The sequence below is a fragment of the Triticum urartu genome, chromosome 3A (assembly GCF_056163025.1).
Source record: "Triticum urartu cultivar PI428250 chromosome 3A, HENAU_Tu73, whole genome shotgun sequence".
NCBI classification, from domain to species: Eukaryota; Viridiplantae; Streptophyta; class Magnoliopsida; order Poales; family Poaceae; genus Triticum; species Triticum urartu.
The window spans coordinates 616,031,525-616,103,613 of NC_141875.1; the positions used below are offsets into that span (position 1 = coordinate 616,031,525).

At 47.0% G+C, this 72,089-nt stretch overlaps 2 protein-coding genes and 4 non-coding genes across 6 annotated transcripts; 4 read left to right on the forward strand and 2 right to left on the reverse strand.

Annotated features, from left to right (window-relative positions):
- Positions 1–40,375: 40,375 nt before the first annotated feature.
- On the reverse strand, positions 40,376–40,457 carry TRNAS-GCU (transfer RNA serine (anticodon GCU)). Its single transcript has one exon. It is a non-coding gene; the product is annotated as a tRNA-Ser (tRNA).
- A 53-nt stretch (positions 40,458–40,510) lies between these two features.
- Positions 40,511–44,184, forward strand: LOC125530218 (transcription initiation factor TFIID subunit 9). The gene is made up of 2 exons (XM_048694617.2): positions 40,511–40,839; positions 43,485–44,184. The coding sequence occupies exons 1-2, from the start codon at positions 40,639–40,641 to the stop codon at positions 43,830–43,832; spliced, it is 549 nt and encodes a 182-aa protein (XP_048550574.2). The 5' UTR covers positions 40,511–40,638; the 3' UTR covers positions 43,833–44,184.
- A 129-nt stretch (positions 44,185–44,313) lies between these two features.
- Positions 44,314–44,386, forward strand: TRNAK-CUU (transfer RNA lysine (anticodon CUU)). Its single transcript has one exon. It is a non-coding gene; the product is annotated as a tRNA-Lys (tRNA).
- A 5,216-nt stretch (positions 44,387–49,602) lies between these two features.
- On the reverse strand, positions 49,603–49,684 carry TRNAS-GCU (transfer RNA serine (anticodon GCU)). Its single transcript has one exon. It is a non-coding gene; the product is annotated as a tRNA-Ser (tRNA).
- A 65-nt stretch (positions 49,685–49,749) lies between these two features.
- On the forward strand, positions 49,750–52,517 carry LOC125530222 (transcription initiation factor TFIID subunit 9). Its single transcript, XM_087513597.1, has 2 exons — positions 49,750–50,066; positions 51,939–52,517. The coding sequence occupies exons 1-2, from the start codon at positions 49,866–49,868 to the stop codon at positions 52,284–52,286; spliced, it is 549 nt and encodes a 182-aa protein (XP_087369723.1). The 5' UTR covers positions 49,750–49,865; the 3' UTR covers positions 52,287–52,517.
- Positions 52,518–52,782: 265 nt separating this feature from the next.
- TRNAK-CUU (transfer RNA lysine (anticodon CUU)) lies at positions 52,783–52,855 on the forward strand. Its single transcript has one exon. It is a non-coding gene; the product is annotated as a tRNA-Lys (tRNA).
- The last annotated feature ends 19,234 nt before the right edge of the window (positions 52,856–72,089 follow it).

The following is a 72,089-nucleotide window of genomic DNA, read 5'->3' on the forward strand; positions in this document are numbered from 1 at the left end:
GATTAACTCCCACTTGATTCAAGCGATTGTAGTACCCAGACAATCTGAGCACATGCTCAGTAGTTGAGCGATTCTCCTCCATCTTTTAGCTATAGAACTTGTTGGAGACTTCATATCTCTCAACTCGGGTATTTGCTTGAAATATTAACTTCAACTCCTGGAACATCTCATATGGTCCATGACGTTCAAAACGTCTTTGAAGTCCCGATTCTAAGCCATTTAAGTATGGTGCACTAAACTATCAAGTAGTCATCATATTGAGCTAGCCAAACATTCATAACGTCTGCATCTGCTCCTACAATAGGTCTGTCACCAAGCGGTGCATCAAGGACATAATTCTTCTGTGCAGCAATGAGGATAAACCTCAGATCACGGATCCAATCCACATCATTGCTACTAACATCTTTCAACACAATTTTCTCTAGGAACATATCAAAATAAACACAGGGAAGCAACAACGCGAGCTATTGATCTACAACATAATTTGCAAAATACTACCAGGACAAAGTTCATGATAAATTTAAGTTCAATTTAATAATATTACTTAAATAACTCCCACTTAGATAGACATCCCTCTAATCCTCTAAGTGATTACGTGATCCAAGTCAACTAAACCATGTCCGATCATCACGTGAGATGGAGTAGTTTCGTTGATGAAAATCACTATGTTGATCATATCTACTATATGATTCACGCTCAACCTTTCGGTCTCCGTGTTCCGAGGCCATATCTGTATATGCTTGGCTCGTCAAGTATAACCTGAGTATTCCGCGTGTGCAACTGTTTTGCACCCGTTGTATTTGAACGTAGAGCCTATCACACTCGATCATCACGTGGTGTCTCAGCACAAAGAACTTTCGCAACGGTGCATACTCAGGGAGAACACTTCTTGATAATTAGTGAGAGATCATCTTATAATGCTACCGTCAATCAAAGCAAGATAAGATGCATAAAAGATAAACATCACATGCAATCATTATAAGTGATATGATATGGCCATCATCATCTTGTGCTTGTGATCTCCATCCTCGAAGCACCGTCGTGATCACCATCGTCACCGGCGCGACACTTTGATCTCCATCGTAGCATCGTTGTCGTCTCACCAATCCTATGTTCCACGACTATCGCTACCGCTTAGTGATAAAGTAAAGCATTACAGCGTGATTGCATTGCATACAATAAAGCGACAACCATATGGCTCCTGCTAGTTGCCGATAACTCGGTTACAAAACATGATCATCTCATACAATAAAATTTAGCATCATGTCTTGACCATATCACATCACAACATGCCCTGCAAAAACAAGTTAGACGTCCTCTACTTTGTTGTTGCAAGTTTTACGTGGCTGCTACGGGCTTAAGAAAGAACCAATCTTACCTACGCATCAAAACCACAACGATAGTTTGTCAAGTTGATGATGTTTTAACCTTCGCAAGGACCGGGCGTAGTCACACTCGGTTCAACTAAAGTTGGAGAAACTGTCACCCGCTAGCCACCTTTGTGCAAAGCACGTCGGGAGAACCGGTCTCGCGTAAGCGTACGCGTAATGTTGGTCCGGGCCGCTTCGTCCAACAATACCGCTGAACCAAAGTATGACATGCTGGTAAGCAGTATGACTTATATCGCCCACAACTCACTTGTGTTCTACTCGTGCATATAACATCAACACATAAAACCTAGGCTCGGATGCCACTGTTGGGTTTCGTAGTAATTTCAAAAAAATTCCTACGCACACGCAAGATCATGGTGATGCATAGCAACGAGAGGGGGAGAGTGTGATCTACGTACCCTTGTAGATCGACAATGGAAGCGTTAACTTGGTTGATGTAGTCGTACGTCTCCACGGCTCGACCGATCAAGCACCGAAACTACGGCACCTCCGAGTTCTAGCACACGTTCAGCTCGATGACGATCCCCGGACTCCGATTCAGCAAAGTGTCGGGGAAGAGTTCCGTCAGCATGACGGCGTGGTGACGATCTTGATGTACTACCGTCGCAGGGCTTCGCCTAAGCACTGCTACAATATTATCGAGGAATATGGTGGAAGGGGGCACCGCACACGGCTAAGAATATGATCACGTGGATCAACTTGTGTCTCTAGGGGTGCCCCGTGCCTCCGTATATAAAGGCTCAAAGGAGGGGCTGGCCGGCCAAGAGATGGCGCGCCAGGAGGAGTCCTACTCCTTCCGGGAGTAGGACTCCCCCCCTTTCCTAGTTGGAATAGGATTCGCAGAGGGGGGGAAAGAGGAGAGAGAGGAGGAAGGGGGCCGGCCCCCTCTCCTTGTCCTATTCGGACCAAGGGGGGAGGGGCGCGCGGCCCATCTCTGGCCACCTCTCCTCTCTTCCACTAAGGCCCACTAAGGCCCATATACTTCCCGGGGGGTTCCGGTAACCTCCCGGTACTCCGGTAAAATCCCGATTTCACCCAGAACACTTCCGATATCCAAACATAGGCTTCCAATATATCAATATTTATGTATCAACCATTTCGAGACTCCTCGTCATGTCCGTGATCACATCCGGGACTCCGAACAAACTTCAGTACATCAAAATGCATAAACTCATAATATAACTGTCATCGTAACCTTAAGCGTGCGGACCCTACGGGTTCGAGAACAATGTAGACATGACCGAGACACGTCTCTGGTCAATAACCAATAGCGGAACCTGGATGCTCATATTGGCTCCTACATATTCTACGAAGATCTTTTATCGGTCAGACCGCATAACAACATACGTTGTTCCCTTTGTCATCGGTATGTTACTTGCCCGAGATTCGATCGTCCGTATCCCATACCTAGTTCAATCTCGTTACCGGCAAGTCTCTTTACTCGTTCTGTAATACATCATCCCGCAACTAACTCATTAGTTGTAATGCTTGCAAGGCTTAAGTGATGTGCATTACCGAGAGGGCCCAGAGATACCTCTCCGACAATCGGAGTGACAAATCCTAATCTCGAAATACGCCAACCCAACATGTACCTTTGGAGACACCTGTAGAGCTCCTTTATAATCACCCAGTTACGTTGTGACGTTTGGTAGCACACAAAGTGTTCCTCCGGCAAACGGGAGTTGCATAATCTCATAGTCATAGGAACATGTATAAGTCATGAAGAAAGCAATAGCAACATACTAAACGATCGGGTGCTAAGCTAATGGAATGGGTCATGTCAATCAGATCATTCAACTAATGATGTGATCCCGTTAATCAAATGACAACTCTTTGTCCATGGTTAGGAAACATAACCATCTTTGATTAACGAGCTAGTCAAGTAGAGGCATACTAGTGACACTTTGTTTGTCTATGTATTCACACACATGTATTATGTTTCCGGTTAATACAATTCTAGCATGAATAATAAACCTTTATCATGATATAAGGAAATAAATAATAACTTTATTATTGCCTCTAGGGCATATTTCCTTCACTTTTATCATTAGTTACCTTGCTGTTTTTGTATTTTCAGATTACAAAAACCTTTATCTACTATCCATATACCACTTGTATCACCATCTCTTCGCCGAACTAGTGCACCTATACAATTTACCATTGTATTGGGTGTGTTGGGGACACAAGAGACTCTTTTTTATTTGGTTGCAGGGTTGCTTGAGAGAGACCATCTTCATCCTACGCCTCCTACGGATTGATAAACCTTAGGTCATCCACTTGAGGGAAATTTGCTACTGTCCTACAAACCTCTGCACTTGGAGGCGAAACAATGTCTACAAGAAGAAGGTTTTGTAGTAGACATCAAGCTCTTTTCTGGCACCGTTGCCGGGGAGGTTAGTACTTGAAGGTATATCTTTAGATCTTGCAATCGAATCTTTTTGTTTCTTATTTTATCACTAGTTTAGTTTATAAAAGAAAATTAAAAATGGAATTAAGGATGCCTCATATGCTTCATCTTTTTAATATCTATCATGAAAATAAGGATTCCGATAATTGTGCTCAAGTGCTAGAGGAAGAATGCATTAGAATGTTTGGCACTAAATCTTTGAATGATGAGCACGATTGCAATGTTGTTAGTATGAATTCATTGAGGCCCTGTTTGGTTCGGCTATGGATTTCTAAAAGCGGCTGTGAAAAATCTGCTGTGGAAAAACAGCTGTGGAAAATCTGATGTGAAAAAGATGTAGGTCATTTGGCAAACCAGCTGATACAGCTTTTTCAGATTTTGGCCCGCAGTGGAATCAGATTTTGGAAAGCACGTCCTGCGCTGCTTCCTCTTTTCATTCAGATTTTGGCAGTGGATTTCTAGAATCATATTTTTCTGGGTTCGCCCTTTGGTTCAGATTCTTCTGCACGGCAGCGGAATCCGTCGATAAAAGTTGAACCAAACAGGGCCTGAATATCTATGATGCTAATGATATGCAAAGCCACAAGCTTGGGGAAGCTATGTTTGATAAAGATGATAATTTTTGTCCCCCAAGTTTTGATGAGCAAATTTATTATGATGAAAGCATGCCTCCTATTTATGATGATTATATTTATGAAAGTGGATTTGGAGAGGTCATGACTTTATTTTGTGATGAATCCACTATTCCGGAAGAGGTTCCGATTGATTATGAGAACAAAGTTGCTATCTATGATGATTACTGTGATGACTTGTATGCTATTAAAAATAATGATTTCCATGAAACTTGTCATCATGATTTTAGTTTTCAATTGGATTATGCCTCACATGATAATTATTTTGTTGAGTTTGCTCCCACTATTATTCATGAGAAGAATTTTGCTTGTGTGGAGAGTAGTAAATTTTCTATGCTTGTAGATCATGAAAAGAATGCTTTAGGTGCTGGTTATATTGTTGAATTCATTCATGATGCTACTGAAAATTATTATGAGGGAGGAACATATGCTTGTAGGAATTGCAATAATATCAAGTTTCCTCTCTATGCGCTTAAAATCTTGAAGTTATGCTTGTTTTGCTTTCCTATGGTAGTTGATTATTGTTCCCATAAATTGTTTGCTCACAAAATCCCTATGCATAGGAAGTGGGTTAGACTTAAATGTGCTACTCATATTCTTCATGATGCTCTATTTTTGTTTCAATTCTTATCCTTTATGTGAGCATCGTTGAAATCATCATGCCTAGCTAGGGGCGTTAAACGATAGCGCTTGTTGGGAGGCAACCCAATTTTATTTTTGTTCCTTGCTTTTTGTTCCTGTTTAGTAATAAATAATTCATCTAGCCTCTGTTTATATATGGTTTTATGCTTTTAATTAGTGTTTGTGCCAAGTAGAACCGTTGGGAAGACTTGGGGAAAGTCTTTGCGATCATGCTGTAAAAAACAGAAACTTTAGCGCTCATGAGAATTGCTGCAATTTTTATTTGGAGAGTGATATTGAGTTAATTATTTTTGCAGATGATTAATAGACAAATTACTCAGGTCCACCAATTTATTTGAGAATTTTATGAGTTCCAGAAGTATACGTTTGATTCCGATTACTACAGACTGTTCTGTTTTTGACAGATTCTGTTTTCTATGTGTTGTTTTCTTATTTTGATGAATCTATGGCTAGTAAAAGAGTTTATAAACCATAGATAAGTTGGAATACAGTAGTTTTAACACCAATATAAATAAATAATGAGTTCATTACAGTACCTAAGTGGTGATTTATTTTCTTATACTAACGGAGCTTACGAGTTTTCTGTTAAGTTTTGTGTTGTGAAGTTTTCAAGCTTTGGGTAAAGATTCGATGGACTATGTAATAAGGAGTGGCAAGAGCCTAAGATTGGGTATGCCCAAGGCACCCCAAGGTAATATTCAAGGACAACCAAGATCCTAAGCTTGGGGATGCCCCAGAAGGCATCCCCTCTTTCGTCTTCGTTCATCGGTAACTTTACTTGGAGCTATATTTTTATTCGCCACATGATATGTGTTTTGCTTGGAGCGTCATCTTATTTTATTTTGTTTTGCTTGCTGTTTGAATAAAATACCAAGATCTGAAATTATTAATGTTAGAGAGTCTTCACATAGTTGCATAATTATTCAACTACTCATTGATCTTCACTTATATCTTTTGGAGTAGTTTGTCATTTGCTCTAGTGCTTAACTTATATCTTTTAGAGCACGATGGTGATTTTATTTTATAGAAATAGATGAACTCTCGTGCTTCACTTATATTATTTTGAGAGTCCTTTAGAACAGCATGGTAGTTTGCTTTGGTTATGAAACTAGTCCTAATATGATGGGCATCCAAGAGGGATATAATAAAAACTTTCATATAGAGTGCATTGAATACTAAGAGAAGTTTGATACTTGATGATTGTTTTGAGATATGAAGATAGTGATATCAAAGTTGTGCTAGTTGGGTAGTTGTGAATTTGAGGAATACTTGTGCTGAAGTTTGCAAGTCCCGTAGCATGCACGTATGGTAAACGTTTTGTAACAAATTTGAATCATGAGGTGTTATTTGATTGTCTTCCTTATGAGTGGCGGTCGGGGACGAGCGATGGTCTTTTCCTACCAATCTATCCCCCTAGGAGCATGCGCGTAGTGCTTGGTTTTTGATGACTTGTAGATTTTTTCAATAAGTATGTGAGTTCTTTATGACTAATGTTGAGTCCATGGATTATACGCACTCTCACCCTTCCATCATTGCTAGCCTCTTCGGTACCGTGCATTTTGCCCTTTCTCACATTGAGAGTTGGTGCAAACTTCACCGGTGCATCCAAACCCCATGATATGATACGCTCTTTCACACATAAACCCCCTTATATCTTCCTCAAAACAGCCACCATACCTACCTATTATGGCATTTCCATAGCCATTCCGAGATATATTGACATGCAACTTTCCACCATTTCGTTTATTATGACACACATTCATCATTGTCATATTGCTTAGCATGATCATGTAGTTGACATAGTATTTGTGGCAAAGCCACCGTTCATAATTCTTTCATACATGTCACTCTTGATTCATTGCATATCCCGGTACACCGCCGGAGGCATTCATATAGAGTCATATTTTGTTCTAGCATCGAGTTGTAATCATTGAGTTGTAAATAAATAGAAGTGTGATGATCATCATTTTCTAGAGCATTGTCCCAAGTGAGGAAAAAAAGAGGAAGGCCATAAAAAGGAGAAAGGCCAAATAAAAAATGAGAGAAAAAGAGAAAAGGGACAATTTTACTATCCTTTGCCACACTTGTGCTTCAAAGTAGCACCATAATCTTCATGATAGAGAGTCTTTTGTTTTGTCACTTTCATATACTAGTGGGAAATTTTCATTATAGAACTTGGCTTGTATATTCCAACAATGGGCCTCCTCAAGTGCCCTAGGTCTTCGTGAGCAAGCAAGTTGGATGCACACCCACTTAGTTTCTTTTGTTGAGCTTTCATACATTTATAGCTCTAGTGCATCCGTTGCATGGCAATCCCTACTCCTTGCATTAACATCAATCGATGGGCATCTCCATAGCCCATTGATTAGCCTCATTGATGTGAGACTTTCTCCTTTTTTGTCTTTTCCACATAACCCCCATCATCATATTCTATTCCACTCATAGTGCTATATCCATGGCTCGCGCACATGTATTGCGTGAAGGTTTATAGGTTTGAGATTACTAAAGTATGAAACAATTTCTTGGCTTGTCATCGGGGTTGTGCATGATGAGAGCATTCTTGTGTGACGAAAATGGAGCATGACTAAACTATATGATTTTGTAGGGATGAACTTTATTTGGCCATGTTATTTTGAGAAGACATGATTGCTTAGTTAGTATGCTTGAACTATTATTATTTTTATGTCAATATTAAACTTTTGTCTTGAATCCTTATGGATCTAAATATCCTTGCCACAATAAAGAAAACTACATGGATAAATATGTTAGGTAGCATTCCACATCAAAAATTCTGTTTTTATCATTTACCTACTCGAGGACGAGCAGGAATTAAGCTTGGGGACGCTGATACGTCTCCAACGTATCTATAATTTTTGATTGTTCCATGCTATTATATTATCAACCTTAGATGTTTTATATGCATTTATATGATATTTTATATGATTTTTGGGACTAACCTATTAACCTAGAGCCCAGTGCCAGTTTCTGTTTTTCCCTTGTTTTAGAGTATCGCAGAAAAGGAAAATCAAACGGAGTCCAATTGACCTGAAACTTCACGGAACTTATTTTTGGAAGGAAAGCAACCCGGGAGACTTGGAGTCCATGTAAGGGAAGCAACAAGGAAGCCACGAGGCAGGGGGCGCGCCCACCCCCCTGGGCGCGCCCTCCACCCTCGTGGGCCCCTCGTGGCTCCCCTGATGTATTTCTTCCGCCTATATATATCCATATACCCTAAAACGATCGGGGAGCACAATAGATCGGGAGTGCCGCCGCCAAAAGCCTCCGTAGGCACCGGAAACCAATCTAGACCCGTTCCGGCACCCTGCCGGAGGGGGCAATCCTTCTCCGGTGGCCATCTTCATCATCCCGGGGCTCTCCACGACGAGGAGGGAGTAGTTCTCCCTCGGGGCTGAGGGTATGTACCAGTAGCTATGTGTTTGATCTCTCTCTCTCTCGTGTTCTTAAGGTGGTACGATCTTGATGTATCGCGAGCTTTGCTATTATAGTTGGATCTTATGATATTTCTCCCCCTCTACTCTCTTGTAATGGATTGAGTTTTCCCTTTGAAGTTATCTTATCGAATTGAGTCTTTAAAGATTTGAGAACACTTGATGTATGTCTTGCCGTGCGTATCTGTGGTGACAATGGGATATCACGTGATTCACTTGATGTATGTTTTGGTGATCAACTTGCGGGTTCCGCCCATGAACCTATGCATAGGGGTTGGCACACATTTTCGTCATGATTCTCCGGTAGAACCTTTGGGGCACTCTTTGAGGTTCTATGTGTTGGTTGAATAGATGAATCTGAGATTGTGTGACACATATCATATAATCATACCCACGGATACTTGAGGTGACATTGGAGTATCTAGGTGACATTAGGGTTTTGGTTGTTTTGTGTCTTAAGGTGTTATTCTAGTACGAACTCTAGGGCTGTTTGTGACACTTATGGGAATAGCCCAACGGATTGATTGTAAAGAATAACTTTGAGGTGGTTTCATACCCTACCATAATCTCTTTGTACTCCGCTATTAGTGACTTTGGATTGACTCTTTGTTGCATGTTGAGGGATAGTTATGTGATCCAATTATGTTATTATTGTTGAGGGAACTTGCACTAGCGAAAGTATGAACCCTAGGCCTTGTTTCAACGCATTGCAATACCGTTTACGCTCACTTTTATCGTTAGTTACCTTGCTGTTTTTGTATTTTCAGATTACAAAAACCTTTATCTACTATCCATATACCACTTGTATCACCATCTCTTCGTCGAACTTGTGCACCTATACAATTTACCATTGTATTGGGTGTGTTGGGAACACAAGAGACTCTTTGTTATTTGGTTGCAGGGTTGCTTGAGAGAGACCATCTTCATCCTACGCCTCCTACGGATTGATAAACCTTAGGTCATCCACTTGAGGGAAATTTGCTACTGTCCTACAAACCTCTGCACGTGGAGGCCCAACAACGTCTACAAGAAGAAGGTTGTGTAGTAGACATCACATCATAGTGAAGTACTTGGCCATTGCTGCGTCACTGACCTCCAACAATTCCATGGCCATCTCGTAACTTTCAATCCATGCCCCGGGCTGTAAGTCGGCTGTGTAATTAGGCACCTTGCGAGGCCCCTTAAAGTCCTTTGGCAAACGCTCATTATGCAGAGCCGACACTAGACAAGGGACACCTCCTGTCCTTGTGGCCACACCTGCTTTAACAAAGGTTGTTGGATAGACCAGAAAAGCCTGGTGAGCCGCCTACTCAGCTGCCTGTTGAACCGCCCGCTCAGCCTCTTGGCGGATCCTCTCCTGGTCCACCAAGTTAAGATCTCCATCATGCGTCGGGCCATACCTGCGTGGCTAGTTACGGCGCTGAGCATTTCTTGACATGGCCACTGAATCCATGTGCCTGCTATAGCTTGGGCTTCGGCTTGGGCGAGGGGTTGAATGAATCCTGTCTCGATTGTAAGAGTATGACTCCTGTTGTGCCAGAGCTGTCTGAAGAAGATCTCTGACTCTTCGTGTTTCGATCGCCGTCAGGGAATCGCCTTCCATTGGGAGAGCCGCCAGACGTGCCGATGCAGCAATCAGATTCTCCAAAGGGTTAGAAAAATGACCCGGAGGTGTTGCTGTATAAGGAGGCGGAGCCGTATTCACCCGAGGGGGTTCCATAGCTCACGGCTGACCCGGCGCCCCAGTCCCGGGTGTTGTAATCTGGTTTGCCTTCGGCGGGTTACTGGGACCAGCCCCGGGTGTGTGGAAGAGATTCCTAGGATCATAAGTCAGGGGCAGACATGATTGAGTCTTCTGGTGCCTTCTCCTCATGACCTCGTTTGACGCGTTTAGATTCATCAAAAGCTGAAAAGCCTCTAATTGAAGCTGTTGAGCCCGAGAGTCCAAAGCCGCCCATTCCGCAGCCATCCGGACGTCCTCCGCCGCCAAGTTTTCCTTGGCTTGAGCTACCTCCCCACGCAACCGTGCCACCTCCGCATCATGTTGATCCTTGTCCACCGGTTCAACCACGACGGTTAATAGGGTCGTCATCCTATCCATGAGATCCATCAGCACCTGAGCCGGCGGGCGCGCGGGGTCTCCTGACCCGGCCGCTGCCGATCCGGTGGTTATCGCTGCTGCAGCCGTAGAGTTTTGAACGGGCTGCGTACCAGCCATGAAGATTCCGGCTCTGTTCGGCGGCTCAAAGGGGTCCGGAATACTGCTCCCATCGGAACATCCCCCAAGCCTGCCATCCTATAGTTGATACAATGAATCCGTCTCACCTGTGGATGACTCGCCGTCAGAGTGGAGTCGTCTCACCGCCATCCACAGATCCTTCAGAAAACTCCCCTCCATGGATGCAACCCATGAAGGCACGCCTCACGGCTGGCTGAGTCCGGGCGAGTCTCGCACACTGAGCCGTCTTAATGAGGTCGGTGCAGATATCTGGCTCAGGGCCCGGATCGCCGATCCGGCCGATGAAGATGTGAATTCCCCTGAAGGGGACCCGGTACCCGTACTCAATTGAGCCGGCGTCGTGGCCCCAGCCTGCGTCGTCGATGTAGAGCTTGCCGCGACGACTCTTGGTCATCCAGCCCACAACGTATCCCTTGAGCCCTTCAAAGCTGCCCTTCAAGAACTCAAATCCACCGTGCGCTGGCCCCATGGTGGGCGCCAACTGTCGTGGAATTGTCACGACGGATGTCCTAGTGAAAGGACTTAGTCGTGGAGCCATCGCAACTAGGAAGCTTAAAGGGGTTAATCGGGACAAAGGACACGAGAGGTTTATACTGGTTCGGCCCCTTGCGGTGAAGGTAAAGCCTAGTCCAGTTGTTGTGGTATTGCTAGGTTTCGATGACCAAGGAGCAAAATACGCTAGCTTGGCTCTCGATCTGTTGTTTCTTGCCATAAGCCGCCGCCGGGTCGTCCCCTATATACACGGGTTGACGCCCTGCGGCCTATAGAGTCCCGGCCGGCTCATACCACGTGTCCGGCTCGGTGACTTCTTTTACATGCCTTACTTTACAAGTCTTATTCATACATGGCGGTTTACAATAACGGGCCTTAAGCCGCCTCTAGGCTTGGGCCTATTACAAGCTTTATCATGAACCGTCGCCTTGTATACTCGTCGGGCTTCTTTTAAGTAACCCACCATGGTGATTGACCCGGCCCCTCCTGGGCGGGTCATACCTGGTAGTTATATCCCCAACACACGGCGGTGAGCATCATGAAATTGGTGATGGAGGAAGGTTGATGATGACAATGGTGACGGATTCCCCTCTTCGAAGCCCCGAACGGACTCCAGATCAGCCCTCCCGAGAGAGATTAGGGCTTGGCGGCGGCCCCGTATCATAAAACGCAATGAATCCTTCTCTTTGATTTTTTTCTCCCTGAACGTGAATATATAGAGTTGGAGTTGAGGTCGGTGGAGCACCAGGGGGCCCACAAGGCAGGGGGCGCCTAGGGGGGTAGGCGCCCCCCCACCCTCGTGGACAGGGTGTGGGCCCCCTGGCCTTGATTCTTTTGCTAGTATTTTTATATATTCCAAAAATATTTTCCGTTGATTTTCAGGTCATTCCGAGAACTTTTATTTCTGCCCAAAAATAACACCATGGCAATTCTGCTGAAAACAGCGTCAGTCTGGGTTAGTTCCATTCAAATCAGGCAAGTTAGACTCCAAAACAAGGGCAAAAGTGTTTGGAAAAGTAGATACGATGGAGACGTATCAACTCCCCCAAGCTTAAACCTTTGCTTGTCCTCAAGCAATTCAGTTGATAAACTGAAAGTGATAAAGAAAAACTTTTACAAACTTTGTTTGCTCTTGTTGTTGTAAATATGTAAAGCCAGCATTCAATTTTTCAGCAAATATTATGAACTAACCATATTCACAATAACATTTAGGTCTCATATTTACTCATATCAATGGCATAATCAACTAGCGAGCAATAAAAATAAATCTTGTATGACAACACTTTCTCAAAACAATCATAATATGATATAACAAGATGGTATCTCGCTAGCTCTTTCTGAGACCGCAAAACATAAATGCAGAGCACCCCTGAGGATCAAGGACTGACTGGAAATTGTAATTCATGGTAAAAGAGATCCAGTCACAGTCATACTCAATGTAAACTAATAATAATACATGCAAATGACAGCGGTGCTCTCCAACTGGTGCTTTTTAATAAGAGGATGATGACTCAACATCAAAGTAAATAGATAGGCCCTTCTCAGAGGGAAACAGGGATTTGTAGAGGTGCCAGAGCATGATTTTGGAAACAGAGATGAATAATATTTTGAGCGGTATACTTTCATTGTCAACATAACAACCGAGAGATCTTGATATCTTGCATGCTACACACATTATAGGCGGTTCCCAAGCAGAATGGTAAAGTTTATACTCCCCTACCACCAACAAACATCAATCCATGGCTTGTCTGAAACAACGGGTGCCTCCAACTAACAACAATCCTGGGGGAGTTTTGTTTGCAATTATTTTGATTTGAATTGAGCATGGGACTGGGCATCCCGGTTGCCAGCCATTTTCTCGTGAGTGAGGAGCGGAGTCCACTCCTCTTGAGAATAACCCGCCTAGCATGGAAGATATAGACAGCCCTAGTTGATACATGAGCTATTCGAGCATACAAAACAGAATTTCATTTGAAGGTTTAGAGTTTGGCACATACAAATTTACATGGAACGGCAGGTAGATACCGCATATAGGAAGGTATGGTGGACTCATATGGAATAACTTTTGGGGTTTATGGAATTGGATGCACAAGCAGTATTCCCGCTTAGTACAAGTGAAGGCTAGAAAGGGACTGGGAAGCGACCAGCTAGAGAGCGACAATAGTCATGAACATGCATTAAAATTAATCAACACTGAATGCAAGCATGAGTAGGATATAATTCACCATGAACATAAATATCGTGGAGGTTATGTTGATTTTGTTTCAACTACATGCGTGAACATGTGCCAAGTCAAGCCACTCGAATCGTTCAAAGGAGGATACCACCCTATCGTACCACATCACAACCATTTTAATAGCATGTTGGCACGCAAGGTAAACCATTATAAACTCCTAGCAAATTAAGCATGGTATGAGCAACTATAATCTCTAATTGTCATTGCAAACATGTTTCATTCATAATAGGCTGAATCAGGAATGATGAACTAATCATATTGGCAAAAAACGAGATAGGTAGAGTTCATACCAGCTTCTCTCATCTCAATCAGTCCATCATATATCGTCATTATTGCCTTTCACTTGCACATCCGAATGGTGTGGATAATAATAATAATAGTGCAAGTGCATTGGACTAAGATGGAATCTGCAAGCATTTAATTCAAGGGAGAAAACAAGGTAATATGGGCTCTTTGTTAGATCAACAGTAATGCATATAAGAGCCACTTCAACATTTTCATTATGGTCTTCTCCTCTCGACCCCCAAAGAAAAGAAATAAAACTATTTACACGGGAAAGCTCCCAAGAAACAAAATAAGAACGAGAAATCTTTTTAGGTTTTCTTTTAATTACTACTACTACAGGCATGGAAAGTAAACTAGCTAAAAGCTACAACTAATTTTTTTGTGTGTGTTTTTATTAAGGTTTTTCAAACATGCAAGAAGAAAGCTGGAAAAGAAAATAAACTAGCATGGATATTACAATGAAAAAGTATGAGCACCGACAACTGGCATGAGTGTGTGAACATGAATGTAATGTCGGTGAGAAATACCTACTCCCCCAAGCTTAGGCTTTTGGCTTAAGTTGGTCTATGCCCATGGATGGCTTGGCGGATATACGAAGTTGTAACTGGGGTCGTACTGAGATGCAACCACTACTGCCTCACGAGCTGCAGCCTGGAGGCGAGTTGCCTCCGTCCTCCTCTCGTACTCGTTCGCCTCCTCCCTGGTTATAACATATCTCCCTTTTGTCTAAAATTCAAAGAAAGTAGGAGCAGGGAGAGTAACATGGACAGTACGACACATGTCAAAGATTAGTCGGTACTGGAGAGGTTGTTCATTCCTCTCAATAAACTGATGGCGAACCATAGCATTAAAATCTAGATAAGCAGGAGGCAACTCCATATCATTTTCATGTACGGGTACCTCAAGAAAATTAGCTAAACGGGTTGCATAAATTCCACCGAACAAATCTCCACTAATACTGTTATGATGCAACCTACGTGCAACAATGGCGCCCAAGTTGTATTGTTTATCTCCTAATACGGCACTCTTGAGAACACTAAGATCGGGAACACACATGTGACATGCTTCATCCTTACCATTAATGCATCTACCTATAAAGAGAGCAAAATAATGTATGTCGGGAAAATGAATGCTCCCTATGGTAGCTTGTGTTATTTCTCTAGATTCCCCCACAGTGATACTAGCAAGAAATTCTTTAAATTCAGATTTGTGAGGTTCACTAACATTACCCCACTGCAGGAGTTTACAAGCAGTATTAAAATCTTCTAAGTCCATGGTATAAGATTTATCATAGAGATCAAATAGGACAGTGTGGGAATTGCGTGATGATGTAAATTTAAACCTTCTCACAAAGGAATCAGTTAGGTGATAATATTGGGGGCACTTGTTCGACACGAAGCCCTCAAGTTCAGCATTACGCACATACGCGTCAAATTCCTCCTTAATTCCTGCTTGGACCATAAAATCTTCTGACGACCATTCACAAGGCCGCACTTGAGCTTCTCTTGGTAGTTCATAGTCCAGCTCACATATCGCGAGCCTATGTCCTTTCTTCTTTGAGGAACCACCTTGGTACATTTTCCTAAACATATTTCTTCCTCTGAAAAATTTCTGAATTTTTTTAGTAATTCAAAAATAAAAGTGAACCAAACTCAACAAGATTGATAGCATCTACTCCCACAAGTGCCTAGAGGCCATATCATGCAATAGAACTACTTGGGACCAAATAAATTTGACATGCAAGCTCAAGAACAGGATCACCTAAGCAGCAAAAAATTGCAATAAATAAAGCACTAGAACAAAAACTAATTGGACCATTGGAGGAGTCATGGACCGAAGAACAATCCCCCAAAGCAGTTTTGTGAATGGAGCTTTGAGCAAGGAGATCGAAAATGGCAGCAAGATGAGCTAGAACTCGGGTTTGAGCTGGTGGGGGATTTTTTTCTGGAGGAAGACGAAGTGTGTGGGTGCAAGAATAAGTGGAGGTGGGCCACGAGGGGCCCACGAGGCAGGGGGCGCGCCTTGCACCCTCGTGGCCAGGTGGTTGCCCCCTCTGGTGTGTTCTCAGTGCCAATAATTCTTAAATATTCTACTAAAAATCATATTTCATTTTTGGGACATTTGGAGAACTTTTGTTTTCGGGGTATTTTTTATTGCAAGGATAATTCAGAAAACAGACAAAAAATACTATTTTTGCTTTATAAAATCTAAATAACAAAAAGTAAAAGAGGGTACAGCAAGTTGTGTTTTCTAACTTCATCCATCTCATGCTCATCAAAAGGAATCCACTAACAAGGTTGATCAAGTCTTGTTAACAAACTCATTCTGAATCGCATGAAACCGGAGAATTTTCGAATAACACTAGGTTACCTTAACGGGGATTGGCACATCCCCAATAATAAGAATATCATATTTCTTCTTGACAGCAGGAAGAGGAAATTCAAAATCTCCAATAATAATCGTTGAAACTTTTCCAATAGAATTGATACTATGGACTTGAGGTTGTTTCCTCGGGAAGTGTACCGTATGCTCATTACCATTAACATGAAAAGTGACATTGCCTTTGTTGCAATCAATAACAGCCCCTGCAGTATTCAAAAAGGGTCTACCAAGAATAATAGACATACTATCGTCCTCGGGAATATTAAGAATAACAAAGTCTGTTAAAATAGTAACGTTTGCAACCACAACAGGCACATCCTCACAAATACCGACATGTATAGTAGTTGATTTATCAGCCATTTGCAAAGATATTTCAGTAGGTGTCAACTTATTCAAATCAAGTCTACGATATAAAGAGAGAGGCATAACACTAACACGGGCTCCAAGATCACATAAAGCAGTTTTAACATAGTTTCTCTTAATGGAGCATGGTATAGTTGGTACTCCTCGATCTCCTAGTTTCTTTGGTATTCCACCCTTAAAAGTATAATTAGCAAGCATGGTGGAAATTTCAGCTTTCGGTATCTTTATTTTATTAGTGACAATTTCTTTCATATGCTTAGCATAAGGATTCATTTTAAGCATATCTGTCAAACGCATACGCAAAAAGATAGGTCTAATCATTTCAGCAAAGCGCTCAAAATCCTCATTATCCTTTTTCTTGGATGGTTTAGGAGGAAAGGGCATGGGTTTCTGAACCCATGGTTCTCTTTCTTTACCGTGCTTCCTAGCAACAAAGTCTCTCTTATCATAACGTTGATTCTTTGGTTGTGGGTTATCGAGATCAACCGCAGGTTCAATCTCTACATCATTGTCATTGCTAGGTTGGGCATCAACATGAACATCATCATTAACATAATCACTAGGTTCATGTTCATTACCAGATTGTGTTTCAGCATCGTAAATAGAAATATCATTGTGATTCTCAGGTGTGCCTACAACAGGTTCACTAGAAGCATGCAAAGTCCTATCATTTTTCTTTTTCTTCTTCTTAGAATAACTAGGTGCATCAACATTAGTTCTCTGAGAATCTTGCTCAATTCTCCTAGGGTGACCCTCAGGATACAAAGGTTCCTGAGTCATTTTACCCCCTCTAGTCACAACTCTAACAACATTATCATTTTTCTTATTATTTAATTCATTGAGCAAATCATTTTGAGCTTTAAGCACTTGTTCTACTTGAGTGGTAACCATAGAAGCATGTTTACAAATAAGTTTAAGTTCACCTTTAACTCTAGACATATAATCACTCAAGTGTTCAATCATATAAGCATTGTGTTTCAATTATCTACCAACATAAGCGTTGAAGTTTTCTTGTTTAACAATAAAATTATCAAACTCATCTAAGCATTGGCTAGCAGACTTATAACGAGGAATATCACCTTCATCAAATCTATAGAGAGAATTTACCTTTACTACCTGTGTCGGGTAATCAAGACCATGTATTCCTTCAATAGGTGGCAAATTCTTAACATCTTCAGCTTTAATACCATTTTCTTTCATAGATTTCTTTGCCTCTTGCATATCTTCAGGACTAAGAAATAGAATACCCCTTTTCTTCGGAGTTGGATTAGGAGTTGGTTCAGGAAGTGTCCAATCATTTTCATTACTCAACATATTATTCAATAGCAATTCAGCTTGATCAACTGTTCTTTCCCTGAAAACACAACCAACACAACTATACAGGAAGTCTCTGGAAGCATCTGTTAGTCCATTATAAAAGATATCAAGTATTTCATTTTTCTTGAGAGGATGATCAGGCAAAGCATTAAGTATTGTAGAAGCCTCCCCGAGCTTGTGGGAGACTCTCTTCTTCAATTTGCACAAAATTATATATCTCCCTTAAGGCAGCTTGTTTCTTATGAGCAGGGAAATATTTAGCAGAGAAGTAATAAATCATATCATGGGGACTACGCACACAACCAGGATCAAGAGATTTAAACCATGTTTTAGCATCACCCTTTAATGAGAACGGGAATAACTTAAGGATAAAGTAATAGCGAGTTTTCTCATTATTAGTGAACAGGGTGGCTATATCATTTAATTCAGTAAGATGTGCCACAACAGTTTCAGATTCATAGCCATAAAAAGGATCAGATTCAACCAAAGTAATTAACTCAGGATCAACAGGGAAATCATAATCCTTATCAGAAATACAGATAGGTGAAGTAGCAAAAGAAGGGTCATATTTCATTCTAGCATTCAAAGATTTTTCTTTAAGCTTAGCTAATAATTTCTTAAGATCATATTTGTCATCGCAAGCTAAAAATTCTCTAGCAGTTTCTTCATCCATAACATAACCCTCAGGCACAACAGGCAATTCATATCTAGGGGGAGAATCTTCATCATCACTTTCATTAATATTATCAGTTTCAATAATTTCATTCTCTCTAACCCTAGCAAGTTGTTCATCAAGAAATTCACCTAGTGGCATAGTATCATCAATCATAGAAGTAGTTTCATCATAAGTATCATGCAAAGCAGAAGTGGCATCATCAATAACATGCGACATATCAGAATGAATAGCAGGAGTATGTGTCGCAAGTTTACTCAAAACAGAAGGTGAATCAAGTGCAGAGCTAGATGGCAGTTCCTTACCTCCCCTCATAGTTGAGGGAAAAATCTTGGTTCTTTTATCTTTCAAGTTCTTCATAGTGATCAAAAGATATAAATCCCAAGTGACTCAAAGAATAGAGCTATGCTCCCCGGCAAAGGCGCTAGAAAATAGTCTTGACAACCCACAAGTATAGGGGATCGCAAAAGTTTTCGAGGGTAGAGTATTCAACCCAAATTTATTGATTCGACACAAGGGGAGCCAAAGAATATTCTCAAGTATTAGCAGCTGATTTGTCAATTCAACCACACCTGGAAAACTTAATATCTGTAGCAAAGTATTTAGTAGCAAAGTAGTATGGAAGTAACGGTAATGGTGGCAAAAGTAACAGTATTGGTTTTGTAGTGATTGTAACAGTGGCAACAGAAAAGTAACTAAGCAAAGATTAATATGTGAAAATCTCGTAGGCATTGGATCAGTGATGGATAATTATGTTGGATGCGATTCCTCATGCAACAGTTGTAACATAGGGTGACACAGGACTAGCTCCAGTTCATCAATGTAATGTAGGCATGTATTCCGAATATAGTCATACGTGCTTATGGGAAAGAACTTGCATGGCATCTTTTGCCCTACCCTCCCGTGGCAGTGGAGTCCTATTGGAAACTAAGGGATATTAAGGCCTCCTTTTAATAGAGAACCGGAACAAAGCATTAGCACATAGTGAATACATGAACTCCTCAAACTACGGTCATCACCGGTAAGTATCCCGATTATTGTCACTTCAGGGTTAATGGATCATAACACATAATAGGTGACTATAGACTTGCAAGATAGGATCAAGAACTCACATATATTCATGAAAACATAATAGGTTCAGATCTGAAATCATGGCACTCGGGCCCTAGTGACAAGCATTAAGCATAGCAAAGTCATAACAACATCAATATCAGAACATAATGGATACTAGGGATCAAACCCTAACAAAACTAACTCGATTACATGATAAATCTCATCCAACCCATCACCGTCCAGCAAGCCTACGATGGAATTACTCACGCACGGTAGTGAGTATCATGAAATTGGTGATGGAGGAAGGTTGATGATGACGATGGCGACGGATTCTCCTCTCCGGAGCCCCGAACGGACTCCAGATCAGCCCTCCCGAGAGAGATTAGGGCTTGGCGGTGGCTCCGTATCGTAAAACGCGATGAATCCTTCTCTCTGATTTTTTTCTCCCCGAACATGAATATATAGAGTTAGAGTTGAGGTCGGTGGAGCACCAGGGGGCCCACGAGGCAGGGGGCGTGCCCCCCACCCTCGTGGACAGGGTGTGGGCCCCCTGGCCTTGATTCTTTCGCCAGTATTTTTTATATATTTCAAAAATATTCTCCATTGATTTTCAGGTCATTCCGAGAACTTTTATTTCTACACAAAAATAACACCATGGCAATTCTGCTGAAAACAGCGTCAATTCGGGTTAGTTTCTTTCAAATCATGCAAGTTAGAGTCCAAAACAAGGGCAAAAGTGTTTCGAAAAGTAGATACGTTGGAGACGTATCACCCCCTCCACCATAATCCATCTCGGTCATATCGTAGCGGTGCTTAGGCGAAGCCCTATTCCAGTAGCATCATCATCACCGTCATCACGTTGTCGTGCTGACGAAGCTCTCCCTCGACACTCTGCTGGATCATGAGTTCGTGGGACGTCACTGAGCTGAACGTGTGCAGATCGCGAAGGTGTCATACTTTCGGTACTAGGATCGATCAATCGTGAAGATGTACGACTACATCAACCGCGTTGTGATAACGCTTCTGCTTACGGTCTACGAGGGTACGTAGACAACACTCTCCCCTCTCGTTGCTATGCATCACCATGATCTTGCGTGTGCGTAGGAATTTTTTGGAAAAGTAGAAACGATGGAGACGTATCAGGCCCTTGGGGCGCGCCAGGAGAGGAGTCCTCCTAGTAGGAGCAGGACTCCCCTTTCCTACTCCTACTAGGAGGGGGAAAGGAAGGAGGAGAGGGGGAAGGAAAGGGGGTGCCGCCCCCCTTCCCTACTCCTACTAGGCGCACGGCCTGCCCTGGCTGGCTCTCTCTCTCTCTCCACTAAGGCCCATGTGGCCCATTATTTCTCCCCGGGGGGGTCCGGTAACCCTCCGGTACTCCGGTTTTCTCCGAAATCACCCGGAACACTTCCGGTGTCGGAATATAGCCATCCAATAATATCAATCTTTATGTCTCGACCATTTCTAGACTCCTCGTCATGTCTCTGATCACATCCGGGAATCCGAACTACCTTTGGTACATCAAAAAACATAAACTCATAATATCGATCGTCACCGAACGTTAAGCGTGCGGACCCTACGGGTTCGAGAACTATGTAGACATGACTGAGACACGTCTCTGGTCAATAACTAATAGCGGAACCTAGATGTTCATATTGGCTCCCACATATTCTACGAAGAGCTTTATCGGTCAAACCGCATAACGATATACATTGTTCCCTTTCTCATCGGTATGTTACTTGCCCGAGATTCGATCGTCGGTATCTCAATACCTAGTTCAATCTCGTTACCGGCAAGTCTCTTTATTCGTTCCGTAATGCTACATCCCATAACTAACTCATTAGCTACATTGCTTGCAAGGCTTATAGTGATGTACATTACCGAGAGGGCCCAGAGATACCTCTTCGACAATCGGAGTGACAAATCCTAATCCCGATCTATGCCAACTCAACAAACACCATCGGAGACACCTGTAGAGCACCTTTATAATCACCCAGTTATGTTGTGATGTTTGGTAGCACATAGAGTGTTCCTCCGGTATTCAGGAGTTGCATGATCTCATAGTCATAGGAACATGTATAAGTTATGGAGAAAGCAATAGCAACAAACTAAACGATCATCGTGCTAAGCTAACGGATGGGTCAAGTCAATCACATCATTCTCTAATGGTGTGATCCCGTTAATCAAATGAAAACTCATGTCTATGGTTAGGAAACATAACCATCATTGATTCAACGAGGTAGTTAAGTAGAGGCAAACTAGTGACACTCTGTTTGTCTATGTATTCACACATGTACTAAGTTTCCGGTTAATACAATTCTAGCATGAATAATAAACATTTATCATGATATAAGGAAATATAAATAACAACTTTATTATTGCCTCTAGGGCATATTTCCTTCAGGCAGTGATTGAAGAACTCTGTCAATGACACTATCATCAGGAAGATTAACTCCCAGCTAAGTCAAGTGGTTGTGGTACCCAGACATTCTAAGTATATATTCACTAACAGAACTATTCTCCTCCATTTTGCAGCTGTAGAACTTATTGGAGACTTCATATCTCTCAATCCGGGCATTTGCTTGAAATATTAACTTCAACTCCTGGAACATCTCATATGCTCCATGACGTTCAAAACATCGTTGAAGTCCCGGCTCTAAGCCGTAAAGCATGGCACACTGAACTATCGAGTAGTCATCAGCTTTCCTCTACCAGACGTTCATAACATCTAGTGTTGCTCCTGCAGCGGGTTTTTCACCTAGCGGTGCTTCCAGGACGTAATTCTTCTGTGCAGCAATGAGGATAATCCTCAAGTTACGGACCCAGTCCGTGTAGTTGCTACCATCATCTTTCAACCTAGCTTTCTCTAGGAACACATTAAAATTCAACGGAACAACAGAACGGGCCATCTATCTACAACAACATAGACATGCAAAATACTATTAGGTACTAAGTTCATGATAAATTAAAGTTCAATCAAATTACTTAAGAACTCTCACTTAGATAGACATCCCTCTAATCATCTAAGTGATCACGTGATCCATATCAACTAAACCATGTTCGGTCATCACGTGAGATGGAGTAGTTTTCAATGGTGAACATCACTATGTTGATCATATCTACTATATGATTCACGCTCGACCTTTCGGTCTCATTGTTCCAAGGCCATATCTGTATATGCTAGGCTCGTCAAGTTTAACCCGAGTATTTTGCGTGTGCAAAACTGGCTTGCACCCGTTGTATGTGAACGTAGAGCTTATCACACCTGATCATCACGTGGTGTCTCGGCACGACGAACTGTAGCAATGGTGCATACTCAGGGAGAACACTTGTACCTTGAAATTTAGTGAGAGATCGTCTTATAATGCTACCACCGAACTAAGCAAAATAAGATGCATAAAGGATAAACATCACATGCAATCAAATATAAGTGATATGATATGACCATCATCATCTTGTGCCTTTGATCACCATCTCCAAAGCACCATTATGATCACCATCATCACCGGCTTGACACCTTGATCTCCATCATAGCATCGTTGTCGTCTCGCCAACTATTGCTTCTATGACTATTGCTACCGCTTAGTGATAAAGTAAAACAATTACATGTCGATTGCATTTCATACAATAAAGCGACAACCATATGGCTCCTGCCAGTTGTCGATAATTGTGTTACAAAACATGATCATCTCGTACAATAAAATTTAGCATCATGTCTTGACCATATCACATCACAACATGCCCTGCAAAAACAAGTTAGACGTCCTCTACTTTGTTGTTGCAAGTTTTACGTGGCTGCTACGGGCTGAGCAAGAATCGTTCTTACCTATGCATCAAAAATCACAACGCGGTATAGTGATTGCTTTTTGATCTTCAGAAAGAACCATGTTCATTGAATCTGATTCAACTAAAGTTGGAGAAACAGACACCCACTTTCCACCTGTGTGCGAAGCACGTCGGTAGAATCAGTCATGCGTAAGCGTACGCGTAATGTCGGTCTGAGCCGCTTCATCCAACAGTACCGCTGAATCAAGAATCAACTAGTGACGGCAAGCAATATGTATATGCCCACGCCCACAACTCCTTTGTGTTCTACTCGTGCATATAACATCTACGCATAGGCCTCGCTCGGATGCCATTGTTGGGGAACGCAGTAATTTCAAAAAAATTCCTACGCACACGCAAGATCCATCTAGGTGATGCATAGCAACGAGAGGGGAGAGTGTTTTCCACGTACCCTCGTAGACCGAAAGCGGAAGCATTATGACAACGTGGTTGATGTAGTCGTACGTCTTCACGATACGACCGATCCTAGCACCGAAGGTACGACACCTTCGCGATTTGCACACGTTCAGCTCGGTGACGTCCCATGAACTCTAGATCCAGCTGAGGTCGAGGGAGAGTTTCATCAGGACGATGGTGTAATGACGGTGATGATGAAGTTACCGACACAGGGCTTCGCCTAAGCTCTACAACGATATGACCGAGGTGGAAATCTGTGGAGGGGGCACCGCACACGGAAATCTGTTGATGAATAGATTGAAAGTTTGGTGCGCAATTGCGATCCCTCAATCTACCTCTCATAAGGGAAACTACAACCGACTGTACTTGGAAAACGTCTCTCACTCCTGGCGCCTGCAACCCTAGCCACCGCCAGGAGAGTCCAATCTTCCAGCGCCATTCTTCAGTGACCTCGGTCATCGATGGTGAGGGGGGTCGCCGGATCCACACGTGTGGATCGTTTTTACTGTCTCGTAGTCTAGGTTTTTAGTTTGTTCATCGTCTTGGCTTCGGCGATGACGATGACAGCACTGAATAAAGATTCTTCGGATCCTTCTCTAACAAGGCAATCGGTCCTATGGTTGGGGATGGATTTGGAAACCAGTATGTTCAAGTAAGGATGGTGTGGCGGCGGCGGCATCCTCGTGGTGGACCTGTGTCATCAGGCTCCATCGTTGCGACGGCGTTTGCTCCAGCGTCGGTGTGGAGCTTGGAAGGTAGTCCAGGAGCGGATGCAGATTGTGGTTTGCATCGACGACATCTGTAAGACAAAACATGTGCTGGGTTTGTGGTTCGTGGATGGCAGGCATGGTTTCCTCTTTGGCGTCTTAGTCGTGGTGGGGTGCCAGATCTGGAGTTCGATGACGTGTCCGGGGTGTTGCCCCGGTCTGATTCGTTCAACGATAAGGGCTTCACTTTTGGTGAGCCACCTTGGAGGTCCGCAAAGCTGCATATCAGCGATGGAGTCGCGTTGAGCTCGGGTGAGAAGGTGATCCGTCATTCTTTTCTTCGGTGGCTGCTATGGTGGTGTCGGAGGCAGGTGACGGGCGTTGGTGTCAAACTCAGAGATGTTCTGTTATCTTTTCAGTTTTGTCATGTCGGTCATTACGTGACTTGTATTTTGATCTTTATGATATATGAACGAGACACGTATTACCATGGAAAAAAATTTGGTGCGCAATTTTTTTAGAGTAGATAGAAATAAGCCACGGGAAAAAATATTACTCGCTAAAAGAAAGACAAAAAAATATTGGTAGTAAAAAAAATAAATCGACGCCTGAGAGATGGAGCCGCGTCGAGCTCGGGTGAGATGGTGATCCATCATTCTTTTCTTCGGTGGCTGCTATGGTGGTGTCGGAGGCAGGTGACGGGCGTTGGTATCAAACTCAAAGATGTTCTGTTATCTTTTCAGTTTTGTCATGTCGGTCGTTACGTGACTTGTATTTTGATCTTTATGATATATGAATGAGACACGTATTACCATGCAAAAAAAAATTGGTACGCAATTTTTTTGGAGTAGATAGAAATAAGCCACAGGAAAAAATATTACTCACTAAAAGAAAGACAAAAAATATTGATAGTAAAAAAATAAATCGACGCCTGAGAGATGGAGCCGCGTCGAGCTTGGGTGAGAAGGTGATCCGTCATTCTTTTTTTCGGTGGCTGCTATGGTGGTGTCGGAGACAGGTGACGGGTGTTGGTGTCAAACTCAGAGATATTCTGTTATCTTTTCAGTTTTGTCATGTCAGTCGTTACGTGACTTGTATTTTGATCTTTATGATATATGAATGAGACACGTATTACCATATAAAAAAATTGGTGCGCATTTTTTTGGAGTAGATAGAAATATGTCGGAGTAAATAGCCATGGATAGCCTAGACGGCTTCCCCTGGCCCTTCTGAAAAAATTACGAGCCCGTCCGGCTCTCAAGAATCCAAGACATGGAGCCGCCTTCCCCTTGTTGGCTGCCACCCAGGCCGGCTTCCGGAAGGCGGTCCGACTTTAGCCCTCATGAAGAAAGCCATGGGAGGGCCGACTTCGAGAAGCCGGCCATGAGAAGGCCGACTCCAAGAAGCCGGCTCCCATAAAGCGGTCAAGACCGTACCCACAAAGTTTGCACCCACCTAACGGCGGTGCGACGGGGCGTGGCTACAGTGAAGCCTGCCACCCCCGAATCCCGGAGCACGCCTGGCACAGTGCGCCGTACGGGGTAGGCATGACCCGTCTGGCGCGGCACTGTTGCCATATTGACCTTGGCGTCACCCACGACGGGCCGCCAGCGTGGCCCACGGACGGTGGGCCCCTTCGGGCAGAGAAACGCCCGAAGGCGGCCACGCCTCCAACCAGTCGGCTCGAGACAGAGCCGGCTCCCCGCAGTCGGCTAGCCGCCTCCCTCGAAGGAGACGCCCTATTAAGGAGACAAGACACAGTGAGGCTACAGCAATCGCCAGCCGAGCGGCGGCACTGTAGCCACGCCTACCACGACGAAGCCTACGTCACCAAGATGAAGCCACAGTAACCAGCCGCCGACCAGGCCCTGGACAGTGGGACCTGCCTGTCGACCAAGGGGCCGGCAGCCGGCGGGACCCACCAGTCGGCGGGCCCCAGCAGCCGGCGAGTGCAGTCACAGACGGCTGGGCCCCGCGCCCAGTCGGATTACCATTGTACCCCCGGGGGGTAGGCCTATATAAACCCCCCGGGGCACCCATGCAAAGGGTTCGACCCCCTGCTAGTTCTAGACACCCCGCAAGGAGAAGAAGCAGGCTAGCCGTGCCCTTCTTCCTCCTCCCACCAAAACAGCTCGAGGAGCATTGTGTAGCTACTTGTTCATCTAGTGATCATGCGGAGACCCCGCAGAGCAGCAGTAGGGGTGTTATCTCCACAGAGAGCCCCGAAGCTGGGTAAGATTCGCCGGCGTGCATGTCTTCGCCTTATCCCGTTTCCAGGCACCGGCGATGTCTTACTGGCTCCCACAATGATAAGCCACCCGTTGGCATATGTTGCACCTACCACCCGACAGTTGGTGCCCACCGTGGGGCCAGGTGCACCGTCGTCCGGAGACCTATTCTGGACGGGAACCCTCTCCCTCCCCAGCGAGCGTAGCCAGCCCGGCACGCCCGATGGCGCTTGCCACGACGCGCTGCAAGGCGTCACCAGCATCTGCGCGGCGAGCAGCCTCGCCGATCTCCTCGACGAAACTCTCATCTCCGACGAGCTCGCCTCCGATGCGGGCACCGACCACCTCGCCAACCTTCTCGGCCAGCTCCATGTCTCCAGCGAGCCCAGTGCGGACCTGGAGTCGGTTGGCTCCACCGACCCGATGCCTGTCGACTCCGACACGGCCTCCTACGACACCTTCCCCACCAACGTCACGATCTACAACGACCCGCTTCCTCGAGCCGATGGCTGCGATGCTGTCACCACCGAAGTGATGGTTGTCGGCCACGGCGGCCCGGCCGACGAGAGCGCCCACGACGCCTCGCATGCGGCGGCCCACGACTTGTCCGCTCCCCTCCCGGCTAATGCCGACGACGAAGCACTGGAGGCACGCCGCCTCACCCTCCTCGCAGAGGGCCGGAGGCTGGCTTCCGTAAAAGGCCTCACTAAGGCCTATCAGCGTGAAGCTGACCGCGCCGCCTTCGGCACGCCGGCCCCGGGCGGGCCAAGCCGGGCCGGCCTTGTCAAGCAACGCGGCGCCGTCATCGCCGACACGCTGGGAGTCGACCGCCCGGTCTATGCCACTCCGCTCGAGAACTTGCGTGCCGCCCAGGCGGCCGTAGACGAGCTGGACAGCCTGGAGGCCGAAGACCTCCCCCACATGATCCGGCGCATCCAGCAATTGATTGACACAGCCGCGCAGCGACACGAAGCCGACGCCCGCGCGGAAAGCCCTCCCCCGTGCCAAGAACACGGCGCGACGTCCCGGACGCTGACTACGAGCAACACCCGCGCGCGACGCGAGAAGGAGACGGATGCTAGCCGCAGCCGGACCCGGATCTCCATCGAGCGAGACGGGACGGTCATCCCCGAGCCATGGAATGGCGGGGCGACCCGCCTCCGCCTCCGCCCCGTGGAGAGAGATATCCCGCCCCGCCGCCAGTGGCGCACCTGACTCTCAGCGGCCGGCTAGGCCGCCGCGAAGTAGTCGGCGAGAACGACGCCCGCCATCGGATCGACCGCCTGGCGCGATCCCTGGCGTTGGAAGAAGAAGATGATGTCGGCCCGCCTTGTTTCGGCCCCCGCATCCGCGACGAGCCCTTTCCCAAAGGGTTCTCGCTCCCAAGAGACACGCCCAAGTACAACGGCTCCGTGAAGCCGGAAGATTGGTTGATCGACTACTCCACGGCGGTTAGCATAGCCAACGACAACCGGCGCGTTGCCGTGAAGTACGTGCCCCTCATGCTGCAAGGCACGGCGCGGACCTGGCTCAACAGCCTCAAGCCGCGTAGCATCAACAGCTGGCTAGATTTCATAGAAGCCTTCATCCGCAACTTCACCAGCACCTACAAGCGGGCTCCCAAGCCCAGACAGCTCTCCTTGTGCGTACAAGGCCCCGCCGAGTCCACTCGCGATTACCTCACGCGTTGGGCCGAGCTCCGCAATTCTTGCGAGGGGGTGCACGAGGTGCAAGCCATAGAATACTTCACGGCCGGATGCCGAGAAGGCACCCTCCTCAAGCACAAGCTCCTCTGCGACGAGCCGACTACCCTCGACGAGCTTCTGGACATAGCGGACAAGTACGCTACCGCCGACTCCTCGATGAAGACCGAGCTTCGGGTAGACGCGTCCGGGAAAGTACTTAACCTGGCGCCCAAGACGCCGGCTGGGGATTCCGGCCGACGCTCCCACTCGAACGAACACAAGCGCAAGGGCCCCGCGCCGCCTCCCGCCAGTCGGCAGGTGGCCTCAGTTGAAGACATGCCGCCTGAAGGGCGGCCCGCGCCCAAGAAGCCCAAGGGCGGCAGGCCGGCTTGGCAGTCTGCCTTCTCCTACGAGCAGACTCTCGACGCCCCGTGCAAGTTCCACAGCGGCGCGAAGCCATCCAACCACACAACCCGGAAGTGCCATTGGCTCGCCCGAATCTCTAAAGGCGAAGGGCTCGCGCCGCCTCCGCCTGCCGGCCCGCCGCCTCCGCCTCCGCCGCCTCCGGCAGCCCGGCCCACAGTCGGAGCCGTGCATGACGAGTTCCCTGACGAGCAAGCAACCTACATCGTCTTTACAAGCCAACCCGAAGACCGGCGCAGCAAATGCCGAGAGCACCAGGAAGTCAGCGTGGTCGCCGCCAACCCTGCCGGACACATGCATTGGTCAGAAAAGCCCATCAGCTGGAGCCGGGCCGACCATCCAGAGGTGATGTCGTCTCCCGGCTCTTATGCTTTGGTCCTGGAAGCCACCCTTGCAACGGACAGACGCGCCGCCCGCTTCTCTCGTGTGTTGATAGACGGCGGGAGCAGCATCAACATCCTGTACCGTGACACCCTGGAGAAGCTAAACGTCAAGACGAAGCAGCTCATGCCTACTCGGACAGTGTTTCATGGCATCGTACCCGGCCTGTCCTGCGCCCCCATTAGCAAGATCAAGATTGATGTACTTTTTGGGGACAAGGAGCATTTCCGCTGGGAAGCGATCTGGTTTGAAGTGGTGGACCTGGAAAGCCCTTACCATGTGTTGCTTGGCCGACCTGCCTTGGCCAAATTCATGGCAGTTCCCCACTATGCATACCTCAAGATGAAAATACCAAGCACCAAAGGCGTCATCACCGTAGCCGGTGATTACAAGAAGTCCTCCGAGTGCGCAGCAGCCAGCAGCCGGCTGGGCGAGTCCCTTGTGATTGCCGAAGAAAAGAAGATGTTGGACCGAGTCGTGGCCATAGCCGGCAAGCAGTCGGCCGTGTCCCCCGACCCCAAGGAGCATGACGCTCAAGGATCTTTCCAGCCGGCCAAGGAGACGAAGAAGATACCTCTTGACCCCGAGCATCCAGAGAGGTTTGCCGTCATCGGGGCAAACCTGAACAGCAAATAGGAAGGCGAGCTCGCCGATTTCCTCCGTGAGAATCGGGACATCTTCGCATGGTCCCCCAAGGACATGCTGGGTGTTCCGAGGAAATTCGCCAAGCACAAACTACACGTTCGAGAAGACGCAAAGCTAGTCAAACAACCCCTTCGCCGACTGTCGGAGGAGAAACGCAGAATTGTAGGGGAGGAGATAGCCCGGCTCTTGGCGGCCGGCTTCATCATGGAAGTTTTCTTTCCAGAGTGGCTCGCCAACCCGGTCCTCGTACTGAAGAAGAATAACAAGTGGCGCATGTGTATAGACTACACGAGCCTCAACAAGGCCTGCCCCAAAGATCCCTTTGCTCTGCCAAGGATTGACCAAGTGATAGACTCCACAGCCGGATGCGAGCTGTTGAGTTTCTTGGATGCTTACTCCGGATATCACCAGATAAAGCTGGATCCGGACGACCGCCTGAAGACCTCCTTCATCACGCCATTTGGAGCCTTCTGCTACCTGACTATGACATTCGGCTTGAGAAATGTCGGTGCCACTTTTCAGCGTTGCATGCAGAAGTGCCTCCTCAAGCAGCTCGGCAGGAACGCTCACGTTTACGTGGACGACATCATGGTGAAGACGGAGAAGCACGGCACCTTGCTGGGAGACCTCAAGGAAACGTTTGAGAACCTACGCCGGTTCCAAATCAAGCTTAACCCCGAGAAATGCGTGTTCGGAGTGCCAGCCGGCCAGCTCCTAGGCTTCCTGGTCTCCGAACGCGGCATCGAATGCAACCCGGTGAAGATCAAGGTCATTGAGAGAATGGCGATCCCCACCAAGCTTCGAGACATTCAGAAGTTCACCGGGTGCTTGGCCTCCTTGAACCGCTTCATCAGCCGGCTCGGAGAGAAAGCTCTCCCCCTCTACCGCCTCATGAAGAAGAGCACTCACTTCGAGTGGAACGACCAGGCCGACCAAGCTTTTCACGAGCTGAAGAAGATGCTGGCCACGCCGCCCGTTCTGGCGACGCCGACTGAGAAAGAGCCCATGCTCCTCTACATCGCCGCAACCAGCCGGGTGGTCAGCACCGTCATCGTAGTCCAGCGCCCAGAAGAAGGCCGAGCCCAGCCGGTCCAGAGGCCGGTGTATTATTTGAGCGAGGTGCTGTCCGCCTCAAAGCAGAACTACCCGCACTACCAGAAGATGTGTTACGGCGTGTACTTCACCGCCAAGAAGCTGAAGCCCTACTTTCAAGAGCATCCCGTCACGGTCGTATGCACCGCCCCGCTAGCCGAGATCATAGGCGGCCGGGACGCATCCGGCCGGGTGGCGAAATGGGCCATCGAGCTAGCCCCGTACACGATCTTCTACCAGCCCCGCACTGCCATCAAGTCCCAAGCACTGGCCGACTTCCTCGTCGACTGGGCCGAGACCCAGTAACTGCCGCCGGCTCCCGACTCCACCCATTGGCGCATGCACTTCGACGGGTCCAAGATGCGCACCGGCTTGGGAGCCGGCGTCGTCCTTACCTGTCCGAAAGGCGACAAGCTCAGATACACGCTACAGATCCACTTTGCCACCTCCAACAATGTGGCCGAGTACGAGGCGCTCATACACGGGCTCCGGCTTGCCAAAGAACTTGGCATTCGCCGGATCCTATGTTATGGCGACTCGGACCTGGTGGTCCAGCAATCATCCGGCTACTGGGACGCCAAGGACGCGAATATGGCGAGCTACTGCTTCCTGGTCCAACAACTCAGTGGATACTTTGAAGGATGTGAGTTCCTCCACGTACCGCGAGCCGACAACGAGCCAGCCGATGCCCTGGCTCGAATAGGCTCCACTCGGCAAGCAATTCCAACCGGCATCGCTCTACAACGCCTCCTCAAGCCATCTATCAAGCCGTCCCCAGAGTCCGATTCCATCTTCGTGCCGCCTGACCCCGATGCGGCCGGGTCCGGCTCGAAGAACCAAGTAGGCGACCCCAAGACTCCCGTAGCCGGCCCGGCGACTTCGGCAGCCGGCTCGGGGACTTCGGCAGCCGGCTCGGGGACTGCCGCACCCGGCTCGGGGACTGCGGTAGCCGGCCCGGGGACTGCACCAGCACAACAGCCGGCGGCCGACTCCAGCACCTCACCACCCAGCCCGCCCACCCTGGTGGCAGTAGCCACATTGGAAGTAGAAGAAGTCGCAGCTCCATCATGGGCTCAGTCCATCCTCAACTTCCTAGTAAACCAAGACCTGCCGACTAATGAAACAGAAGCAAGACAAGTCCAACGTCGAGCCGGAGCATACACAATCGTCAACAGAGAGCTCGTCAAGCGCAGTGTCACTAGAGTCCTCCAACGGTGCGTCGAGCAAGAGAAAGGCATTGCAATCCTCAGAGACATTCACCAAGGAGAATGCGGCCACCATGCAGCCTCAAGATCACTTGTCGCCAAAGCCTTCCGCCATGGTTTCTTCTGGCCGACTGCTTTGGATGATGCCAAAGAATTAGTTAAACATTGCAAGGGGTGCCAACTCTTCAGCTCCAAGCAACACATGCCGGCCTCGGCACTCAAGACCATTCCCCTCACTTGGCCCTTTGCCGTTTGGGGACTGGACATGGTGGGCCCATTCAAGACGGCGCGCGGCGGCATGACGCATTTGCTCGTCGCCGTGGACAAATTCACCAAGTGGATTGAGGCAAAGCCAATCAAGAAGCTGAATGGGCCGACTGCTGTGACATTCATCGCGGACATAATAGCACGGTACGGCGTGCCACACAGCATCATCACCGACAATGGCAAGAATTTTGCCAAAGGAGCCTTGGCACGTTTCTGCGCAGCCCAAGGTATCCGGCTGGACTTAGCATCCGTCGCCCACCCGCAGTCAAACGGCCAGGTCGAGCGAGCCAACGGCCTCATCCTCTCCGGCATCAAGCCCCGACTGGTCGTACCTCTGGAGCGCTCAGCCGGCTGTTGGCTCGATGAGCTGCCGGCTGTCCTCTGGAGTCTGCGCACTACACCAAACAAGTCAACCGGCTTCACCCCTTTCTTCCTTGTGTATGGTGCCGAGGCGGTCATCCCAACTGACATCGAGTTCGACTCGCCTTGAGTAACCATGTACACGGAAGCAGAGGCCAAGGAAGCACGAGAAGACGGTGTTGACCTGCTGGAAGAAAGCCGGCTGTTAGCCCTCAGCCGGTCTGCCATCTACCAGCAAGGTTTGCGCCGCTACCACAGCCGGAAGGTCAGGCCAAAATCTTTCCAAGAGGGCGATCTTGTGCTCCGGTTGATCCAGCGAACAGCCGGCCAGCACAAGCTCTCAGCCCCTTGGGAAGGCCCCTTCGTCATCAGCAGAGCTCTAGGCAACGACTCCTACTACCTGATCGACACACAGAAGCCGAAGGCACGCAAGAGAGACGACTCCGGCAAGGAGTCGGAACGACCATGGAACGCCAACCTCCTTCGAAGGTTTTACAGTTGAAAGGCAGTATGTATCACGCTAACTTTTGTATTAAGTACAAGACAATAGGCCCCTCGAGGAGGGCTCGGGGACTGCCATCCCTTATTTATGAATGAAAAGTATCATGCTTATGACCTTGTCATTTCATTTACTTGTTCCGTCCGGCACCGGGTTTGACTAGTCGGCTCGGGGACTGGCCGACTGGAGTTATATTAGAAGTCCTACCCGCAGTCAGACAAGTAGTGCGCCGGCTCCCAAGCCTTCTCTTGCCAAAAGTCGCAGTTCGAAGAACCGGCTGTCCGACTGGCAAGAGTTAAAGGCAGGAACGGGCGCCCACATGAAAAACGGCTAGGGACTAACGGACTAATATAACAAAAGCCAGTTTTTCTCACACCGCCGACTGGCTACCAGAGTAGCCGGCCGGCCGGTTTCCATTCACTTCACTTCAATCCAAGAAAGCTCAAGTACTTGCCTCCCCAAAAAGGGAAGGCGGCAAAGGAAAAGGCCTAAGGATAAAAAAGCATACGCGAATGGAAACCAAACATGCACATAACAATATTTACATAAAAAGACCTCCGAGAGGCCAGCATTCAACATAGTTTGGATACACCCCCAGTGGATGGAACTGCGAAACTTAATGAAGATTGTTCAAAAGACAACAAGCAGGAAAGATAAAGACGGCAGGTCAAGCCGGCGGAGCGACCGACAAGCCGGGCTGGTTGGCGGAGACGGTCGCGCCGGCTGAAGGAGCGGCCGGCTGGCGAACTTTGGCTTGGTCACCGCCTCCCGCAGAGGGCGCGCTACCATGCGCCTCGTTGCTGGAAGCACGGTCGGCCTGAGGTCGGCCGGTTGTTCCACCAGCCGGCTCGACGTCTTCACCGTCCTCCTCTTCGTCATCCTCGCCCTCGTCGCTGGAGGCAATCTCCTCCGCCGAGTCCTCACCCACCGCCGGGTTCAGCCTGAACCATTCCTCCGACTGAGCAACACCGCCATCATCGATTTCGGGTGCGAAAACGCTGATGTCGGTGCACTCGGCGATCGTCGAAGCCCGCTGGGCGATAGCCGGCCTCACCTCCTCCAGCTCCGTGTCGGCCTCCATCCGCCAAGTGCGCAGCTGGTCCAGGCTCAGCCCGGGGTACCAAGCCCGAACGAACTCCAACGCCCGCCCGGCTCCGAGGCGGGCCGCCGACGCCTTCCAAGCCTCAAAGCGACCGACGGCGACTTCCAACCAGTCGGCAGTCCGGCTTGGGGTGCAGGGGATCGTCTCGCCGGGCCAGAGGGCGGCCAACACTTGCGCCCCGGCACGTTGGAGCCGGCAAAGCATCCGATGAGCCGGCTGCAACCGCGCCTGGACAGCCAAGAGCTGCTCCTCAAGCGTCCAGTTCGCATCCGGTGCGATGTTGGCCCCCGCCTGACGACGCGCCTCGCGATGGGCCTCAATGCTTTGGGCGGCGAAGGCGGAGTAGCCCGGGAAGTAGTCTGCAAAAAACAACAAGCAGCAGCTCAAGATAAGCCAAAAACCCAGGCGGCAAGGGGCAGGAGAAGGGCGAAGAAGGCGGCTTACCGTCGATCAAGTCCTCGATCCGGCCGAAGCCTTCATCCAGGGCTCGCCGGGTTTCAGCCCAGCTCGCCGCCTCGGTCTCATACTCCGCCTTCAGGGCGGCTTCGCTATCCTGCGCCGCCTGCAGGGCCGCCCTGTGGCTCTTCTCCTGGTCGGCCAGCTTCTTGGCCAGGCGATCACGTTCCTGGACCAAGGCGGCGTACTCAGCGTCCTTGGTATGAAGGGTGGCTTTCGCTTCGCCGAGCTCCTTCCTCAAGTCGGCGTTGGCCCCTGAAGACAAAGAAAAAGAAAAACCAATAAGGAAAGAGTCGTCAAGAAAGATCCGACCCGACTGCTCAGCAGCCGGCCCGAATCTCGGGGACTACACCCAGTGGGTGCGCTGACGCGCCCCCACAGGAGACAGACAAGATCGAGCACTTACTTCGGCTGTCGGCCAGGTCATCGGTCCTCCGGCTCAAATCCCGAGCCTGGGAGTTGAAGGCGGCAGCACGAAGGTTGTGATATTCCTGAAAGTTCAGACAAAAAACAAAGTAAGGTAGCCATCGAGAAATATCCAACCCGACTGCGCAGCAGTCGGCCCGAATCTCGGGGACTACACCCAGTGGGTGCGCTGACGCGCCCCCACGGAAGAAATTAAGAAAGCAAAGCAGCCAAGAACGAAGGACTCACCCGGATGGTGGCTCGCGTCGACAAGAACTCCTGGGTGAGCTGTTGCAGCAGGGCGCCCTGAGCTTGCAGCCGGCTCCGGACCCCTTGAGCCACCACATTCAGCTCGCCAGTCCCCCCGCTGGGAGTCCACTCGGACGTGGCAGTACTGGCCGCCTCCAGATCGTCCGCCGACTGGCCTGCGCCCGTAACTCGGCGCAACTCCGGCGGAGCGGCGCCTCCCCCTGTGCGCCGGCTCGTCGCCGGCTGCACCTCGAGGTCGGCTCTGTTCTCCGGCTCACATCCGGTCGGCCCCTCTGGCGCCGCTGACGATTGGCCGCCTTGGCCCGCTCCGGTTGGCGCTGCTGGCAGCGCTCTCCTCGCGAAGGCCACGGGGTCCTCCCCCCTCTCCATCAGCGGCGGTTCTTGGACGATCTCCTCCGCCAAGGGCAATGGGGTGTCGGGGGCTACGGCTCGGAGGGGAATGGCGAGCAGCGGAGGCTGGTTGCGCAAGCCTTCCGCCTCCGTCTCCGCGGTCGCCGCCTCCATCTGGGCCTTGGCTGCCGCGTCGGCCTGCTCCTTCGCCGCCTGGGCGGCCGCCTTCTCCGCCGCCTCGCGCTCCTCCCGCGCTTCGCGGGCGTTCCACTCTGTGGCCTCCCTGAGGTCGGCGCGGGGGTCCACGCGGCGGGAGCTCGAAGACCCTCCAGCCGGCCCCACTACGGAGCCGCCCGGACCCCGCTCAAGGGAAAGCGGCGCTCTGCCCAGCAAGCGAGAAAAAGTTAAGAAGAATATTCGAAGAGAAAGAGAATGATGAAGGGCATGCGACCAGGCAACCGGCAACTTACGCTGAAACCGCCTGAGGCTGCTTCACCGCCTTGCGGAAGCGGGCCGCCTTCGCGGCCGCCTCGTCTCGTTTTGTCGCCGCGGTGGAGGGCTTGGACTTCTTCGGCCGACTGCCGAAGAGGCCTGAAGCGGCCCGGCGCTTCTGCGCGCCGCCGGCAGCCGGTGCGACGGACGAGCCCGCGCCCTGATAGTCGGCCGCCGGCTGGCGACGCGGGCCGACTTCGGCTTCAGCATCGTCCGGCCAGTCCTCGAAGCTCGCGGTGAACCTTGAGCCTCCGGGCTCGGCGTTGTCCCCCACGACAGCGTCTTCCATGGCGGCCGCCCCCAAGTCCAGGTCGTCAACGTCGTCCATGGTGCGGTCGGGGGCATACTGGCGTTCAATCCCTGCCGCCCCGGCCGGCGGCGAAAGAAGAGGGTTCTGCTCAAAAGAACCGACTGGTCAGAGGCCGGCCGTCATGAAGCCGGCTGACGACAAAAAGAAGATAGAGAGAGAAGCTTACCACGGGCGGAGGATTGGCGCGAGAATACGGCGCCTTGCCGTATTGCCAGTCCCCGGCGAGCTTGCAGTTGGCGATGTAATTAACCATGAGCGCCACCTCCGCGTGGGGCATTTCCCATGTGCTCAGCCGGCTTGGGTCGAAGCGGCCGCTCATCTGACACATCATATGGGGCCGGCTTTGGAGAGGAAGAATCCGGCGCTCCACGAAGGCGGCCACCAAGTCGGCCCCGCGCAGGCCTTCCGACTGGATCATCACCCGAAGCCGGGAGACGGCGGCGTTCCCGGCCGGAGACAGTGACCGGGACCGGAAACTCCATGAGGGCTGCCTCCCAGCCGGCGGGCCAGCTACGTAAGCCGGCAGGTTGATGTAGTCTTCTTGCTCGGCGACGTTCTTCACGTAGAAATATGATCTCTGCCAGACCTTCACCGACTGGATCAGGGGGATGGGCGGGAATGGGTTGTTCTCGCTCGCCCTCCTCATGGCGATGAAGGCCCCGCAGGGGGCGGGCACGCCGGCGACGACGGTGCCGAGTTTGCTCTGGAAGAACTCTCCCCAGAGCTCCAGCGTGGGGAGCAGCCCCAAGAAGCCTTCGCAGAGGGAGACGAAGGCCGACAGCAGCATCACCGCATTGGGCGTGAGGTGATGCGGCTGGAGGTTGTAGAACTCGAGGAAGGAGCGCAGAAATCCGCTCGCCGGAAGGCCGAAGCCGCGCAGGCAGTGGGAGCGGAAGACGACCCGCTCGCCCTCCTCCGGCGCCGGCGAGATCTCCGTCTCCAGCGCCAGGCGGACCTGCACGAGGTTGGCGCCAGGCAGGTGCCGAGTCTGGCGGAGGAACTCCACATGGTCTTCATGTACGTTGGAGCCGTCCCACGAGCTTGACAACGCCATGGGAGCAGGACGATGTGGGGGTGCTGTGATGGGAAGCTGCGATGGCAGCGAGAGGAAGAAACAAGGATTAGGAGGGGCGGAGCGGGAGAGAGCGTGCAAAACTCTGTCGCTCTCCCTCCTCCCTCTACTTATAGGCTCGCGTGGCGGAGCCGAGAAGGCGCGGCGTGGGGAAGCGTGGGGATCGATCGTGCCCACTTCCCACGTCCCGCGATTATTGAGCCTTAACGGCGAAACAAAACTGCCTCAGGAAGGCGAGTGGCCCCTGTGGGCCACGGAAGATCCGTGCCCGGACCAAGGCTCGCGAGTGGCGGGCCCGGGCCTGCCGCGGCGTCCCATCGCGCGCGTGCGCTCGCAGGATCTCGCTGCCATGTGGCCGCGGGAGGGCCCACGGTCAGCACGCAGGTCCCCCCCCTCTTCCCGCCTGCAAGACGCGAGGCTCTCTGAAGTCGGCATACACCCGCTAAGCCGACTCTTCCGGATAGGAAGCTGACCAAGCTTCTCGTCTCTTTGTCCGCCTCGAAGCTCGATCAGCTTCGGGGACTACTGTCGGAGTAAATAGCCATGGATAGCCTAGCCGGCTTCCCCTGGCCCTTCTGAAAAAATTACGAGCCCGTCCGGCTCTCAAGAATCCAAGACATGGAGCCGCCTTCCCCTTGCTGGCTGCCACCCAGGCCGGCTTCCGGAAGGCGGTCCGACTTTAGCCCTCATGAAGAAAGCCATGGGAGGGCTGACTTCGAGAAGCCGGCCATGAGAAGGCCGACTCCAAGAAGCCGGCTCCCATAAAGCGGTCAAGACCGTACCCACAAAGTTTGCACCCACCTAACGGCGGTGCGACGGGGCGTGGCTACAGTGAAGCCTGCCACCCCCGAATCCCGGAGCACGCCTGGCACAGTGCGCCGTACGGGGTAGGCATGACCCGTCCGGCGCCGCACTGTTGCCATATTGACCTTGGCGTCACCCACGACGGGCCGCCAGCGTGGCCCACGGACGGTGGGCCCCTTCGGGCAGAGAGACGCCCGAAGGCGGCCACGCCTCCAACCAGTCGGCTCGAGACGGAGCCGACTCCCCGCAGTTGGCTAGCCGCCTCCCTCGAAGGAGACGCCCTATTAAGGAGACAAGACACGGTGAGGCTACAGCGATCGCCAGCCGAGCGGCGGCATTATAGCCACGCCTACCACGACGAAGCCTACGTCACCAAGATGAAGCCACAGTAACCAGCCGCCGACCAGGCCCTGGACAGTGGGACCTGCCTGTCGACCAAGGGGCCGGCAGCCGGCGGGACCCACCAGTCGGCGGGCCCCAGCAGCCGGCGCAGAAGCCGGCGAGTGCAGTCACAGACGGCTGGGCCCCGCGCCCAGTCGGATTACCATTATACCCCCGGGGGGTAGGCCTATATAAACCCCCCGGGGCACCCATGCAAAGGGTTCGACCCCCTGCTAGTTCTAGACACCCCGCAAGGAGAAGAAGCAGGCTAGCCGTGCCCTTCTTCCTCCTCCCACCAAAACAGCTCGAGGAGCATTGTGTAGCTACTTGTTCATCTAGTGATCATGCGAAGACCCCGCAGAGCAGCAGTAGGGGTGTTATCTCCACGGAGAGCCCCGTAGCTGGGTAAGATTCGCCGGCGTGCATGTCTTCGCCTTATCCCGTTTCCAGGCACCGGCGATGTCTTACTGGCTCCCACAATGATAAGCCACCCGTTGGCATATGTCGCACCTACCACCCGACAAAATAAGCCACAGGAAAAAAATATTACTCACTAAAAGAAAGACAAAAAATATTGGTAGTAAAAAAATAAATCGACACCTCAAACTCAGAGATATTCTGTTATCTTTTCAGTTTTGTCATGTCGTGACTTGTATTTTGATCTTTATGATATATGAATGAGACACGTATTACCATGTAAAAAAATTGGTGCGCACTTTTTTTTGGAGTAGATAGAAATAAGCCACAGGAAAAAAATATTACTCAATAAAAGAAAGACAAAAAAATATTGGTAGTAAAAAAATAAATCGACGCCTCAAACTCAGAGATATTATGTTATCTTTTCAGTTTTGTCATGTCGGTCGTTACGTGACTTATATTTTGATCTTTATGATATATGAATGAGACACGTATTACCATGTAAAAAAAATTGGTGCGCAATTTTTTTGGAGTAGATAGAAGAAGAAATATTACTCATACTCACTAAAAGAAAGACAAAAAAATATTGGTAGTAAAAAAATAAATCGACGCCTGAGAGATTCGAACTCAGAGATATTCTGTTATCTTTTCAGTTTTGTCATGTCATGACTTGTATTTTGATCTTTATGATATATGAATGAGACACGTATTACCATGTAAAAAAATTGGTGCGCAACTTTTTTTGGAGTAGATAGAAATAAGTCACAGGAAAAAAATATTACTCACTAAAAGAAAGACAAAAAAATATTGGTAGTAAAAAAATAATTGACGCCTCAAACTCAGAGATATTCTGTTATCTTTTCAGTTTTGTCATGTCGGTCGTTACGTGACTTGTATTTTGATCTTTATGATATATGAATGAGACACGTATTACCATGTAAAAAAAATTGGTGCGCAATTTTTTTTGGAGTAGATAGAAGAAAAAAATATTACTCATACTCACTAAAAGAAAGACAAAAAAATATTGGTAGTAAAAAAATAAATCGACGCCTGAGAGATTCGATCTCTCGCGGGGAAACCCCATGTACTTAGCAGGCACACGCCTTAACCACTCGGCCAAAGCGTCTTTTTTATTTTTGGAGCTACTTTACATTTTATAAATCAATTTGATATCCAAACCGATTCGTTCCCGGAAACCCTCCACCAGCCAGGACACAGCAATCAGAGCATGGACAGCGGCGGCGGGAGGAGCCTCCGGCCCGGACGAGCCTCGCGACGCGCGCGTGGTGCGGGAGCTCCTCCGGTCGATGGGGCTCGGCGAGGGCGAGTACGAGCCGCGCGTCGTGCACCAGTTCCTGGACCTGGCCTACCGCTACGTCGGCGACGTGCTCGGCGACGCCCAGGTCTACGCCGACCACGCAGCCAAGCCCCAGCTCGACGCCGACGACGTCCGCCTCGCCATCCAGGCCAAGGTCAACTTCTCCTTCTCCCAGCCGCCGCCACGCGAGGTAAGAGTACTACTACCAATCTCACCAAAAACCCTAGTATATCTTCGTTAGATTCGGACAAATTACGAGGTTTCGTAGCTTCATTCAATTGGTGAATGACGAGGACAAGGGTGCGCTTTAAACTCTAGATCCAGGACCGGCTTTCCTGTGAACCTATCAGATTCGGAGAGAGTAATGTTATGGACTCCAATTGGGGAAAGGATAAGCACTGTAGAGGATGTGCAGATGCGTCCCGGAAGAAACAATCGAGATACTACTCCCTCCAATTGGAGTACGAAAAATATCTGGTTCTTGGCTGAAATCTCAACGGCTAAGAGTGCGAAAAATGATGTGTGCTGTTGAGATTTCAGTTAATTTCTGGTTCTTGGCTGGGAGATATTTTTTGGGGAAAATTTGAATTTCAAATAAGGCTCAACTTCTCAATTAAATGCGTTCCACAATAAGAACACATCAATCAAAGATTCAGACATGGTGTTTAGAAGCCACCATCCCCAACGCAACACAGAGATTGTGGTTTTTAGCCCTTGAGCTCATGAAATGTCGTTTTTTCTACACTCTTAGCCATCAGAGGGACCAACATATCAGGCAGTGTTATACTGAAATTATAATGAAAAAAATTGGAGCAAATGTGGGATTCGAACCCAGATTCATCTCAAGTAGTACATTACCAGTACCACCTTACCACTAGGACCAAGATGACTCCTTTATCCTTTAGGAAGTTGGAACTGACAGAACTTTTGCCAGTTTGGTGGGATATAATCAGGGAGTTCCGAGATTTAAATCCCAGGGTGCAGCTAGTAGCAGAAACGAATACCTTCTCGATGTAAGGAAAATCCTATTCTTATTTTAGATTGTACCTGCTCTGATGATTTTAGCAACCGTCACTACAATGAATTGGTACATACTCCCTCCGTTCCTAATTACTTGTCGCAGGTATGGATGTATCTAGATGTATTTTAGTTCTAGATACATCCATTTCTGCGACAATTAATTTGGAACGGAGGGAGTAAAACTTTTTGTAGAACCTGTACGTTTGAATAGCATTGCTCAGGTAAGATCAATACCACCAATAGGTGGGAGAAGTTAGAAGTGAAGGTAGTAGAATACAACCCCCCCCCACCCCACCCTCAAAGTAAAAAAGCAAAAGAGCCCTTTCTAGCCTCCATCAAGGGAAAACCTTTCATATCTGTGCACATGATGCAAGGAGAGTCTAGTTGGGGCAGAATATTGACTTCAATTCAGTCCATGTCTTGTTAGGAATGTTCAGCTGAGCCCATTTCTTGTTTGAAAAGTTGAATGCTTATCTTCTGAAGGGTCTAAAATCTTAGGAATCATGTGCAACTAGTAGTTCTATATACTCAATTTAAACTTTTAGAATCAAGCAAGAAATAAATACCCTCTTCTGTTAGTGCAGAGATGCTGCTGCCGTAGCAGCCGAGTCAAATAGCAATGATTCGAAGCACTTCTTCTTCCATTACACTATTTTGGAAACCTAAGGACTCGATTGTATGGATATGGAGACTACAGGATTTCTGATCCTAGTGGGAAAAGGAGGGAAACGGATACTCAATTTAAAGTGAGTAAACAGAATTTCATACCCGATCTCATAGATCCCTACAGAATTCTGTGGAAAGCCGTATTCGATGAAAGTCGTATGTACGGCTTGGCGGGAATCTTTAGAAAGAGGATCTTTTGTCTGTTGCAACTGGAAACAAGAATACTCAGTTTCCTTATTAGTTGGCTTTACTCTTTAGATATATTATGTGTAGTTGTAAATAACTTTCGTTAGATTTGGACACTCTTCATGGATGGGTCAAGTCAAATAATCACATAGAAGGGAGAGCATCTGTTAGAGCCTCTAGATCGAAGGTATGCCTGTGTCAGAGGGCTGATGAGGTATTGATGAGGACGCACTGTAGCCATCGCAGATCAGAAAGGTAACGGGGTAGTGGGGAATAGAGATTAGGGGAAGACTTCTTTATTGATAACTTGCATCAGTCACTGCAGCTACGGAGCCTTTATACAGGTGACTCAAGACCAGTGTCCTGGATGGATACAAACTTAAAGTGCTGTGGAACGTGACTGCTGCAGGTTCTGTTGAAAGGACTCTTAACTTAGGGAACAAAAGATTAATAGAACTCTTAGCCTATTCCAACTCAGGTGTGTCTGCTGTGGCCTGTGGGTTTCCTCCTCTGATATGGAATTCCCCACATAACACTCCGTAATGCCGGTTATCTACCAATTCATTGGTACACTGGCGCCCCCACTCCCACCCCTCCAAATCTCTGGGAACAGGCTACCTGTAGTAGAAAACAATGTTTTATAATGTATGGCTATTCTAATATAGAAACATGAAACAAACAGGGTACGATTCTTAATGTGTATGAGGCTGGCATCTGAAGACATACCTAAAATGTTGATGAATCATATTAGGTATTACAAAGATATTAGAGATTGAGGGTCACTCACAAGTGTACTCACTTATGGGTTAGCCGGTAAGTGAAACTAAAGAAGATCTTGCGTAGATAAAGGCTATGAACAACTCTTGTGGTGTTTTATGTTTTATCAGATCCGTGGAAACTCTAGCTGACACAAAGTACTCTGTATGCATAGGTGGTTGACGAGTCATTTTGCTGATGTCACAGGTTCTGCTTGAGTTGGCACGCAGCCGGAACAAGATCCCGCTACCCAAGTCTATTGCTCCACCTGGCTCGATTCCTCTGCCACCTGAGCAGGACACTTTGCTGACTGAAAACTACCAGCTTCTACCCGCACTGAAGCCACCAACTCAGACTGAAGAAGCAGAAGATGACAACGAGGGAGCTGACGCAATCCCTGGCAATCCCAGTCCAAACTATTCACAGGATCAGAGGGGCAACGAGCAACGTCAGCCTCAGAGCCAGAGCCAGAGGGTTTCTTTCCAACTGAACGCGGTGGCTGCCACGGCTGCAAAGCGCCCTGTAGTGACAATTGATCAGTTGAACATGGGCTAACTAACTGATGCTTGTGTAGCTTGCTGGGACCGCCCTTTCTGGCTAGCGCCCTCCTATTGCACCATGAAAAATGCTGATTGCTGAGGAAAGGGAGCAGCCTTGCAAGTAGTGTAAGTAGTAGCTGTGCACCTCTGTTTTATTAATTTCTGTGCATTATTGTCAACTTGTTGATTTTGTAGATCTTGTCGAACTTGAGCTGTCTCGTCGTTGTTTCTGAATGCTAAGTCGGTGTTTCTATTGTGACTGTGTTCCTATTATGCTTTTGGTGGCATGTGGCACATATTTGGTTGGTTAAAATGAGGACCAAACAAACTAAGTGTACAATATAGAAATAAATCTTTTTTTATCGATATAGAGATAAATCTGTAGTTCACTATTTTTCTCATTGTTTGCTTTTAATGCTAGGGCTAGTAGGATGTAGTGTTACCTTCTGTGCATGTCGCCTGAAGAACTATTGACAAATAAAAACAAAAACAAAACAGCCCGTCTAGCTCAGTTGGTAGAGCGCAAGGCTCTTAACCTTGTGGTCGTGGGTTCGAGCCCCACGGTGGGCGACCACCTTTTTATTTTACTCTCCAGGAATCAATTTCCTTGTGCAATGCATGAATGATGAAGAGAGAATTCCTTATTTGACCCTTTTTTAAAATTTGCTTCCTTATTTGACCCAAATAAAATTTTCTTCCCTATATGACATCTAAAGTAAAATTTGTTCCTTATCTGACACTTTCGTTCATTTTAGGCACTAACTGTGTTAAGTGTGAGATGAAAAGACCATTTTGCCCCTAATGCATTTTGCAAATATCATGATGTAGTAAAAAAAAGCAACCCAGTTCATCCATATTTTAGCGACGTTGGAAGGATGCTGCACATGTATGTGTATGCTTCAATATTTTATTTTACTCTCCAGGAATCAATTTCCTTGTGCAATGCATGAATGATGAAGAGAGAATTCCTTATTTGACCCTTTTTTAAAATTTGCTTCCTTATTTGACCCAAATAAAATTTTCTTCCCTATATGACATCTAAAGTAAAATTTGTTCCTTATCTGACACTTTCGTTCATTTTAGGCACTAACTGTGTTAAGTGTGAGATGAAAAGACCATTTTGCCCCTAATGCATTTTGCAAATATCATGATGTAGTAAAAAAAAGCAACCCAGTTCATCCATATTTTAGCGACGTTGGAAGGATGCTGCACATGTATGTGTATGCTTCAATATTTTATTTTACTCTCCAGGAATCAATTTCCTTGTGCAATGCATGAATGATGAAGAGAGAATTCCTTATTTGACCCTTTTTTAAAATTTGCTTCCTTATTTGACCCAAATAAAATTTTCTTCCCTATATGACATCTAAAGTAAATTTTGTTCCTTATCTGACACTTTCGTTCATTTTAGGCACTAACTGTGTTAAGTGTGAGATGAAAAGACCATTTTGCCCCTAATGCATTTTGCAAATATCATGATGTAGTAAAAAAAAGCAACCCAGTTCATCCATATTTTAGCGACGTTGGAAGGATGCTGCACATGTATGTGTATGCTTCAATATTTTATTTTACTCTCCAGGAATCAATTTCCTTGTGCAATGCATGAATGATGAAGAGAGAATTCCTTATTTGACCCTTTTTTAAAATTTGCTTCCTTATTTGACCCAAATAAAATTTTCTTCCCTATATGACATCTAAAGTAAATTTTGTTCCTTATCTGACACTTTCGTTCATTTTAGGCACTAACTGTGTTAAGTGTGAGATGAAAAGACCATTTTGCCCCTAATGCATTTTGCAAATATCATGATGTAGTAAAAAAAAGCAACCCAGTTCATCCATATTTTAGCGACGTTGGAAGGATGCTGCACATGTATGTGTATGCTTCAATATTTTATTTTACTCTCCAGGAATCAATTTCCTTGTGCAATGCATGAATGATGAAGAGAGAATTCCTTATTTGACCCTTTTTTAAAATTTGCTTCCTTATTTGACCCAAATAAAATTTTCTTCCCTATATGACATCTAAAGTAAATTTTGTTCCTTATCTGACACTTTCGTTCATTTTAGGCACTAACTGTGTTAAGTGTGAGATGAAAAGACCATTTTGCCCCTAATGCATTTTGCAAATATCATGATGTAGTAAAAAAAAGCAACCCAGTTCATCCATATTTTAGCGACGTTGGAAGGATGCTGCACATGTATGTGTATGCTTCAATATTTTGTTTCTTAGGTAAACTGATTTGTGCGTTTAAAAGCTGTATAAAACATCCGTAGAAATTATACTAGCATATCTATTATTTGTACTACAGAGTCGACGGCCGTCGATTAGCCAACGGCGCTGTAGCGGTCTTGGCCTTGGGTGTCCACCAGTCCACACACGGCGCCACGGGCGCGGCTGCTCATACGTGGTGCTATGAGTTGTGGACGGCGCCGGCATGGTCTGCAGGTGCACGGCAGCAGCGATTAAAGATGTGCGCGGCAGCAGCGATTAAAGACCTACACATCATACAACAGTACTTTGATAGATCAAAGTTACATTTTCCTCACATAGACGCTGAACAGATTACCTAAGGAAAAACAACTATGGGAGCATAGATATAGATGTGCATCATCCATTGAACATCCTAAAAACATGGGTGAACTGATTGCTTTTTTTACTACATTTAGGATAGTTACACAATGCATTAGGGGCAAAATGGTCTTTTTGCCTCACATTTAACTTGGTTAGTGTCTAAAATGGACGGAAGTGTCATATAAGGAACAAAATTTACTTTAGGTGTCAAATATTTTGGGTCAAATAAGAAAGCAAGTTTTAAGAACGGGCCAAATAAGAAATTCTCTCAATGATGAATCAGCTTGTAATTTGTACGCAGGCACTTGCCTTTGCTCAGGCTGTGTTCCAATAGTTTCTTTTTTCGAAATAGTTCTTTGCATTACTCAATCAGGGAATACAAATCACGTTCCAGACCTGACACAGGCCACACAACAGTTCGAACTTAGGACCTACCAAAATTTGTCAAACCGTGACTAGAAAAATTCCAAGTACAAGTAATACACAAGAAGTACGGGAAGCTCTCCTTGATCTCTTTTTTTATCAACAAAGCGTACTCCCTCCGTTTCTTTTTACTCCGCATATAAAATTTGATCAAAATCAAATTACATAAAGCTTGACCAAATTTATATTAAAAAATATGAACATCTACAATACTAAAACTATATAGTACGATAATACATTTCATGGTGCATCTCATAATATTGATTTCATATTGTGAATGTTGATATTTTTTAATATAAAATTGGTCAAACTTTATAAAGCTTGACTTTGACCAAACCTTATATTATATGCAGACTAAAAAAACGGAGGGAGTACTTCGATCTCGTTCACACAAAAAAAGCGTACTTCGATCTGTTGACATCTCTGCTTCTCACCATGTATTGACCTCTTCCAAACAGTTCGACTCCACATCAATAGGAAGGTTACTCCATTGCAAGGCCAGCACTAATCCTTCTCTGATTGCAAATTTTTTAGATTCAAACACATCATTGCATGGGTTTTCCTTTCCGATTCCCCGTGCCCCTTCGCTCCTGCCCTCGTGCGAACTCTCATCCAAGGATTCCTTGCCTCTCGCCGGCGCCACCGCCGGTCCGCTTTGTCTTCTATGGTCCTTGAACCATGTAGGCGCAGTGGATCCAAGCCCTTGCTGGCGGGAGGGTTTCGTTTTTAGATGCTTTTTTGAGTTTTATTAAGGTTTTTGCCATGCTCAAGAAGATGAGACGATGGCGGCTTCTTGAAGATGGAATAAGATCCTACCCGTCTAGCCCTATCCTGGTGATGTTTCAAGCATCGTGGGAAGATATGTGGAGGTTTGTCTCCAATGGATCTCGTGGGATCCGGTCGACGTTTATCTTTGGTCATTCTTACATAAGTCAACTACTTCGGGGATACCAGATCCCAACCAGACTACTGTTCTGCCTTGACTCTTGCAAAATTTGCTAAGCAATCGCTGACCCGATTCTGATCATGAGGAACATGTGATATTGACGTCATATGAAGAGACCTTAGATGCTTGATTTCTCCAATCAAAGAAGCAAAAAATGACCTATTCATGGCTTCACTCCTGACCAACTTCACTGCCAGCAGGGAATCCATCTCAATATGAATTGGCAGATCAGTACGTTGGATAGCAAGTGAGAGACCCTCCATACATGCGCAAAGTTCTGCTTCCAATGCATCACGGCATCAGAACAACCCCCTGCAAGATGAATAAATTGTGTTGCCGCATGGTCAAGAAGTGCTCGTATCATCTGTGTTCCAAAGTGACCCTTTGATCATTATGAAGTAAGTACCAACACCTAGGTAACGAAACACTGGAAAGTGGAAAAGTATTATTATGAAGCTAAATTTGGAGTAGATAGAAATAATCCATAGAGAAAACAAATATTACTCGCAAAAACTAAGGGAAAAATATTCGTAGAAAAAAATGACTTTTTGATCATTATGATAGTGATCTAAGTGCTCTCATATCCATCACCTAGGTAACGAATCACTGGAAAGTGGAAACATATTTATTATGAAGCTAAATTTGGAGTGGATAATTTTCTTTTTCCTCCCATGGAAGAAAGAGGACCCTTTGACTAGGGTTTCTTGTGCCTCCCTCCGGTGCCACCGTCGGTCTATCTCGTCTCATGTGGTTTTAGGGTCATGAAGGCCTGGTGGATCACGGCCTTTGCCGGCCGGAGGGCTTCGTTTCTTCATGCTTCTTTGAATTTTGTTAGGGTTTATGTCCTACTCAAAAAGGCGAGAAATATTGATAGGAAAAGTGACATTTTGATCATTATGATAGTGATCTAAATGCTCTTATATCCAGCAGCACCTAGGTAACAAAACACTGGAAAGTGGAAACGTATTTATTATGAAGCTAAATTTGGAGTAGATAGTTTTCTTTCTTCTCGTGGAAGAAAGATGACCCTTTGACTATGGTTTCTCGTGCCTCCCTTCGATCCCGCCGTCGATCTACCTCGTCTCCTGTGGTCTTAGGGCCATGGAGGCGTGATGGATCCCGGCCTTTGCCGGTGGGAGGGATCCGTTTCTTCATGCTTTTTTGAGTTTTGTTAGGGTTTGTGTCCTGCTCAGAGAGGCGAGGCGGCGGCGGCGGCGGCTCTCTGAAGATGGAATAAGTTTCTCCCCGCCTAGTCCCCGTCCCGATGGTGTTTCTAGCACTGTCGGAGGCCGTGTGGAGGTTTGTCTCTGGCGGATCTCTTGGGATTTGGTCGGCGGTTGTCTTCGGTGGATTAACGTGGATCTTGTCTTTGTTCGCTTGTGCTTGTGTGTCTACAGGTTGGATCCTTAAGATCTACGCTTCTCTTCATCGGAGGCGGTTGCTATTCTGATGCGCTGGTCCTATGAGGCATTAACACGACGACTTCCTGACTGTCTACTATAACAAGGTTTGCCAGACTCTAATGAGGGAGGGGCAAAGATGACGGCGCGCCTTCGGCTCGCTCCGGTGCTTGCAGTCGTCGCTAGGTGGTCTACTAACATGTATGCAATTTTTCACTCATGATGTTCTTTGTACTCATGATGGTACTTTTGTACTCATGTTAGGTGGTCTACTAACATGTACTCTGTAATTTTTTACTTATGATGTTCTTTGTATCAACTTGACAGTTGATGAATAGATTGAAAGGTTTTCTCGCAATTTTTTTGGAGTAAATAAAAATAAGCCACAGGGAAAAAAAATACTGGCTAAAAGAAAGAAAACAATATTGGTAGGAAAAAAATATATCGACGCCTGAGAGATTCGAACTCTCGCGGGGAAACCCCATGTACTTAGCAGGCACACGCCTTAACCACTCGGCCAAAGCGTCTTTTTTATTTTTGGAGCTACTTTACATTTTATAAATCAATTTGATATCCAACCCGATTCGTTCCCGGAAACCCTCCACCAGCCAGGACACAGCAATCAGAGCATGGACAGCGGCGGCGGGAGGAGCCTCCGGCCCGGACGAGCCTCGCGACGCGCGCGTGGTGCGGGAGCTCCTCCGGTCGATGGGGCTCGGCGAGGGCGAGTACGAGCCGCGCGTCGTGCACCAGTTCCTGGACTTGGCCTACCGCTACGTCGGGGACGTGCTCGGCGACGCGCAGGTCTACGCCGACCACGCCGCCAAGCCCCAGCTCGACGCCGACGATGTCCGCCTCGCCATCCAGGCCAAGGTCAACTTCTCCTTCTCCCAGCCGCCGCCCCGCGAGGTACGAGTACCACCAATCTCACCAAATACCCTAGCACTATATATCCTCGTTAGATTCGGACAAATTACTAGGTTTCGTAGCTTCATCCTACGACCTGGTGGACGACATGCAACAGCTCTGCTGCTACCATCTTCAGCTGGTGGATGACGAAACAATTTCCTATGAACCTATCAGATTCAGAGGGAGTAACGTTGTGGTCTCCAATTGGGGAAATAGTAAGCACAATAGAGGATGTGCAGATGTGTCACCGAAGAAACAATCTCCATTCAAGAAATGTTGTGCGCTGTTGAGATTTCAGTTAATTGCTGGTTCTTGGCTGAGAGACATTTATTGGAAATTTTTAAATTTCAAATAAGGTTGGATTTATTAATAGAACGCATTATTCAGTAAGAGATTCGGCTAGAAGCCACCGTCCTCAACGAAGAGATTCGGTTTTGAATCCTTCAGCCAACGAAATGTTATTTTGTCTACACTTGTAGCCGTCTGAGGGACCAACATATCAGTCAGTGTTACACTGAAATTATAAGGAAAACATAGGAGGGAATGTGGGATCGGAACCCAGATTCATCCCCAAATTCTCAGCTTTGCAAATAGTACTAGTACTCTAGCACCCTACCAAGAATGGACCAAGATGACTCCTTTATCCTTTAGGAAGTTGGAACCAACCGAACTTTTGCCAATTTGGTGGGTAATCAGGGAGTGTCGACAGGTAAATCCCTGGGTGCTGCTAGTAGCAGAGGATGGAAGGAGAGTCCAGTGGCAGAAGATTGACGTTCAATTTAGTCCATGTGTTGTTATGAATGTTAAGCTGAGCCCATGGCTCGTTTGGAAAGTTGAATGCTTATCCGCTGAAGGGTTCAAAATCGTAGGAATCATGTGCCGCTAGTAGTTCCATATACACAATGTAACCTTTGAGAAGAGAACCAATCAAGAAATAAATACCCCCTTCTGTTAGTGCAGATATGCTGCTGGTGCTGCAGCAGCTGTCTTACTGTTGAAATTAGAAACAACAAAAATACTCGGTTTCCTTATTAGTTGGCTTTACTCTAGATATATTATGTGTATTATCGTTAGATTGGAACACTCTCATGGGATGGGTCAAATGAAATAATCACATACAAGGGAGAGCATCTGTTAGAGCCTCTAGACCGAAGGGTATTCCTGTGGCCAGAAAGTGCTAGATGGTTAACAAGGTACCGTAGCCAGCACAGATCAGAAAGGTAACAGGGTAGTGGGGAAATAGTGATTACGGAAGACTTCTTTGTTGATAACTTGCATCAGTCGCTGCAGCTAGGGGACCTTTATATAGGCGACTCAAGACTAGTGTCCTGGGCGGGTACAAACTCAAATTGCTGCAGAACAAGACTGCTGCAGGTTCTATTGAAATGACTCTTAACTTAGGGAACAAAATATCCTTTCCTTAATAGACTCTTAGCGGATTCCAACTCAGGTGTGGCTGCTGTGGCCTGTGGGCTTCCTCGGAATCCCCCACATAACATTTCGTAGTAGAAAAACAATTTTTGGAAATGCATGGCTAGACTTCATAACAAGAATATACAAACAGGTTATGATTCTTAATGTGTACTTTGCTGAAATCTGAAGATATACCTAAAATGTTGATGGATCATATTAGGTAGTACAAAGATATTAGAGATTGAGGAGTCACTCACAAGTGTACTCACTTGCGGGTTAGCTGGTAAGTGCTATACTAAACAAGATCTTGCGTAGAAAAAGGCTATGAACAACTCTTGTGGTTATGCTTTGAAGTCAAGTGCTTGTTTTATGTTTTATCAGACCCCTGGAAATTCAAGCTGACACAAAGTACTCTGTATGCATAGGTGGATGACAAGTCATTTTTCTGATGTTACACAGGTTCTACTCGAGTTGGCACGCAGCCGGAACAAGATCCCGCTGCCCAAGTCTATCGCTCCACCTGGCTCGATTCCTCTGCCACCTGAGCAGGACACTTTGTTGAGTGAAAACTACCAGCTCCTACCCGCACTGAAGCCACCAGCTCAGACTGAAGAGGCAGAAGATGACAATGAGGGAGCCGACGCAATCCCTGCCAATCCTAGTCCAAACTATTCGCAGGATCAGAGGGGCAGCGAGCAACATCAGAGCCAGAGCCAGAGCCAGAGGGTTTCTTTCCAACTGAACGCGGTGGCTGCCGCGGCTGCAAAGCGCCCTCTAGTGACAATTGATCAGTTGAACATGGGCTAACTAACTGATGCCTGTGTAGCTTGCTGGAACCGCCCTTTCTGGCTAGCGCCCTCCTATTTCACCATGAAAAAATGCTGATTGTTGAGGAAAGGGAGCAGCCTTGCAAGTAGTGTAAGTAGTAGCCGTGCACCTCTGGTTTATTAATTTCTGTGCATTATTGTCAACTTGTTGATTTTATAGATCTTGAGCTGTCCCGTCGTTGTTTCTGAATGCTAAGTCGGTGTTTCTATTGCGACTGTGTTCCTATTATGCTTTTGTGGCATGTGGCACATTTTTTGTTGGTTAAAATGAGGACCTAACAATACGTGCACATCCTATAAACCTAGATAAAGGGAGTACCAAGTGTACAGTAGAGTTGAAGATAAATCTGTAGTGCCTGCATCATTTTTGTTTCTTTATCGGTGTTTGCTTTTTTGACTGGGGAGTAGGATGGACTGATACCTTCTGTGCGTGGAGCATGGAAGAGTTACTTAGAAATCAAAACAAAAACAAGACAGCCCGTCTAGCTCAGTTGGTAGAGCGCAAGGCTCTTAACCTTGTGGTCGTGGGTTCGAGCCCCACGGTGGGCGACCATTTTTTTCCCACTCCCCAGGAATCGATTTCCATGTGCAATGCATGAATGATGAATCAGCCACAAGAACTACGGGACAAGCTCTCTTTGATCTCTTTTTTTATCAGCAAAGCGTACTTGACATCTCTGCTTCTCACCATATATTGACCTCTTCCAACAGTCTGACTCCACATCAATAGTAAGGTTACTCCATTGCAAGGCCAGCATTAACTCTTTCTTTGATTGCCAAAATTTCAGATTCAAACACATCATTGCATGAGAATAGGTGTGTGCACAAACAAAAAATGATGGCACCAGAAGCATCCCTTAAAATCATGCCCGTCCCTCCAATACCATCGAAAAAGGAAGTATGAGCATTAAATTTAACCGGGTCATCAAGTGGAAACTTCCATATGCTGTGATCCATAGAAGGTCCACTATTGTACGTCGGCATGATATGTGCATAGCATGTTTGAACATGAGCTTTTCCTTTTAAATGGTCATCATGAAGTAAGTAACACCTAGGTAACGAAACATATGGAAGCACATTATTAGGATGCCAATTTTGGAGTAGAGAGAAATAAGCCATAGAAAAAAAACTCACAGAAAAAAAAAGATATCAAAGCCTCAGAGATTCAAACTATTCAAAAGAAAGTGCTCCTATCATCTGTGTTCCAAAGTGACCTTTTGATCATTATGAAGTTTTTTTCTCGAATATGCACGAGTGTGCGTATCATTCATTAAAAAAGTGATCATTATGAAGTAAGTACCAACACCTAGGTAACAAAACACTGGAAAGTGAAATGTACTATTATGAAGTCAAATTTGGAGTATATAAAAATAAGCCACAGAGAAAACAAATATTACTCGCAAAAAGAAAGGAAAATAATATTGATAAGAAATAGTGATCCAAATGCTCTTATATTTATTTACGAAGAGATTGAGTACCAGCACCTAGGTAAGTACCGGCACCTAGGTAACGAAACACTGGAAAGTGGAAACGTATTTATTATGAAGCTAAATTTAGAGTAGATAGTTTTCTTTCTTCCGTGGAAGAAAGAGGAACCTTTGGCTACGGTTTTTCGTGCCTCCCGCCGGTGCCGCCGTCGGTCTACCTCGTCTCCTGCAGTCTTAGGGCCATGAAGGCGTGGTGGATCCCGGTCCTTGCCGCCGGGAGGGTTCCGTTTCTTCATGTTTTTTAGTTTTGTTAGGTTTTGTGTCCTGTTCAGAGAGGCGAGGCGGTGGTGGCTCTCTGAAAATGGAATAAGGTTCTTCCCGCTTAGTCTCCGTTTCGATGGTGTTTCTAGCTGCCGGTGTTCTGGGAACGGGGGTCCCCAGACTTGCCTGCCTGCGGCCCACGGCGTGGCTCTGCGAGCGGGCCCGTATGGCCCATCTTCACCAATAAGCATTCAAGACCCTCGCGAGGGGCCAAGCCTCGCGAGGCGGACGACACAAGACCTCCTCGGGAGCGGCCTCACCAGGCTGGCTCGCGAGGGGCGGAGAGATCAAGGCAAGGCAAACCTCGCGAGGTTCCAATGACGTGAGCCATGACGATCGAGACCAGGCGGGCGCCAGCGCGCACAGTGTTCTTATTTCCTCTTTGGTGCTAAGGAGGCAAGCGCAGACGAAGAGTACCGAGGCGTCAAGCAAAGGTTTCCATATCGGTGCAACGAGGCCAAGACCAGCAGGACGGCAAGACAGAGGTCACCATGGAGCCCAAGGCGGCGTCACCACCAGAGCCTTTGGCAGGTGAAGACTGCTTTTGTCAGGATAACTTGTACTAACTGTCCCCTTTCAAATTGGCCGTTGTTGGCTCCTTTCCCGCTCAATATTTTGGGAGAGGACCAGGTGTTGGGTAACGTAGTAATTTCAAAAAAATTCCTACGCACACACAAACAGGATCATGGTGATGCGTAGCAACGAGAGGGGAGAGTGTTGTCTACGTACCCTCATAGACTGTAAGAGGAAGCGTTTATCAACGCAGTTTATGTAGTCGTACACCTTCACGACCCGTTCCGATCAAGTACCGAACATACGGCACCTCCGCCTTCAGCACACGTTCAGCTCGATGACGTCCTCGTCTTCTCGATCCAGCAAGAGGGGCGAAGTAGTAGATGAGTTCCGGCAGCACGGCGGCGTGGTGACGGTGTTGGTGAAGAACAATCTCCGCAGGGCTTCGCCTAAGCACTACAAAAACTATGAAGAAGGATAAACTAGAGGGGACGGGGTTGCCGACACACGGCTTGGTGTTTCTTGATCTGTTTTTGGTGCTAGCCCTGCCCCTCTATTTATGTGTTGAGCCCTGGGGTCAAAACTTGGAGCAAAAGCCTCCTCAAAGTCGGTTTTGCCCGAAAGGCAAGAGTCCCACTCGGACTCCAGGACCAAACGCCACAATCCTTGGCGTTTGGCCCAGACGCCATGGGCCTCGGTGTCTGGCCCAGGGCCAGACGCCAGGGTCTCCGGCATTTGGCCCCCTGGCCTCCGCAGAACTCCTTTTGCACCGACTTATAGCCCCGTGAGACTGACCCCTTGGCCTAACCATATCATCCAATATATGAATCTTTACCTCCGGACCATTCCGGAGCTCCTCGTCATGTTCGTGATCTCATCCGAGACTCCAAACAACATTTGGTTACCAACATACATAACTCATAAATACTATATCATCAACGAACGTTTGAGCGTGCGGACCCTACGGGTTCGAGAACTATGTAGACATGACCGAGACACTTCTCTGGTAAATAACCAATAGCGGAACCTGGATGCCCATATTGGCTCCTACATATTCTATGAAGATCTTTATCGGTCGAACCGCATAACAACATACGTTGTTCCCTTTGTCATCGTATGTTACTTGCCCGAGATTCGATCGTCGGTATCTCAATACCTAGTTCAATCTCGTTACCAGCAAGTCTCTTTAATCGTTCTGTAATGCATCATCCCGCAACTAACTCATTAGTTACATTGCTTGCAAGGCTTATAGTGATGTGCATTACCGAGAGGGCCCAGAGATACCTATCCGACGATCGGAGTGACAAATCCTAATCTCGAAATACGCCAACTCAACAAGTACCGTCGGAGACACCTGTAGAGCACCTTTATAATCACCCAGTTACGTTGTGACGTTTGGTAGCACACAAAGTGTTCCTCCGGTAAACGGGAGTTGCATAATCTCATAGTCATAGGAACATGTATAAGTCATGAAGAAAGTAATAGTAACATACTAAACGATCAAGTGCTAAGCTAACGAAATGGGTCAAGTCAATCACATCATTCCCCTAATAATGTGATCCCGTTAATCAAATGACAACTCATGTCTATGGTTAGGAAACTTAACCATCTTTGATTAACGAGCTAATCATGTAGAGGCATACTAGTGACACTATGTTTGTCTATGTATTCACACATGTATTATGTTTCCGGTTAATACAATTCTAGCATGAATAATAAACATTTATCATGATATAAGGAAATAAATAATAACTTTATTATTGCCTCTAGGGCATATTTCCTTCAGTCTCCCACTTGCACTAGAGTCAATAATCTAGATCACATCGCCATGTGATTTAACATCAATAGTTCACATCACCATGTGATTAACACCCATAGTTCACATTGTCATGTGACCAACACCCAAAGGGTTTACTAGAGTCAATAATCTAGTTCACAACGCTATGTGATTAACACCCAAAGAGTACTAATGTGTGATCATGTTTTTCTTGTGAGAGAAGTTTAATCGACGGGTCTGCCACATTCAGATCCGTATGCATTTTTGCAAATTTCTATGTCAACAATGCTCTGCACGGAGCTACTCTAGCGAATTGCTCCCACTTTCAAAATGTATCCATATTGAGACTTAGAGTCATCTGGATCAGTGTCAAAATTTGCATCAACGTAACCCTTTACGACGAACCTCTTGTCACCTCCATAATCGAGAAACATATCCTTTATTCCACTAAGGATAATTTTGACAGCTGTCCAGTGATCTACTCCTAGATCACTATTGTACTCCCTTGCTAAACTAAGTGTAGGGTATACAATAGATCTGGTACACATCATGGCATACTTTATAGAAACTATGGCCGAGGCATAGGGAACGACTTTCATTCTTTTTCTATCTTTTTCCGTGGTCGGGCATTGAGTCTTACTCAATTTCACACCTTGTAACACAGGTAAGAACTCTTTATTTGACCGTTCCATTTTGAACTACTTCAAAATCTTGTCAAGGTATGTACTCATTGAAAAAACTTATCAAGCGTCTTGATCTATCTCTATAGATCTTGATGCTCAATATGTAAGCAGCTTCATCGAGGCCTTTCTTTGAAAAACTCTTTTCAAACACTCCTTTATGCTTTCCAGAAAATTCTACATTATTTATGATTAACAATATGTCATTCACATATACTTATCAGAAATGCTGTAGTGCTCCCACTCACTTTGTTGTAAATACAGGCTTCACCGCAAGTCTGTATAAAACCATATGCTTTGATCACTTTATCAAAGCATATATTCCAACTCCGAGATGCTTGCACCACTCCATAGATGGATCGTTGGAGTTTGCTCACTTTGTTAGCACCTTTAGGATCGACAAAACCTTCTGGTTGCATCATATACAACTCTTCTTTAAGAAATCCATTAAGGAATACAGTTTTGACATCCACTTGCCAGATTTCATAAAATGCGACAACTACTAACATGATTCGGATAGACTTTTAAGCATCGACACGAGTGAGAAAATCTCATCGTAGTCAACACCTTGAACTTGTCAAAAACATTTTGCGACAATTCGAGCTTTGTAGATAGTAACACTACTATCAGCGTCCGTATTCCTCTTGAAGATCCATTTATTCTTAATGACTCATCGATCATCGGGCAAGTCAATCAAAGTCCATACTTTGTTCTCATACATGGATCTCATCTCAGATTTCATGGCCTTAAGCCATTTCACGGAATCTGGGCTCATCATTGCTTCATCATAGTTCGTAGGTTCGTCATGGTCTAGTAACATGACTTCCAGAAAGGACTTCCGTACCACTCCGGTGCGGACCATACTCTGGTTGTCCTAAGAGGTTCGGTAGTAACTTGATCTGAAGTTTCATGATCATCATCATTAGCTTCCTCACTAATTGGTGTAGAGATCACTAGAACTGATTTCTGTGATGAACTACTTTCCAATTCGGGAGAAGGTACAATTTCCTTATCAAGTTCTACATTCCTCCCACTCACTTCTTTCGAGAGAAACTTCTTCTCTAGAAAGGATCCATTCTCAGCAACAAATATCTTGCCTTCGGATCTGTGATAGAAGGTATACCCAATAGTTAATTTTGGGTATCCTATGAAGACGCACTTCTCTGACTTGGGTTTGAGCTTATCAAGATGAAACTTTTTCACATAAGCATCACAACCCCAAACTTTAAGAACGACAGCTTAGGTTTCTTGCTAAACCACAGTTCATACGGTGTCGTCTCAACGGATTTAGACGGTACCCCTTTTTAATGTGAATGCAGCTGTCTCTAATGCATAACCCCAAAACGATAGTGGTAAATCAGTAAGAGACATCATAGATCGCACCATATCTAGTAAGTACGATTACGACGTTCGGACACACCATTACTGTAAGGGCATATTTATCCCTAAGGTGTTTTTGTGATTGATGACAATGCTTTTGCGGACTAATCGTGTGCCTTGAGTTTCCCAGACGTTTCATCTCTAGGCACAAGACGGTTTGGTGCCCCTCGAAGACTTTTGAAGACGACATTTTTCTACGTTTCTTTTTGGTGGATTTGAGTCGTAGGAAAGCCGTACTATTAAGAGGGGGTCCGTGTCGGAAAGGTTTGGGTGGAATCATCACGTACACGTTTTCTTCCTTGTCCCCTCCTTTCCCTTGCACTTTGGAGCATCCTCCGTTTATCCTCTTTACCTTGTCCTGGCTGCTGTTGATGGGCTGCGGTAGTACTACTCCTTCTTGAGCGGTAGTACCACAGGCACCCGCGATAGTACCGTACTTCGGTGCGGTAGTACCGTAGGTGCCCACGGTAGTACCGCTCCTCTGGAGCCGTAGTACCGTGGCCCCCAGGCCAAGTACCGCTCCTTCGCGGTAGTAGGGGCGGATGTAAATTTTTTACATCCGCGCCACCGCGGTAGTACCGCATCCCTTGCGCGGTAGTACCGTGCGCGGCCTGGCTCAGCTGCCAGACGGTAGTACCGCTCCTCTGCGGTAGTACTGTGTCGGATTTTTGCTTCGTCCGTTTACCAGCGGAAGTAGGCACGGATGTATTTTTATCCGCGCTCTTCCCAGGCTAGGGGTTTCCTGCCTTGCGGTAGTACCGCAAGGGGGAGCGGTAGTACCGCGCCCACGGCAGTACCGTCCTCAGCCCTTGTGCTATAGGTCTGCCCTAGCTGCTGTTGCTGCTGCGGTAGTACCGCGGGTCCTCACGGTAGTACCACGTGGCCTTGTGGTAGTACCGCTTGTCAGCAAGCGGAAGTACCGCATGGCCTTGCGGTAGTACCGCTGGTCTGGGGCGGTAGTACCGTTGGTCGTGGGCTGGTAGGTGGATAATGGTTGGATTTTTGTCCTTAGCTATAAAAGGGGTGTCTTCTTCCTCTAGTTGACTACCTCTTCCAACCCTAAGCTCCATTGTTGCTCCAAGCTCCATTTTTGCCCGATCTCACTCCCTAGCCAATCAAACTTGTTGATTTGCTCGGGAGTGGTTGAGAAGGCCCCGATCTACACTTCCACCAAGAGAAATTTGATTTTCCCACTAATCCCTTGCGGATCTTGTTACTCTTGGGTGTTTGAGTACCCTAGACGGTTGAGGTCACCGTGGAGCCATAGTCCATTGTGGTGAAGCTTCGTGGTGTCGTTGGGAGCCTCCAATTGAGTTATGGAGTTTGCCCCAACCTTGTTTGTAAAGGTTCGGTCGCCACCTCCAAGGGCACCAATAGTGGAATCACGGCATCTCACATTGTGTGAGGGCGTGAGGAGAATACGGTGGCCCTAGTGGCTTCTAGGGGAGCATTATGCTCCACACTGCTCCAGCGGAGACGTACTTCCCCTCAAAGGGAAGGAACTTCGGTAACACATCCTCGTCTCCACCAGCTCCACTCTTGGTTATCTCATGCCTTTACTTGTGCAAGCTTATTTGTGATATATCTCTTGCTTGCTTGTGTACTTATCTTTGTTGCATCATATAGGTTGCTCACTTAGTTGCATATCTAGACAACCTACTTTGATGCAAAGTTTAAATTGTTAAAGAAAAGCTAAAAATTGTTAGTTGCCTATTCACCCCCCTCTAGTCAACTATATCGATCATTTCAATTGGTATCAGAGCCTCGTCTCTTTATTAAGGACTTTATTGTCCGAAGAGTATGGTTGACATCATAGAAGGTGAGGAGGAGCACTCCGGTGCAAATCCGGTATCTTCTACGGGAGATGGGGAACCGCGGTCTCTCGTGAGGAGTTTAATGTGGCGTTGGACACATTGAAAACCTCCATGACGACCGAGGTCAAAAGCATGTTTGAAGATTTCTTAGAAGAGCTTAAACTTTCCACCGCACCGTTGAAAGTGGGTGATCCCGCCAATAAGGTGACGGATGCTACCTCCGACAAGGGGGAAGCTACTAGTGAGAAAGCCCTTCCTACTAGTGGTAAGAGTGGCACCGGCATGTTTGCCCATGTGGAACCTCCACTTGTCTATGGTGGACCTCTCCCTTCAACTCATTTGAATCATGCCGGGCCGGCCCCTAAGATTGAGAAGAATGTAGAATTTGATTCTTGGGTCTATCGTTTTAAGCGCCATTTAAATCATGTGAACACTAACCTTTGGAGAATCATTGAAGAAGGTTTCTATCCGCATGACCGAAGCAACTTCACTCCTAGAGAAGTCGTGGATAATCAATTGAATGAGAATGCTCTCTTCATCATTCAAGAAGCAATCCCACCCGAAGACCTTCCTCATCTCCGGCCTTACTCCTTGGCCAAAGATGCTTGGCGCCAAGTGGCTTCCCTCTACCGGGGAAGCGCAAGCATTCAATGCTTCAACTATGAAGTGGTGCAAGATAAAGTCGATGAGTTTGCAATGAAAGAGGATGAAGAACCTCGTGAGCTCTATTGGAGGGTAACTAAACTCGTGGTCTCACTCCGAGATCATGGAAGCAAGGACATGGATGACAATTGGATTAAGCAAAAATTCCTCAAGGCAATGATGCCCTACCACAAAGCCATGTCCTCCGTCATTCGTCAAAGGCCGGTGTCGGTGTCAAAACCGGCGGATCTCAGGTAGGGGGTCCCGAACTGTGCGTCTAGACCGGATGGTAACAGGAGGCAAGGAACACGATGTTTTACCCAGGTTCGGGCCCTCTTGATGGAGGTAAAACCCTACGTCCTGCTTGATTAATATTGATGATATGGGTAGTACAAGAGTAGATCTACCGCGAGATCAAGGAGGCTAAACCCTAGAAACTAGCCTATGGTATGATTGTTGTATATGATCTATCGACTAGCCTGGCCTCGGTTTATATAATGCACCAGAGGCCTAGGATAACAAGAGTCCTAGCTGAATACGCCGGTGGGGAGGAGTCCTTGTCTTGATCGCCAAGTCTTGTGGAATATTCCTTGTATGCGGTAGCTGTCCGAACTGGCCCATGAGTATACGGCCATGGGGGTCCTCGGCCCAATCTAATAGATCGGGAGATGACGTGGTGAGTACCCCCTAGTCCAGGACACCGTCAATAGCCCCCTGAACCGGCCTTCAAGTTAGGGATGCTCCTCGATTCTTCCGAACTGTTCTTCATCTTCGGTTGACGGTCTTGAAAACTGGTTCAACAAATCTTCTCATCTTCGATCTTGAGGATCGCCGAAATGCATTCGACGAGTTTACATGTCGGGTATCCGAGGAGCCCCTTTAAGTTTCTGGCCTTTATCAATGCCTTGTTATTTTTATGCCACACCTCGGGTTTGAAATTGTTCCCGGGCGACAGCATCCTCTTGCGTCCGAGCTCCAACGCCGGACTGCATTCGAGGTATCTTTTGCAGCCGAGCACCAACGCCGGACCGCTTCCCAGCTCTAACGCCAGAATGTATCCGAGCTCCAACGCCGGACTATGTATCCGAGCTCCAACGCCGGACTATATCCGAGGTGTCATATCACCTTAGTTCAAAAAAGTTTGAAGGAGTTTAGCCGAGCTTAATGCCGGAAATGCCCTCTATGGAGCCAGCCACTAGTGCCCGAGCTTTATGCCGGACTGCTTCCGAGGTGGTGCACCACCCCGAATGTGGGCCGATTTTTGTGAATATTTTTTATTGGTGCAATTTATTCTCTGCCGAGATATATAGCCAGTAGCCCTCAAGGTGTGTATCGGTCTAAAACCCGAGATGCACCCGAAGGATGACGTAAGACCGCTGATCCTAGTAGCCGCTGAGACTCAGGTTGATTTGCAAAATCGGCCTGAGGATCAAGTCCAAACTCGGCAGAATACTTCGGGACACTAAAAGCGGTGTGCTCAGTCCTTGAGACTCAGGTTGGGTGCGGCCGACCAACCTGAGGATCAAAATCTTCTCAGAAACTATATTGCACATAAAATTTTCTGCATTGGACAAGCAATGCAGTAGCCCCCGAGACATTGGTCGGGTGGCAACACCAGATCAGGGGATCGATGTGCCCCTTTAATATTTGTAAATAATAAGCCCGAAGCCCAGTAGCCCCCGAGCCTTAATGCGGGCACGGGTGGCCGAATTAAGGATCAATATCCATAGTAAAATCACAAATTATGTGTAATGACTCTATGTATCCAAGTACTTTACGTCATTAATGCTCAGATCCGCATTGTACAAAACTTTGTTGACCGACCATCGGCTTCCACCTCCTCGGCCAGTAGCCGAGGAGTGTTTGTCCTACTTTATAAAACCTTTATGAGGGCAAAGATTTACAACAAACAAGGCAATCTGGCCATACGGTTTTATAAACAAAGGTACGCAGAGAGTTATATTACTGTTTAACAGAAGAAATGTCTTCCAAAGAAAATAGTCCCGCTATCGGTTCCTTTCTTTGGGTTGTCATGCTAAGCATGATCATTAAACCTCAGCTCTAATGTAAGAGCAAAATATCGAAGATTTAGTTTGGAAGGCCAGTTAATAGCCCCCGGTAGTGTTTGGCGACAGTTGGGGTCAAGCCGTAAACACTTCAGCCAATGTTATGAACGGCCCGTCATTTAACATAGTCATCGGATCGCTGACCAGTTTACGCTTATTGTGACAGTCAGTTTTTGGCTTTCTCCCCTGAGGTGCTTAACCATGTGAGCTGGAAGCACAATCGCAGTGGTTCTCCCTTTGCACACCTAGCCGAATAAAACGGAACGTAGGAAGCAAGTGCAGGAGCCGGGCAACCCAACTATTGACCGAAGACACAATTCGAAACCGATGCATATATAGCAATATCTGAGAATGTTTTTGCCGAATCCCTAAAGGTGTCCGGCGTTGCACTGCGAGACTAATGCTGGAAAAGCGCAAATAGTTTAAAAGTGCCAAAAAGCTTGGAAAACCAAGAAACGTCAGTAAAAACATGACGTCCGAACAAGATCAAGTGTTCGGTGCCAATCCGAAAATTGGTCTTAGAAAAAAGAAGTGCTTCTGTCATGCTTTAACATGATACATCCTATCTCAAGACTTCGAGCGGGTCAGCCTACGGCTTCAACCTCCTATCCCGAGGGCGGAGTACTTCTCATTAGGCTAGTTTAGCAAACTAAACTCTAGCGGCTTTGAGAGAGAAATTAGGCTCCCCGGCTAGTGACCGCACACTCGCGTCGAAAAAAGGAGTGATAAATAATAATAAAAAAAACTTTGCAACGACTAAGAAGAAGAACACTTATTATAAAACGGATCAAATAAACTTAAGAGCTCCCAAGTGACTTGGGTAGAAGAATGATTGCATGTACCAAAGTACTTATATCATATCTATGTTCAACCGAACTTTAAACGCGTCTTAATCGACCGTCGGCTTCTCCCTCTTCGGTCAAGGACCGAAAAGTGTTATGTACTCCATCGGTCGAGAATATCGACGGTGTTTCCAATAACCAGGCAATCAGGCCATAAGGTTGTAACAGACAAAGCGCGCTCAGGGAACTTATGCTATATTACTGCGAAGTGTAAGAAGCATCTTCGAAGAAAATAGTACCCCCACCGATACCTTTCTTCGGTGCTCATTGTTATTATGAGACTTGTGCAATAGATTTTTTGTACTCATGAGTTCCGTTGTGTGCCGACCATCATTGAAAACTATAAGAGCGCTAGCTTTCGGCTTCACCCAGTCTGAGGTCCGGCTCGGGTGACCCGATCGTGACAATCGCAGAGGTGATCCCTTTACTCCCTAGCCGAACAATCGGGAACATAGGGGTAAACACAGGAGCGAGGCAACCCAGCTTGCAAATCGCTTAAGTCAATATGGTGCATATTGTGGCATAATACACGAACAAGGAACGAAGCCGTACAAGTATAATCATATGCAAGAGGAAAAGCTTCATAAATGAAGCCCCCAAGTGAATTGGGTCCTTGAATTTGTGTGTCACAAACAAAGTTTGGACAAGGAAATTTTTTACAAGCAACTTTTTTCCAAAAAAGTATAATGCTTGGTCGAACCGAACACAAGTTAGAAATTAAAGCTTTGAGCATGAAAGCGACTTAGCTGGTTAATGTGTTCGGTATTGATGACGCGGTCCGAGCTTGATGTGGGGCAAGGTTCCATCCCCCAAGCTGGTCCTGAGGTGGCGGAGCGGAGAGCTCGACACGCCGAAGTGGTGACATAGCACGGTCAATGCAGACCGGCAGAGTGACGCCGAAGTCCCCGGACCATTTTCCTGTGCACAAAAAATAGTGCAAACTGGAGATAATAGTAATAATGATAATTAAAAAAAATGTGTTGCATAATAAATAATTTATGCAAAGTGAGGAATAGAAGAAATATGGCCTGGCGCCGAAGTCAATGTCGATGCAGGGCATCGGCGTGATGTAGTAAAGGCGTGACAAAGCCTGAATTCACAGGTCGGTCCGAGCTCCGGATGCGGCGTTCGCCGGACTATGTACGGAAACTGATCGAACCACCACGCGACCATCATTAATGCGGTCACCATTTGATAGACCTGTGTACATATCATGGACAAACCAGAGTAATAATTCCTTGGGAAAAATGAACCCAAACAAGCAAAAAATACTGGGATTAATAGCACCTGGTTTATTTGTTGTAGCAATCCGAAGGAAGGTGATTCCCAAAATTGGGACTCGCTCCGCACACCCATTGCCTGATGGGCGATAAAACAACGGCATGGCAATGCTGGTAAAGGTTGACTCGCTGAGGCAAAGCCCTCGGCCCAGCTAACGTGACGGAGCTGGTCGGCTAGTGACGCCGAAGTGTCCGAAGTAGGTTGATGAAGAGATGGCGAAGCCCCCGGTCCAGCCGAGATGTCGAAGCCTCGACGTCAGCCGATGAGTTGAAGTAGATCGGCGTGATGGACACCAGCTTGAAGAAGCAATAGTGCGGCCCTGTCGATGCAGGTCGTGACGTGGTCGATGCCGGCTTGATGAAGCGACCGTGCGGCGATGCCGGTATGCCCGCTCCATGTAATCCATGGGGCGGGGATGTTGATGATGATTTATCCTTCGCGATGCCGGACTCTGTTCGGCTTGCCGAGATGATGATCCGAAGAAGTTGAGCTCGGCTAAAGTGACGACGTGTCTAGCGCAGGTCGGCAGCCGTGGAGTAATATTGCCGGACTGGTTTGACACCAGCATGATATCGAAGACCATGTTCAAAAGATCTTAAAGTTAGTGGGATGTGTTCGGGAACAAAACACAATACCCCATACAAAACTTCCTTCAAAAGTGATGTCCGAAATCCCGTTCATAAAAAAGATGAACTCGGGTCGGATTCGTTTTCGCGCAGAAAACTGATCCGAAAAGTGATGCATTAATCGGAAGGTTCCCGGAGTTTGGACGGTCGGATCGAGCTGAAATTTTGAGGGGTGGTAGATATAGTAATTCCGTAGCCGATCAACAGTTGGATCTTCCAAAGGACGTCCGAGCTAGAAGCTGGACATCACGCCCTAAACTCGTCCAGATTCCCGTCCAGATTTGACACGGCTCTGGTATATTATAGATTGCCGGAGATTCCTTCATCGGAACTCGACGAAATTTTGCATGGTCTTTGAAGACTCAATTCCGCACAATTCCACCAAAGAGATCGTCAAAGCGATGCTCTAAGAGGTGGTGGCAGCGGATACAAGTTCACTGTTTGGAAAAACAGCACGGTCGCTTGAGGGCAATGTTGACGTTGAGCCCCCGAGCTCCATAGATGATTCCTCTGTGATCTTGATAGAGATCGGAGTTGATGTTTGATGAAGGCCCTCATCTGAACATAGTGATCCGAACACGGGGCGCAATTATTGGTCGAACCAAGGTGACCAGTCGAGCTGGTGACGAAGATGCCGAAGTCGCAGTTGATCTGCAGGCGAGCCATCGATCCTTTTGTCGATCACACAGCGGAACTCTCAATGAAAGCACCAATGTCGGTGTAAAAACCGACGGATCTCGGGTAGGGGGTCCCGAACTGTGCATCTAGACCGGATGGTAACAGGAGGCAAGGAACACAATGTTTTATCCAGGTTCGGGCCGTCTTGATGGAGGTAAAACCCTACGTCCTGCTTGATTAATATTGATGATATGGGTAGTACAAGAGTAGATCTACCGCGAGATCAAGGAGGCTAAACCCTAGAAACTAGCTTATGGTATGATTGTTGTATATGATCTATCGACTAGCCTGGCCTCGGTTTATATAATGCACCAGAGGCCTAGGATAACAAGAGTCCTAGCCAAATACGCCGGTGGGGAGGAGTCCTTGTCTTGATCGCCAAGTCTTGTGGCATATTCCTTGTATGCGGCAGCTGTCCGAACTGGCCCATGAGTATACGGCCATGGGGGTCCTCGGCCCAATCTAATAGACTGGGAGATGATGTGGTGAGTACCCCCTAGTCCAGGACACCGTCAGCCGGACTTCCACACCTTGTCCTCAAGTGATGTGTTGGATGAGTTCGTTGCTATGAGCATCTTGGATAAGACCGCCGACAATGCGGTACTTCGCTCTCAAAGAGTAAAGTAACCCAACCTTGCTTTAAAGGCCAAGGTTAGTATGGAGGAAGAGGATGAAGAGTAAGAAGAGGAGAGCAACCTCGAAGATACGAAGTATGCCTATCATGAACACATGGCCCTGTTGGTGATCGTAGCAGAAATTTAAATTTTTCTACGCATCACCAAGATCAATCTATGGAGTAATCTAGCAACGAGGGGAAGGGGAGTGCATCTACATACTGTTGTAGATCGCTAAGCGGAAGCGTTGAAAGAACGCGGATGAGGTAGTCGTACTCGTGGCGATTCAGATCGCGGTCGATTCCGATCTAAGCGCCGAACAACGGCGCCTCCGCATTCAACACACGTGCAACCCGGTGACGTCTCCCATGCCTTGATCCAGCAAGGAGAGAGGGAGAGGTTGGGGAAGACTCCGTCCAGCAGCAGCACGACGGCGTGGTGGTGGTGGAGGAGCGCGATACTCCTACAGGGCTTCGCCAAGCACTACGAGAGACGAGGAGGGAGAGAGGTAGGGCTGCGCCTTGGGAGAGAGAGACTCGCGTGTTGGGCAGCCCAAAACCTCCACTATATATAGGGGGAAGGGAGGGGCTGCGCCCCCACCTAGGGTTCCCTCCCTAGGGGTGGCGGTAGCCCCCAGATCCCATCTGGGTGGCGGCCAAGGGGGAGAGAGAGGGGGGCGCACCTAGGGTGGGCCTTAGGGCCCATCTGCCCCTAGGGTTTGCCCCCTCTCCTCTTGAGGGCGCCTTGGGCCTTGGTGGGAGGCGCCCCAGCCCACCTAGGGGCTGGTCCCTTCCCACTCTTGGCCCACGAAAGCCTCCGTGGCTGGTGGCACCTCCCGGTGGACCCCCGGAACCCTTCCGGTGGTCCCGGTACATTACCGGTGATGCCCGGAACACTTCCGGTGGCCAAATCCACACTTCCTATATATCAATCTTTACCTCTGGACCATTCCAGAACTCCTCATGACGTCCGGGATCTCATCTGGGACTCTGAACAACATTCAGTAACCGCATACATACTTTCCCTATAACCCTAGCGTCATCGAACCTTAAGTGTGTAGACCCTACGGGTTCGGAAATCATGCAGACATGACCGAGACATCTCTCTAGTCAATAACCAATACCGGGATCTGGATACCCATGTTGGCTCCCACATGTTCCACGATGATCTCATCGGATGAACCAAGATGTCAAGGATTCAATCAATCACGTATACAATTCCCTTTGTCTACTGGTATGATACTTGCCCGATATTCGATCGTCGGTATCCCGATACCTTTGTTCAATCTCGTTACCGGCAAGTCTCTTTACTCGTTCCGTAACACATCATCCCGTGATCAACTCCTTGGTCACATTGTGCACATTATGATGATGTCCTACCGAGTGGGCCCAGAGATACCTCTCCGTTTACACGGAGTGACAAATCCCAGTCTCGACTCGTGCCAACCCAACAGACACTTTCGGAGATACCCGTAGTGCACCTTTATAGCCACCCAGTTACGTTGTGACGTTTGGTACACCCAAAGCATTCCTACGGTATCTGGGAGTTGCACAATCTCATGGTCTAAGAAAATGATACTTGACATTAGAAAAGCTTTAGCATACGAACTACACGATCTTGTGCTAGGCTTAGGATTGGGTCTTGTCCATCACATCATTCTCCTAATGATGTGATCCCGTTATCAACGACAACCAATGTCCATGGTCAGGAAACCATAACCATCTATTGATCAACGAGCTAGTCAACTAGAGGCTTACTAGGGACATGGTGTTGTCTATGTATCCACACATGTATCTGAGTTTCCTATGAATACAATTATAGCATGGATAATAAACGATTATCATGAACAAGGAAATATAATAATAACCAATTTATTATTGCCTCTAGGGCATATTTCCAACAGTCTCCCACTTGCACTAGAGTCAATAATCTAGTTCACATCGCTTTGTGATTAACACTCGTAGGTCACATCGCCATGTGACTAACACCCAAGAGTTTACTAGTGTCAATAATCCAGTTCACATCATTATGCGATTAACACTCAATGAGTTCTGGGTTTGATCATGTTATGCTTGTGAGAGAGGTTATAGTCAACGGATCTGCAACAATCAGATCCGCATGTACTTCGCAAAACTTTATGTCATATCATAGATGCTGCTACCACGTTCCACTTGGAGCTATTCCAAATGGTTGCTCCATTATACATATCCGGTTTTTCTACTCATAGTCATCCGGATAGGTGTTAAAGCTTGCATCGACGTAACTCTTAACGTCAAACTCTTTATCACCTCCATAACCGATAAATATTTCCTTATTCCTCTAAGGATAATTTTTCGACCACTGTCCAGTTATCCACTCCTGGATCACCTATGTACCCTCTTGCAAGACATGTGGCAAGGCACAAATCAGGTGCGGTACTCAGCATGGCATACCGTATAGAGCCTATGACAAAAGCATAGGGGACGACCTTCGTCCTTCCTCTTTCTTCTGCCGTGGTCAAGCTTTGAGTCTTACTCAACTTCACACCTTACAACTCAGGTAAGAATCCCTTCTTTGACTGATCTATTTTGAACTCCTTCAAAATCATGTCAAGGTGTGCATTCTTTGAAAGTATCATCAGGCGTTTTGATCTATCTCTATAGATCTTGATGCCCAATATGTAAGCAGCTTTATCCAGGTCTTTCTTTGAAAATCACTCTTCAAACAACCGTTTATGCTTTCCAGAAATTCTACATTATTTCAAATCAACAATATGTCATCCACATATACTTATCAGAAATGTTGTAGTGCTCCCACTCACTTTCTTGTAAATACAAGTTTCTAGCAAACATTGTATAAACCTAAAAGCTTTGATCACTCCATCAAAGCATATATTCCGACTCTGAGATGCTTGCTCTAGTCCATAGAAGGATCGCTGGAGCCAGCATACCTTTTAGCATCCTTAGGATCAACAAAACCTTTTATTGTATCACATACAACTTTTTCTTACGAAAACAGGTAAGAAAACTTGTTTTGACATCCATCTGTCAGATTTCATAATCAAAAAATACAGCTAATGCTAACATGATTCCGATGGACTTAAACGTCGCTACGGGTGAGAAAATCTCATCGTAGTCAACTCCTTGAACTTGTGAAAAACTCTTTGCCACAAGTCGAGCTTCATAGACGGTAACATTACCGTCCACGTCCGTCTTCTTCTTAAAGATCCATTTATCTCAATGGCTTGCCGATCAACGGGCAAGTCCACCAAAGTCCATGCTTTGTCCTGATACATGGATCCTATCTCGGATTTCATGGCTTCTAACCATTTGTCGAAATATGGTCCCACCATCGCTTCTCCATAGGTCATAGTTCATTGTTGTCCAACATGATATCTAAGATAGGATCACCGTACCACTCAGGAGTAGTACATATCCTTGTCGACCTACGAGGTTCGATAGCAACTTGATCCGAAGCTTCATGATCACTATCATTAACTTCCCCTTCAACCGACGTAGGCGCCACAGGAACATCTTTCTGTGTTGCACCACTTTCCGGTTGAAGTAGAGGTTCAACAACCTCATCAAGTTCTATCTTCCTCCCACTCAATTCTTTCGAGAGAAACTCCTTCTCGAGAAAGGACCCGTTCTTAGCGACAAACACTTTTCCCTCGGATCTGACATAGAAGGTATACCCAACTATTACCTTTGGGTATCCTATGAAGATGTATTTGTCCGCTTTGGGTTCGAGCTTTTTCGGCTGAAGCCTTAAGCATCACAGCACCAAAGATTAAGAAACGACAACTTTGGTTTCTTGCCAAACCAATGTTCATACGACATCGTCTCAACGGACTTAGATGGTGCCCTATTTAAAGTGAATGTAGCTGTCTATAACGCATAACCTCAAAACGATAGCGGTAGATCGGTAAGAGACATCATAGATCGCACCATATCTCATAAGGTTCGATTACGACGTCCGGACACGCCATTACGCTGTGGTGTTCCAGGTGGTGTCAACTGTGAAACAATTTCACAATGTGTTAAGTGATTGCCAAACTCATAACTCAGAAATTCTCCATCGATCAGATCATAGGAATTTGATCTTCTTGTTATGATGGTTCTTAACTTCACTCTGAAATTGCTTGAAATTTTCAAACGTTTCAGACTTGTGCTTCATTAAGTAAATATACCCATATCTACTCAAATCGTCAGTGAAGATGAGAAAATAGCGATGTCCACCACACACCTCAATTCTTATTGGATCACACACATCAGCATGTACGATTTCCAACAAGTCACTTGCCCGTTTCATTGTACCTGAAAACGGGGTCTTAGTCATCCTGCCCATGAGGCATGGCTCGCATGTGTCAAGCGATTCAAAATCAAGTGACTCCAAACATCCATCGGCATGGAGTTTCTTCATGCATCTTACACCAATATGACCTAAGTGGCAGTGCCACAAGAAAGTGGTACTATCATTATTAACTCTACATCTTTTGGCGTGAACATGTGTATTACCATGACCGAGATTCAATGAACCATTCACATAGGGTGCATGACCATGAAAGGTATTATTCATGTAAACAGAATAACCATTATTCTCTAACTTAAATGAATAATCGTATTGCAATGAACATGATCTAATCATATTCATGCTCAATGTAGACACCTGATAACATTTATCTAGGTTCAATACTAATCCCGAAGGCAGATGGAGCGTGCGATGGTGATCTCATCAACTTTGGAAACACTTACAATACACATCGTCACCTCGCCCTTAGCCAGTCTCTGTTTAGTCCATAGCTTTTGCTTCAAGTCACCAATAATAGCAACTGAACCGGTATCCAATACCCAGGTGCTACCAGGAGTACTAGCAAGGTACACATTAATAACACGTATATACTTTGTTGAAGTTGCCAGCCTTCTTATCTACCATGCATTTGGGGTAATTCCGCTACCAGTGACCATTCCCCTTACAATAGAAGCACTTAGTCTCGGGGTTTGGGTTCAACCTTGGGTTCCTTAACTGGAGCGGCAACTGGTTTGCCATTCATGAAGTTTCCCTTCTATCCCTTTCCCTTCTTGAAACCAGTGGTCTTGTTAAACCATCAACACTTGATGCTCCTTCTTGATTTCTACTTTTG

What these genes read in the sequence shown, in the direction of transcription:
- LOC125530218 (XM_048694617.2), top strand. Translation starts at nt 40,639, where the DNA reads ATGGGGCTCGGCGAGGGCGAGTACGAGCCGCGCGTCGTGCACCAGTTC. An exon ending in CCCAGCCGCCGCCACGCGAG is followed by an intron (nt 40,840 to 43,484) that starts GTAAGAGTACTA and finishes CTGATGTCACAG; the next exon opens with GTTCTGCTTGAGTTGGCACG.
- LOC125530222 (XM_087513597.1), top strand. Translation starts at nt 49,866, where the DNA reads ATGGGGCTCGGCGAGGGCGAGTACGAGCCGCGCGTCGTGCACCAGTTC. An exon ending in CCCAGCCGCCGCCCCGCGAG is followed by an intron (nt 50,067 to 51,938) that starts GTACGAGTACCA and finishes GATGTTACACAG; the next exon opens with GTTCTACTCGAGTTGGCACG.